General features: G+C 45.9%; 2 protein-coding genes across 2 annotated transcripts in view; both read right to left on the reverse strand.

The window, feature by feature from the left end:
- Nucleotides 1-1,549: 1,549 nt before the first annotated feature.
- Nucleotides 1,550-54,137, reverse strand: LOC308163337 (exportin-1-like; the record flags this gene model as incomplete). Its single annotated transcript, XM_080537531.1, has 24 exons — nucleotides 53,995-54,137; nucleotides 53,544-53,645; nucleotides 17,786-17,858; nucleotides 15,807-15,868; nucleotides 15,293-15,337; nucleotides 13,152-13,333; nucleotides 12,711-12,759; nucleotides 12,501-12,620; nucleotides 11,974-12,102; nucleotides 11,366-11,524; nucleotides 10,796-10,993; nucleotides 8,736-8,874; nucleotides 8,335-8,516; nucleotides 7,087-7,234; nucleotides 6,799-6,962; nucleotides 6,379-6,513; nucleotides 5,912-6,095; nucleotides 5,168-5,274; nucleotides 4,135-4,365; nucleotides 3,627-3,795; nucleotides 2,990-3,124; nucleotides 2,358-2,517; nucleotides 2,131-2,227; nucleotides 1,550-1,696 (listed from the first exon to the last, which is right to left on the reverse strand). Exons 1-24 carry the CDS (start codon nucleotides 54,118-54,120, stop codon nucleotides 1,550-1,552), a joined length of 3,243 nt encoding a protein of 1,080 aa, XP_080393657.1. The 5' UTR covers nucleotides 54,121-54,137.
- Nucleotides 54,138-68,876: 14,739 nt separating this feature from the next.
- The window catches only part of LOC308164273 (putative RNA-binding protein 46), a gene marked incomplete at both ends in the record, with an annotated part of 21,818 nt that continues 18,605 nt past the window's right edge, over nucleotides 68,877-72,089 (reverse strand). Inside the window, 2 exons of the mRNA XM_080538410.1 lie at nucleotides 68,877-69,073; nucleotides 71,980-72,082. Of these exons, the coding sequence (XP_080394536.1) occupies nucleotides 68,877-69,073; nucleotides 71,980-72,082 (300 nt within the window). The remainder of the gene's footprint in view (nucleotides 69,074-71,979; nucleotides 72,083-72,089) is intronic.

Consider the following 72,089-nt stretch of genomic DNA (forward strand, 5'->3'; position numbering starts at 1 on the left):
CTTCAGCGTATGGGTTGTTGTTTCCTCTCCACTTCACCAGGCTCTGGGCCGAGGGGCTACCCTTTTACCACCCCGAGACCTGGTTGAGGGGCTCACCCGGGCTATATTTCTGGACACCCCTCCAGAAGCCACGTCATGGTCTCGTCATCTAATACCGACAGACCGTGCATTCCGTTGGGTGGGTGGTACACCGGGCAATCCAGGATAACATGGTCTGCGGTTTGGTCATCTGGGGGGGCCTTGATCGTGAGTGTGTGTGTACACTTTTTTTCCCTTAAGTGCGAGAGTGATTGCCTGCTGGTGTAGGTATCTGCTAACTATAACATCCTCCTGCGAACATATTCAGGAATATTGGTAAGCTCAGCGTGGACTCTGCACACTGGGGAAAACCTGGCTCCTTGTTGAAGCAGTGCACTCATGCTGCACCCTGACAGCGGATGCCTGGAATGGTTCCCTAAAACTGGGTCAAGGGGGAGTAGGGCTCCAGTTACCCCCAGAGCACAGCACCCTGTGTCGGGAGAGTTTTAATGGTCATTTCAGCACAAGCTCATTTCAGCACATTCATGAATTATGACTGAAAAGGAACGGGAGCGTTTTAGCACTATACAAACAACCAGGGTGACCGTGAACAACTGTAAGGGATGCCTTGAATGGAGATGCCTTCTTTTTTTTTTTTTTACTTATGAGAAATTGAACCTAGAGACAGCTAAAAGTCTCAACTTTAATTAAAACATGTTCACGACAAATGTAACTTAGAGAAGGGGGATTTGTCAATAGAGATTTTTGTCTAATTAGCTGTGCTGGCAAGTACATTAGTATAAAATGCATTGCCCCAGATGCAGGGTTACACACCAGGGCCCCGTCTAAAACAATCCCTAGCTCACTCACCCTATACACAAACAGATCTGAAGGGTCTGGATAGGTATAAGCTCCATCGTGCCATCAAAGACTTGGTGGATTATTATTTTTTGACATCTTGCTTATTCCTATTAAGACCTGGCAGATGTACACAGATTGTACCAGGAGTAGGAGCCATAGTGGTTTCTGGGCTTGGCCTAAAACACCACGTCACTCTCCTGTCTGCCTGACACAGAAGTCCTAGAAGCCTCTTAGCCAATGACTTGCCCTTTTGCGCAAACATTCCTCAGATTTAAAAAGAAAAGAAAAAACTAAACAATTCTCTCACACACACACACACACACACACACACACACACACACACACACACAAAGGAATAATAATAATAACAAAAAAATAGGTAGGAAAACAAAAAAGCATCCAGCTCTGGGATGGGGATGGACCAAACAAACATACATTTGGATTAGAGGAACAGTTCAGAAAAGATATCACACAAACAATCTCCATATAAAAAACACACTGTAAAAAGGGCCACAGGGTGACACGGTGTCATTTAAATATTGGCATTGTTTTGGTCGACAAGCCTCCACTCTGTCCTCCGCCTGTCCTGCCGCACACCTGCCTCTATCGGTTCAGATTCTGTGTTGGTTACTTTTCTTTGTTTCAACGCCTGTACAGTTTGGTTCGCTGCTCAGTCGCACATCTCCTCTGGGATCTCGTGGGGGTTGAGGATACCCGGCACGGACATCTGCAGCTTGTGTTTCTCCTCCTGCGCCTGGCGCAGTGATGACTCCCGCTCCTCCAGGAACAGGTCTGTGGTGTCCTCACCTGCAAACTCCTACAGAGAGGGGGTGTGTGTGTGTGGGAGGGGGACGCGTATCAGTGTACTGTGCATGAGAGAGAGACAGAGAGACCCCTGGCCCTGCACTCGAACAGTTATTTATAGAAACCATACCTCAGCATCCAACCATCTTAGCTCACTAAGGAAAACAACTTCTATCCATCTATCCCTTCCCTTTAATGTAGGCTTATGGCGCTGCTTGATTGGGGGGGGAAAACATTGAGTTACCTTCACTTAGTCTTTTGAGAATTATTTTGTTTAGAAAGGGGATCCATTCATTAAAACATGTCTAAAACACTTGATTTCTGTCACACTGGGATGACTTTAATTTTGAGGTAACTATTAGTTACTTCCAGGCTCTATAATCCACTTCTGAATTTGAATGTTGAATTGTGATGTCATCAAAGGTGGTCTTAAAAAGGGACTCTCACCTTAATCTGGACCAGGAAGTCTCTAAGGTGCTCCTTGAAGGCAGGAATATCCTGGTTTAGGCTGAACAGCCCGGTTACAAACACCTTCACCTGGGCACTGAAGGAAGGGACACATAACATTATGAGACAACATACTATTGGCTGGCATAAACATCATCAACAACACAGCAAATACACAGAAGACACTCGAAACCTAAGTTAGGAAAAAAGAGAATGTTAAAACTCACTCCTGTAAGTGGGGGAAGGCTGTTTTGAGCAGGTTGGTCACGTACTCCTGGATGAACACCTGGTTTTTGACAGGGCTGGAGGGGTTGAGGGTGGTGTTGATCTTACCCTCCTCCACCAGGTTGAACATGTAGGCCAGAATGGACGTGTGCATGGTCAGGCCTGGAAGACACGAGCACAGAACTGTACGGAGTCGTGAAAAAGAGACATGGCAGACGGCAGAAACCCAATGACACAGGCTTGAGTTACATGAACACTGTGTTTTCATTACTCTGTGCAGCCCGGAGGCTAAAATGTTGTGATGCTTTGGTAATGTAACACTAATGTAAGACTGATATAGGTGGTGCAGGACATGGGAGGGTCAGTGGACTTGGGGAGTTGGCAAAAACACGCAACATGACGTTGATGTTCAATAGGCAAAAAATTAAATAGACTCATTTGATCATACTAGGCAGCAGTTGAGGTATCTCTCATACCACCAGTACATCCTCTATTAATATGTGGAAGCAGGCCTTGTGTATATTCTCGCATTACTATATTCTGTGAGATAAATTCCCTAAAACATTGACCAATGTTGCATACATCCATCACCTCCACTCTCTGTGGCAGTGACTGTATGTATGCACACGCTCACCAGCAGTGTGTGACGTGTCTGTGACTACAGAGAAGATGTGCTGCAGGATGTCACAGAAGTAGGTCTGGTAGAAGCTCTGGGCCGCCGCCTCCTCCTGGCCCACGTTCTGCAGCAGCGTGTACAGGACCTGCAGACCTGGGAGGAGACACGCAACACACACACTTACTACACACGCAACACACACACTTACTACACACGCAACACACACACTTACTAAAGAGGGACCGTACTGGCTGATCTGGACTCCCCAACCACACGTACAGTACATATCGTGACACGTTCTAGTCTTTTGGTCCGCATAATCAGCAACCAATCAAAATGTTCAGACTTTTCTTTTGAAACACGGAACTACGTTTCAACGTTGTCGAGATTCTCGACACAAACTCGCTAGTCAAGGCAAAATACTGCAACAACGCAATGGATTCGGAGAGTAATTCCCACTGCTACCTAGTTAACTAGTTTTACATTGTTAGCAGGCTCACAAAACAAGCTGTGTTAGTTGACTAGCGATGTGTCATTGATTTTCAACAACCACGCGGAAATGTATTCAAGTTTGTTTTCGATCAGATCCCGATATGCGGACCAAAGCATTAGAATGTGACACATATGACACAATGTTGGTTTAACTTATCCTCACCCGTGTCAGCCACATTCCGCATGGTGTGTTTAAAGGCCCAGATGATGGAATCCAACACCAGTTTAAACTGGGCAGGTGGGATCGCCAGGAATGCTGGAAAGCAGTGGGAGTTGACGGCCTGCAGCAGGTAGAAGAAGTGCGTCCTGTGCTCAGGGTACTCCTCAAAGTCCTGGAAAAACCATGAAAGACAAGGCAAAGGGACATACTGTACAGATGAGACCCAGGTACATAAGCAACAGACTTCGGCGTTGAGTTTGTAAAACATTTTCCTACCCTCAATCACCACCTACGTGCATTCCTCACTCGGTAACTTTATTTTTGAACGTTTAAACATCCCACCCAAAACAGGCGGCCTCGATCACCATTCAAAGCCGTCAGCTAGATTCTCAAACGGGGTGTGTAATGTGGAATAGGGATTCATGCTCTGTATTCCATTTCTATATGCAACGTTGTGAACATTTTGCCTAACTGAACGCACCCCATGGCAACATGTTAAAATCATACTCACTTTATTGATCATGTTGAGGGTGCATTCGAAAACAGCATCAAAGATCTGGGGGATCTCCCCTGTGATGTGGCCGCCTAGTTTATTGACGATGGTCGCCATGATGCTGAGGACCTCAGGTTCTCTGGCGGCAGGGACGTTTCGCTGGTAGTCGATCAGAACCGCATCCAACAGTGGCGGGACACCTAGAATGCCCCGGAAAACATTGGATTGGAACAGATCAACACGACTACACTGAAGAGCATTCCTAACAGGTTGTTTTAGGACAGGCTTTGTGGGTTTAAGTCTCCAACACTAATGTCTCTGAGACTATTACACCAGGGTTTACAGTCTTATGGACCCACACTGTGTACACTGGATTTCAGTCCAGCTGAAGATCATTTAGACTCTAATGAGTGTATATACTTGGTTGACAATGGAGTAATACCACTTTATATTTGGGGTTATAATAGGGTAAACGCTGCACTGAGCTCATAAATTAGTTATAAGCCTAACCTTCAAAAATCAATGAGCCGGTTTCCCAGATTGCATTTGTTCTCTAGAGGGGGCATCTAGGCAAGGGCTCACAGCCATTATAGGTGACCCCGGCAATTAGGGGTTTAGTGCCTTGCTCAGGGACACGCTGCGAGCTGCCGACTTTGCGATCATTAGTCGCCAGCTCTACCAGTTGAGCCACAGCCCCCCCCCCCCAAAAGCAACCACAATGGAGATATCCCATTGAAAGACTGATTCAGTCCAGGACTTTGGGTCAGGAAAGCTATCCTAATGGAAATATCATTCATTAAAAATTCCATTTGAATAGCAGGAAATCAAACAGATGATTTGTGTGACTAATAGGTCAGGAGGGTTTATAAGACAATAGTGCTGAAGACAACGGTGTCTTGCATCACTGCCGAAAATCACAGCATAGCATGTTATGTGTGTAACAGTTCAGGCATGGTTTCCTGTTTGATCTAAAAATAAGGTCGATTTTCATTGAAACATCTGTGTTTTTCATGGATGTTTGGAGTAGAAATATCGGTGTGCAGCTTCTCACCATCTGTGGATCGTTTGATCGGCTAACCCAGCCCGATATCAGTTTCAGTGTCTCTCGTTTCACCGTCCTCATACTCCTTATCAAGGGCTGTTTGGTCACCATCTCTCCTACGACAAGAGACACACACACTAATGTTATATATTGAACGTGTTCTTTTTGAGCTAGGTGAGCCACTGTAGTTAGATGAGAAAGGCCTTATAGGTAATGAAGTGTTCCCCTGTCAGAGGAGTAAGTGGTGCCATGTCTGTACACCGGCGTTTGTTTCTCTAAAGCTCTATGTTGTTACCAAACGTTTTCTCTGCCCCCATTCCTATTTGGGAATTATACGTCTAAAAGGGTTTAGACATAACAACTAGGGCTGTCACATCGTGTTACTCTCTGCAGAGTGGAGGCCAAATATTGCCAAATACAGCCAAAATATTGTGAATTCTTAAGACGCATATGAAAAAGTGTTCATTAATTTTGATGAGGAAAATAAAAGAGAAAATACAATAAAAAGCTAACAGGTTCCAGGTGTTGGAACATATTTTTGGGGAAAATATGACCACCATAAAACACACACACACACACACACACACACACACACACACACTTCAGTTTGACAGTGCTGTATACTGTATATGCACGCACGAACGTGCACACACACACACACACACACACACACTTCAGTTTGACAGTGCTGTATACTATATACGCACACACACACACACACACACACACACACACACACACACACACACACACCGTTGGTCTGAATGGCAGCTGAGATGTTTTCGCTCAGACACTTGTAGACGTTGAGCATGTCCAGGTAGATGCGGTCCAGCTGAATGACGAAGGGGTAGCCCACGGCCTTGCAGGCTCTCACTTTGGTCTTCAGGATGCTGCCCAGCTGTTTCACCGTTTCTGGGTCCTTCAGGATGTCCACATTCTATCATGGTGGGAATGGGTACATTAGTACATTTATTTTCAAATTGAAAAGGAGTGGCGTAAAGTCACCCAACAGCAATGTGAAAGACTGGTGTAGAGCATGCCAAGACGCATGAAAGCTGTGATTGAAAATGCGGGGTTATTCCACCAAATACTGATTTCTGAACTCTTCTAAGTTAAAACATTAGTATCGTGTCGTTTAAAAAAGAATATGAACTTTGAAAAAAAAAAAAAATCTGTCGGGCTCTATATCCAGTATAGAACATAGCTGGTCTGTGTCTCACCTTGGTGGCCTGTTGGATGATGCTGTCCCACACGTGGTTGGGTAGCAGCATGTACCTCTCTATCAGGTGCTCCTGGACCGCCTGGTCCGTCTGAGCCCCGATCATGTAGCCTACCGCCTCATAGAACGTCTGAACCTGGAGACACCGACGACCACACACCACACACACAACATGAACATAGAGAGGACAACGGTTAGCACAACAACTCATCTAGGAATCATGAACAGACACTGAAATACTTTTTTTTTTCACTAGCAAGTCTTTATCTCGTTTTATTTCTATCATTTTATATTTATTTATAATATATATTATATATATATTTGGAACAGGTGTGTTGGTCAAAAGCCTGCTAACCTAAAAGCTACCCAGGACAGCTGATGAACCCTACATGAGTCCATCTGTGTCTAGGCTGAAGCTGACCTGTTGTGGTTGGAGGTCACAGATGATGGTGTTGATGTCGTTGAGGATCTCGTCGATGAAGGGCATCACCTCGCCCACCTGCACCTGGACAAAGTGTCGCCTGCACTTCTGAGCGATCTTGATGAACGTGTCGCACGCCATGTCTTGTACACCGTCATGGGTCACTTGAGGAGGGAGAATAAATAAGAAACAGAAAAAGAGACTGAGACAGCACTAACACACAATCTAAAAACCACCGATACCCTCTTCCTCACTAACACCAACGACCAGATGCAGTGGTTTCCTCACCGTGCATGAACTCAAACAGCTTGTTGACCACGGTTTTGAGGAACTTCCAGTGGGCTCTGAGAAATCGAGGATACTGGCCCAAGATGTACATGATGTTGGAGGCTGGATTGTCCTTCCCTCTCTTCTGTTCACACAGCCCCAGTAGATCTTCGAGACACACACACGGACGAGTGGTTAACAAAGCGGTCCAATTTCCCACGAATCAAGCAGTATCGGGTCTAATTGTTATTTGGATTGCTTTCTTTTTCAAAATTGCTTTCTAAAAAATGTGTTAAACATAGGGATGGGAACCGATAACCGGTTCCGTTGAGAACCGGTTCCAAATTGTTTGATGCATTGGAATCGTATGCCTCAGAGGTTATTGATTCCTCTTATCGATGCCGGCATGTGTTGCGCGTGCGCTCACAGTTGCTCATTACAAAAACGTGTGCGTCATGATGACGTCAAACTCTTTTTTTAAATTCATGTTCAAATATTATACACTGTGTTCAGAGACGCGAGATAATAAAACAGCTGCGTTAACTCTGAAAACCTGTGTTGTTGTAGTGCCTGATAAGACATTTTATTTATTGAGAAGACATTTACTTTTACTTTTGTGACATAATTTGCACCACAGCTAGCCCCTCCTCATCACAGATGTGGACAGGAAATAACTGTGATTGGCTTGAACCCTACCTGAGGGCGGGACTGATTACCTGTGTATAAAAATCCATGTTTCTTCTCTGTCTGGACTTTTTCTGAGAATGATTTGACTGACAGACTTTGTCTGTCATGCTTGTAAACTATTCTCCTTTTGCATAAGACAATTAAATACCGTTTCTATACAATTTGAAGAAACCAGGCTACCTTTTTCTATTTTCTATTTAGATACTTAAATATTTCCCTAACAGTTGTCCTACTTTTTTTTTTCCACCCAGAAAATGTATCAGGAATCGATCAAGAATTGAACGGATAAGCAGAATTGATAATGCTATCGGTATCAATAGCACCTTATCTATTCCAATCCCTAGTTGTACACATAAAGATATATCTTTATCTTTTACATTGAAAAACATATGTAAATTTAAGTTATTATTAAATGCAGTGTTATTTTGTTAAATACATAGTACAATAAAGTGCAAACTTAATCAAGCACACATCAAATACTAAGTAGCCGATTTGCCATATTAATCCAGGTCTGAAATTGAGCCACATTAAAGCCTATTTAATCTCCACAGTGCCCTATAAACCCCTCCCCATCGTCCCTACCTTGATAACAGTGAGGAGGAACCTCTTCTCATCCTCCTCATGCATGGCTCCACTAATAGATCCTATAGCCCAGCACAACGTGTTGAGGTTCTTCCATGAACACTCTGTCCCGTTGACCTGGTTATGCAGCTTCTCTGTCATGATTCGTTCTGTGTCTGCATAGTCCAGATGGGTCAGGTACACTGGAACATTGAGGGTTAGGGTTAGAGGTCAATAGAATACTGGACACCCTCCACCATGGTGGGCTGCTTAGGAGATACTCCCAAAGACGGAAGGAGGCAATGATGAAGAGATTCAGACAGAATACAGTAATGGATTTGTGGAGATGAATGTGCACGCACACACGCACACCACACATACGCCACACACACACACACACACACACACACGCACACACACACCGAGAGTCTCTCTCATGTTCTTGTAGAGGTTGATGGAATCTGTGTCCTTCATGAACTCTCTGACCACTTCCCCCTGGTCGTTCTCTACTACGAGGACCTCCTCTGGCTTGGCCATCCGACTCACCATCAGCGTACGCACCTGTTACGGGGGATTACAAATTGTCAACACACACACACACACACGGCATGTGGCAACTCACACATACGCTCACTACATGCCAACGCACACACAAACCCTGATCACTTGACCGGCCACACGCACACAGCGTGCGCCGTTGGCTACGTGTGTGTGTGTTCACACATTTTTAACTGTACTAAAAGTAACTCCATGGATATGATGTCACCATGCGTTCCCCCACACTGCAATCTGTATGAAATGGGAGCCTTACTGTGTGTTCCGTAGGCTCCCATTTAGTACAGATTGCACTTGGTCATGGTGACATCATATCCATGGAGTTTTCAAAGTGAAATTCCAACTGCCTTTCATATTCCATTGCTTATTCAGTTACGTTTTTTTCTTTTTTCTTTTTATGTATTGAACACAGTTAAACATGTGAGCCATCCCCACAACTTATTGAGACACAGAATTTGTTCCAGAAATGGTGGTGTATCTGAATAATTAATACTCATTCACAGTGGTGTGCCGTCAGGGCCAGCAAGGCCTTCTCTGCTGGCCTAAACATCATCAGAATATACATTTAATTTTTATATTTTTTTTCTACAAATATGTATTAAATTATTCCCGTAGTCTATTCTCTTAATTTCATAGCTTTCCTCTTGGTTGCGCTGCTTGCAGACATTTGGAGGGCTGGCCTTTAGCTTTTATCCAATCAAATTCAGCCATAATGTGTTGCCAGGGTACCAAGAAATCTGCCCGCCTGCAGATTCAACAGTGGCGCGAGTACAGATTGTAATTTAAAGTGAGCGAGAAAAGAGCTGTGGCGTGCCGTGGTCAGATCTCGAGTTGGCAGCAAATCCAAGCAAATCCGACGAAGGGGCCTTCTGGATGGCGGAGCACCTGATCAGCCCCTTCACGTCTTTTGATTGGATACAAACTATTGGGAGGCGGAGCTAACACACTGAAACTTGATCTCGCTAATTTGTGTAGATGGAAGGTGTTGTTCTACAAGCCGAACCCCGACGTTAGCGACGCTATCCATGTAAAAGGACTTATTGGTGGAACTGATCAACTGTACAACAGAGTCATTGAAGTCTTCTTGAGGAAAGAAAGGAGGATGGATTTTGTGTTCAAATAATCAGTTGTTTTGGTGAGTACAAAGCATTTAATGTTTTCTGCAAGAGATGTAGACATAAGGAGCGACCCTGGGGTCCATAGAGATATGTGTGTTGTGTTGCCTGGCTCAGTTGTGTGAGTAAGTGGGGCTTCAATGCGATCTTCTAACCACTTCCCGGGCTGCTACCATGGAAAACGACACACCCCCGTGACCGTATGAACACGAGGAAGATAACCATCCTTAAATGGAACCTCGAAACGGTTCTCCTATCGAGATCGACAGACCGCAACGTTCGGGAAATAACTGACGCTTTCGTTTTCATGCAATGAATTGAATACACCCAGACAAGGTGCCGCTATAATAACAATGGCAACGCCCGGTTATACTGCGTTTCTGTCTAAATGTATAGTTTCTAGAGCCATGGCGTCATAATGATGGTATTAAGAGGTGGAATAATTCAGGTAGGACATCACTGAAGGCCTAGGTGTGAAATGCACCGCCCGCCACTGCTCATTCATCAAATAAAGAAGAATCCAAGCATCCATATCATCTGATGCATTTATAATCATGTATAATCTGTCTATGTCGTTGTCTGATGTTATGCTTTGTGGTTTTTGTATTCTGCCTAGGGACTACATTTTTATTGACGCGTTGATGTGTGAAATGTTGATTAATGTGCACTTTTCCTGTCAACAAAATTGCTAAATGAATTAATAGATAAATGCCTCTGGCAGTTTGGACAGGCAGAGTTGTATATTTTGAGCAAGTAATTTCACACACACTGACACTACGGTGCATGTATAGGCTACATGGGTCTTTCCTCACCTTGGAGAGCACGGGAAGGTAGAGCTGTCTGCGGGGCGGGACGTCAAAGTGCTGGCTGCCTGAGAGCAGCGGGGAGGTGGAGGTGGAGAAGGGGCTCTCTCTGTAGAGCTCGGCTGCCAGGTGGTTCCAGTACTCCAGGCAGATCTTGAAGATCTCCGTCTCCTCCACCTCCGACACCAGCAGCATGTAGTGCAGGGCCTGGGGGATGGAAAACATGGAAATTTGCAGTTAAACGCAAAGAAGTCAATGGACTCGGATGAGAGTTTGACCACATTCAGATAACGAAGAAATGTAAAGTGTAAACACAGGTATTGGTTATGTATCACATAAGTAGGTATAAACAATCTTAAACAATTCCATCATGTCGCTAAAGGACAATCCAGGCTTATTTCGATAAATGTCGCGAGATTTCCAACTCTTTTCGATTTACTTATCAAAATAAGCCTGGATTCTCCTTTCGCAACGTTGATGGAATACCCCCCTGATGACAGAAGATGGGAGTCAGATGTTTAGGACCGCTGGGTAAACAAAGGTTAGCATACAGTCTCTGGGGGCATGGATTCCTCTCACCTCCATAAGAGTCTCTCGGAGGTTCAGTCTCTTCTCAATGAGCTGGCCGTGCTCTTTGAGGAAGGTGCAGAGAAACAGGCTGAGGTTCTGGATGAAGTTCTGCTCGTCGTCTTTCCCATTGGAGTAGGCCAGCCGCATGTTGGTGTTCAGGGGAAGCATCTAGGGGAGAGAGACACGGAGGATCTCAACACCCAAGACATTTGTGTTTAACTAGCCCACAAACAAGTGTGTGTTTGACTGTGTGTGGGTCTTTAACACTAGGACAGCCGTGCCTGTTTCACCTACTCTTAAGGCTGCCTCGGGGGTCATGACCGTAGTCTTTAGAATGGGAAGCTGTGCCTCTTGTAAATTAGCCTGCCTCCTACACAGCAAAACTGCTAAATATACTATACTAGTTTATCCTGATGTGATTTCGAAAATGTAAGGATACTGGGTGGTAGAACGCACATATCTAGGAAAAGTCATGAAAGGAGGGTCCTGAAATTTGATCGAGTGCAAAGGTATACATTTTTCTTTTTACTCACTTGGTCAAATGACCCCATCCATGGCTGTTCTAGTGTTAACTATTTGAGGGAAATCACTCTGTGTGTGTGTGTGTGTGTGCCCACCTGTTTGAGCTGACACATAGTGAGGGTGAAGAGAGTGACGAACTGCTCCTCGTACTGGCTGACGCTCACGCCGGCGATCTCCGTCAGGCCCTTCAGTGTCACGTTGCGGAACATTGGCACGTTCAGGAACTACAGGAAAGCAAAGTGAAACGGGTATTTATTTTATTTATTTAACTTGATTTAGCCATGTTAATGTTGGACAGGTAAACACTATGGTTATAGCTCAACCTTGCCGTTTGAGAGGCTACCTGCAATTCTTGCTGCAGTGGTTACCAATATTTGGTATTACATATCATATCATATATTATTATATTGATATATGAATTATTAAATGCAATAATGGAGCACTTTGAGCTGCAACGTTTGCAGGAAAATCGCTATACAAATAAAAAGTTATTATTATTATTATTATTATTATTATTATTATTATCAGATAGAGACAGTTGGCAGGGGACCAGTTTGGAACTAGGCAGTGACCATTAACTGGTGTCTGTATGTGAGTGTGTGTATGAGGCCTATGGGGGTACCTTGGACACAAGTGTGCTGATGAGTTTGGTTTCAAATATATATCCCAGAGGAATCCAGTTGAGAAATCGCAGGAGGGTCTCCAGAGTGGAATGGACCAGCGGGGCATTCTGAGAGTTTTCCTGGTAACAAATCATAGTTAACGGCCGACCAAAGACAAGGGGAGATAAATGGTCTGTTGTTGCAAAACACTGGGAAGGGGCTTCACCTACCATAACAAACTGGCAGAGCTGGAAAATGTGGGAGAATTCGTTGCACATGCTGAAAGAAAGAGGAAACCATAAAGTTGACAAAAGGACCATGGGAACTCTTTATGATAGTGGGCTCATGGGAAAGCGTGATCGGCGAGGAAATCATCAAACACATCGTTGGACAGATTACAATGCAATGGGTTATTCACACTTCAGCCGGACTGTTCTAACCATTTGCCCTGTTCACATCTGAACGTTCTACCATAGACTTCTGCACACCACTAAATGTCAGTCTCTCTTAAAATCAGGTCAGATCATACACTGTTTTTTCTCTCTCAATGGGTTGCCTCGTAACCAATCAGGTTACTAGTGTACAGGTGCCCAGATATGTGAGGTGAAATCTATGTGAGGTCCATATATATTCGCCTTAAGGGTGTGTACGGGGCAGTAGTAGCAGCACACCTGTCTTTGAGGTGCTTGGCCTTGACCTGGGTCATCTGGCCGCTGGAGAAGTCGAAGACCTCCTCGCTGAGCAGTTTGAGGATGATCATGTTGTTCTGGCACAGGCTCTCGCTGGTGCGGCTGGCGCCCACGATGTCGCTGATGAAGGTGGGCCAGTGCTTCGGCCACTCCTGCTTCAGGATCTGAGCGTGGTGGAGGGGAGGAGGGGTCAGAACACACAGCCCGATGTCAAGCTTAGGGGATACACACATGTACAGGATGTACAGGCACACATACACACGTGTAAAGTCAGACTGGGCATGATAGACCATAGACCATGGGTCACCAACAGGCGGCCCGCGGGCCAGATGCGGCCCACCAAAGCTTTCCATCGGGCCCGCCGAATATTCATGTTTTTACTGGGTTTTTTAACGTTTTTTTATTTTTTATTTTTTATTCGAAAATGAGGGAAATACCGTTTAGAACATATATCATAGATTCATATAGTTCTTACAATGCAGGAGGAGTCAGACCTACCTCATTCACAAAGCTGCAGCCTTGCTTCTGGTTTGGCACTAAATAGCAGTAGCGAAGCTGAAACTAATTCCCCTCTTTTATTAAATGGAATGCGGCAGACGTAGCGCTATTCTCATGCAAGAATGAGGACAAATTCATAGCTCTCATTTAACATTTCGTTGTATTTTATTTTTTCACATAGCCTACTCATAGGCCTATTTAACATTTCGTTTTATTTTATTGTTCACTCTTTGTTGCTCTTGTTTAACATTTCGTAACATTAACAGTGACTTAAATAACTAACTTCTCAGTCAGAAAAGGAAAAAGATTAACATCACTTAAATAAAAAAAATAGCATGGCAAATGATAGGCCTTCATTGCCAGAAATGTTGTTTTCAAGTCAGTCAGTCAAACGTTCACCGCGGCATCCTGGTATCGCCTGGCATCTGTAGCCTATATCAAATAAAACGGTAATAACCAGGTCATTAAATTACACTTTAACAATGAATAAACCATGCCATTTAACATAGCAACAATAAAATCCTATGTCTGCAATACTCACATTTTGTTAATGAGAGAACTAACATCTCCCCTCTGACGCCAACTTCTTAAAATCAGGCTGGAGGTCCTCGTGAATGGATTCAGATTCCAGCACAAACTTGCGGAACAGGCGATGCTGCGTACTGGAAGTTCCTCTGATGAAGTTAATTATTTTCATTGTTTTGTCCATAACCTCTTTCAGATCCCCACTTAGTTTGGCACACAGCACGCCAAAACATCTCGATTGCCCCCTGGTGGCTGGTTGGATAATAGGTGTCAGGAGTCTGTTCACACTGATAATAGGCTAATAATCATTAATAACACTAATTTAGTAAGAAAATGAAAATATTAAACAGTAATATGCTAATAGTACTATATACAATAGTATGCCTAAATAAAATAATTATATATATATATTAAAGTTCGGCCCCCACAGTGTATGCTTTGAAAAATTCTGGCACTTGGACAAATATAGTTGGTGACCCCTGCCATAGACCAACCATAGATGATCTGTCCAGAGACCAAAACAACGTCAGCTAAAACATTTAGGGACACAGTCAGTGGCCGGCTTTCCACAGTGGGAAAATGCTTTTTCGATGGCGCTTACTCAGTACCTATTCAGTGCTTAAACCTCAGACTTTTTAGCTTCTTCTACCCCCCTGGTGCTTATGAGGCCAAACAGGGTTTTGCTGGGAAACACAGCAAACCTTCTTGCGACAGCATGTATGGATGTGCCATCCTGGAGGAGCTGGACTACCTGTGCAACCTGAATGGGCTGCAGGTAGCGCCTCGTGCTACCAGTAGTGCCAAGGGCACTAAAATGCAAAACTAGAGAAAAATCAGTCGGGAAGGAGAAGGAGAGAGAAATGGTCTGTGGCCACCACCTGCAAAATAATGTCCTTTTTGGGGGTTGTCTTGCTGTTGCCTCTCCTGTCTACCTGTTGTCGCTTTCATTTGCACCAAAGCAGGTGAGATTGATTAACAATCGTTTACGCTTCCTAACTGGACAGATCGATATCCCAGAAGTTTAATTGACTGTGAAAATTGAATTCATTTCCTATATTCTTGAGATCTAATTGCCCCCTCTCACACCTCAAAATTCTTACCTGAATAAGGATCATGTTCAGCTTTCCGATGTACACTTTTTCTTTCTGAAACACAAATCAGACTATCATCTAACACAGGCATAAACTAGGGGTGGGCATCGACGATCGATAATTGATCGATAAGGATCTTGGTCGATCACAAAATAAAACATTTGGTCGATCACAATTTATTTTTATTTTTGTTTTGTTTTTGTGATCGACCAAATGTTTTATTTTGTGATCGACCAAGATCCTTATCGATCAATTATCGATCGTCGATGCCCACCCCTAGCATAAACCTTAAGTAATGCTGTAAAAATGACAATGTTACAGATGTCATTAACAGTATGTCTCTGCTTGCTTACAGTCATTGTGAATGTAGATGCAAACCTAATTTAACTAGGTCTCTAATGAGCCTGATGTATGCTGGCTGTATCCTTCGTACTTTAAGACATTAATTCAAAACATAGAGACATATGATTGTAACTTTCCTTGATCTCCCAAAATCATAACAGATACATTTGGCATTACTCACCTCAACATTTGTTGCATCTGACGAAGTCTTGATAATAAGACCAACCACATGCTTTTTAATCCCTGCAAGCAGAAAGAACAAGACGTGTGAAAGTCTCCCATAAAAGGGAGAATGGTTCTATACAACCATCCCTTCATCGAGGGCTGCCTGGACCATCCCTTCATAGAGGGCTGCCTGGAAAACAACTATTGTGTCCATCTACAAATAACACCACCTTCTGGTCCAGTGCACATAGGTGAACCCTGAACAGATCATCTAGCATGGTGAAGAGGCAGTTAGCAGAGTGTTTTCCTCTCTCTAATCCAGTTTGCAGTCATGCATGCTGCAGATAGTCTTAACCCTGTGTTAACGCTGTGTGGCTTTGGAGTGGTTGAAGCTGCAAAGAGCTGTCTATGCCAGTTGCTTTACTGTCTGTGGAACTACTGATTACATACAAAGGAGAATACAGTAAAAGGTGCATTAAAGAGGCCCAATCATTTCTAATTGATGGACAATACATTGATGGCTACATATGCTGGCTACATTTTGACTTAGACAGATTATAACAACAGACAATAATCTATACAATATATTATATATATATATATATATATATATATATATATATATATATATATATATATATATATGCAGCAAATTTGTTGGCCGCCAAAAAAATGATGATAATGTTATCATTGGTGTCTGCCATGTTTACATTTTGTATAGACTTTTAACTGACCTTTCGTAAATTAACTGAAATCAGAGTGCTCAGAAATCAGCAGTGAGGTACAACTCTAAGGTAAGAGGGGAAAATGACATGCACTGCATTGGGTTTGCCACTTGAACAAACGTCAGGCATCTACAGTAAAGTGGGAAGTCACAGGTCAATGAGAAAACACATTGTAGGGGGGAACATGAACATGACTAACTTGATTAGTTCTATTTTTGTTGTCACATAAAAGAAAACATCCAATTCCAATTCCATTTCAGGAGTCTTATCAAAAGCCAGAGGTACAGCTCTTTCAAACCTTTTGTGTGATTCTTTTCCATCTGTCTTTTGTCTATGTCCAGATCACAGATCTATTTCCCTGATCTACATTGCAGTGAGAGCATTACTGGGTAAGGAGAAATAGCAGCAAACAACAAATCAGTTTACCGAAAAAAGGAATGTCAGCCTAAGTAGTAAGGGAGAAAACATGGAATTATACACTTTCGTTGAACATGTCGGTTTATCATATCGACAGTAATTAATAAATTGGCTAATTGTCCGTTCTGTACTGCTGTCAGTTGACATACTCTACATAGGACTATAGACGCTAGTCACAGTGGATGGAGCTTTGGCTGCGTGAGGACAGACAGAGCTTCTATGATTAAGTGGCTCTTCTATGTCAACAATTGAGGAAACAAATAGATAATCTACCAAGATGCCCAGCCCTTACCAAGATCTAAAAGACCTCTAAACAAACAGAGCAGATAGATACTGCAAACCAAGTGTTTGCAAGTTTACCGTAGGATGCTACACTAGGCTTAACGTCTTTGCAATCCCAAAACAGCACTTTAGGTCTTTTCCTCGTGTAAAGAAGTGCCAGGGTGCAGAATACAACCTTTCTGCAGTGGTGAATACAACCCAGCCAAGCAGAAAACCACCCGGCATGCTTAGCAGGGGACACCACTCAACTTGGCAACCGCACAATGGGCAGTAAAAGGAGTGTGTCTCTGGCACAATTAAGGCTTTTCACAGTGTCAACAGCAATATTCCAAAGGAGGTCTGAATGAATCTGCCCATAGTTTCTCCAACTATGAGCAAGTACACATCGCTCAATGTCATCATGGTCAACTCACACATCTAACGGGATATTTTCACTCTTGTTTTCAGTCTGTTTTTTTTTTTATGACAGATATAGTAGAGATTATGACAGGAAGGACGGGTGAGAGAGAGAGAAGGGATGATTGTTTTCAGTCTTGAGCAGGTAGAAGCCAGGTGGGTGAGCACAGCTTACCTTCGCACTGATTTCGGGGCAGAATCTTCCATCGCGTTTTGATAACCGTTTCCAGAATCTGCAGAGCATAGTACTGTAATGCATAAGGAGAGAACGGTGTCAGGGGGGAGGAGTCACAACATCAACACTGATCAACAACAAGCTGTGCATTGGAGTAACGGTACAAAACAATTATTTGCTGTTAATTGTGCCTGCCTGACATATCTTACTTTTCTTTCAAATGATTCAATTGGATTGAACCACTTTTTCGTGCAGATATTAGTATGTAAACATTCATTTGGATTGTCTTTATTGGTCCCTATGAGCTAACATTTGGCTGAAACCATGTAGAAGTCCTGCTGTTTCTCCCAGTATCACACCAGAAAGCGAAAGACAGGGGAGAAAAGAAAATGATTAAACTGTCCACTGTCTTTGGCTGCTTGGAGTATAGTACATCATACTAAGAGATAGTGGTTTCGGTAAAACTGCCATTATGCAAATGTTAGCCTTTAACACTAGGCAAGCCGTGACGTGTCATCGGGCACCAGTGAGTACAAAAAAAAGTCTACCTTTGCACTTGATCAAATGTCAGGACCCTCCTTTCATGACTTTTCCTAGATATGTGCGTTCTACCACCCAGAATCTTTACATTTTCAAAATCGAGTTAGTATAAAGCGATTTTGCAGTATTTCTGTGTGTGCCTGTGTATTTGCCTTGGGATTCGGCTGCCATCTTTTTCTCCAAGGCTGCAATTCTCTTTTATATCAGCAGAGGTAGCAAGGGGGCACACACTGTGCTCAACCTTCAGGCTTCAGTGCTGAATTAGATACAGTGGATAAGACTGATATTTGTAACATAATGTGTTTATATATAGGCTAGATATAGCAATAGTGATACATAAGATATGTATATGTACAGACAGTTATGAAAATGATAAACTGTACAGTATGTCTCCCAATCCCTTCAGATTTGTTGGAGCTGAGTTTTTTTTTTCTCACAGCGGGTTTACCCAAGTTCCATGCAATAGTGATAAGATATTATGATATGTGTAGCCTATGTACAGTTATGAATGATACACAGTGGTGTAGTCTAGTTTTTTCTAGTGGGTATACTGTGATTTTGCCCTCCCAGTCAGAGCGACACCTGTCCCGTAGCGACACCCCATAAGCACCACCACACTCACTTATGCATACAGTATGCATCTACACCGGTGTTTGCTGGCTTGGGGGGGGGGGTGGCATGGACTGTACTTGTACATCAAGCTGCCTCACGCTACAGAAACAGGAGATAGGCTCCTGCCCCTTAACCCTTGTGTGGTGTTCGGGTCAACCTGACCCGTTTTCAATTTTTACTTAAAGAGAAATGGTACAAGAATACATTTTATCAATCTGAAACTCCATGGCCTTGGCTCATTTTATATGAAAAACAAAAAACAAAAATCTTTTTTTTTTTACACACATCCTACAATACCCCAACACATTTATGTCCTTCATAAGGTGTTCGGGTCATTTTGACCCGGATACACAGAGACACAGAAACATACACACACTCACACTGACACTCACTCACTCACTCACACACCTCTGCTCTGTCTTTCCCGTGCCGAGAAGCCGTCTGCTCTCGCACTCTTTACCCTTTGAAATGCAACATTGTATAATAATAATAAAGAATAATATTGTACTGGACTCCTCACACCTGCACAAGAAGCCGTCTGCTCTGGCTTTCCCGCGCCGAGAAGCTGTCTGCTCTCGCACTTTTTACCCTTTGAAGTGCAATGTTGTAAAAAAAAATGTATAATAATATTGTACTGCACCTGCACATCATGGGAGGGATAAAAGAGAGAAATAGCTCTCCATCCCAGTGTATAGGTCATTTCAACTACAATCCTCCACCAGCAACATGAAGAAAAGATACAGTGTTCAGAGGGCCGTGGAGATAATATTAGAAGAGAGTGAGCAACATAGTGAAGTTGAAGGGGGGGAGGATGTTTCAGATGAGGATAATGTAGAAATTAATTCAGAGTATTCTGATTCTGAAAGTGAATTTGGAGATGAGTTTCACTCTGAGCATGCAGCAGAAGGATCCCCACAGCCAGCCACTGGAAGAGCCCCACAGCCAGCCACTGGAAGAGCCCCACAGCCAGCCACTGCAGGAGCCCCACAGCCAGCCACTGCAGGAGCCCCACAGCCAGCCACTGGAAGATCCCCGCAGCCAGCCACTGGAAGAGCCCCGCAGCCAGCCACTGGAAGAGCCCCACAGCCAGCCACTGGAAGAGCCCCACAGCCAGCCACTGGAAGAGCCCCACTGCCAGCCACTGGAAGAGCCCCACAGCCAGCCACTGGAAGAGCCCCACAGCCAGCCACTGGAAGAGCCCCACTGCCAGCCACTGGAAGAGCCCCACAGCCAGCCACTGGAAGAGCCCCGCAGCCAGCCACTGGAAGAGCCCCGCAGCCAGCCACTGCAGGAGCCCCACAGCCAGCCACTGCAGGAGCCCACACATATTTGTCCAAGAATGGCCAAATTGAATGGTCTTCATCCCCAATGAGAGAGCCCCCCCGCTCAGCTGCTAACATTATAAGGATGGTACCAGGGCCCACACGATTGGCAGTGACTCATGTTGATGATATCAAGTCATCCTTTGAGCTGCTGATTACTGATTCAATTCAGAAAATAATTCTTGATATGACCAACCTTGAGGGGAGACGTGTTTTCGGGGAGGAGTGGAAAGAAATGGACAACACACACTTACAGGCCTATTTTGGGATCCTCATCCTAGCAGGTGTCTATAGGTCAAGAGGGGAGTCGACTGAAAGTCTGTGGGATGTGGAGACAGGGAGAGCAATTTTTAGAGCCACAATGTCTCTGAAGAGCTTCAATATCTACTCGAGGGTCATCAGGTTTGATGACCGGGAATCAAGACCTGTTAGACGGCGTAGGGACAAGTTGGCTGCAATCCGCACGGTGTGGGACAAGTGGGTGGACCGGCTTCCACTTCTTTACAACCCTGGGCCCAATCTAACTGTGGATGAACGGCTTGTGGGGTTTAGAGGTCGTTGCCCCTTCAGGCAGTATATGCCCTCCAAACCAGCAAGGTACGGAATAAAAATCTGGGTTGCCTGTGATGCTGTTTCATCGTATGCATGGAACATGCAAATTTATACAGGGAAGCCAGAGGGAGGAGCCCCTGAGAGAAACCAGGGGACACGGGTGGTGTTGGATATGTCACAGGGCCTCAGTGGCCATAACATCACCTGTGATAATTTCTTTACATCCTACAGCCTGGGACAGGAACTTCTCAAACGAAAGGTGACAATGGTTGGAACAGTCCGAAAAAACAAGACGGAGCTCCCACCCCAGTTTCTAAATGTGAAGAACAGGCCAGTCCATTCCTTCAACTTTGTGTTTACAGCCAACACTACCCTGGTGTCTTACATACCAAAAAAGGGCAAGAATGTGATGCTCATGAGCACTCTACATAGGGATGGAAGAATCAGTGGCCGGGAGGACCGTAAGCCAGAGGTCATACTTGACTACAACGCCACCAAAGGTGGAATAGACAACCTGGACAAGCTGCTGGCCTGCTACAGCTGCCAAAGAAGAACTCTACGGTGGCCTCTCGTGATCTTCTTCAACATCCTGGATGTTTCAGCCTACAATGCATTTTCAATCTGGATGGCAGTCAACCCAGACTGGAACCAAAGGAAGCTCCAAAGACGACGTATTTTCCTTGAGGAGCTAGGTATGGCACTGGTGACACCGCATATCCAAAGGAGACAACATATGCCCAGGACGCGCTGCGAGGTGTGTGGACCCTCAAAGGACACAAAGACAGGGACCACATGCAGCAACTGCAAAAAGTACATTTGTGGTACACATACTGTCAAATGCTGTACTTCATGTGTTGTGTAGACAGACATGCCCATGCACACACAATTGTAACCAGTGCTATTTCAGTGACTAAAACAGTGTACATTCCACATGTTTTGTGTTTCAGCATTTGTAGCATTATTCTTGTTCATCGCCTGTATTTTTTACAGCTTTGATTATAATGCTTTGAAAATCAATTGAGAATATAAGTTCAAAATAATAAACATCAATAAAAACATTGTTTCATTTACATTTTTCCTAGATAAGTATGATTTATGACAACCAAGTCTTTATTATAGTGGATTTTGTTTAGTGGAAGTTAGGAGCATCATGTGCGTAAAAACGCCTCTACTCATCATGCTGCCGTTCGGCCCCACCTATTCCCAGGGGTCTGACACTTTGAGGGTTATAATTAGGCACCCTCTGCTCCAGCCCCTCCAAAGGGCAGCCCCCTAGGTCCACCAGAACAAAATATACACTTTTGAATGTGAACACAGTACCTATTGTGCATTAATGGGTACAGTACCTGTTTGTGCCCACAGGAGGCGCTCTTTAATATTATGGGCTATTTTGGGGCTATCTTGCACCCTGAGCATACTCCCTTGTACGGGTCACCATTGGGACTAGGAGCACCGTGTCAGGAAAAGTGCTTTCAAAACCCCATTGATGTCCCGGGTCAACTTGACCCGAAGAGTACGAAAGGGTCCAAAAAGTGAACACCACACAAGGGTTAAGAGCCGTTAGGCTCGAGAACCATCGGTTCTCAAGGCTACTTATGTGGTCTTGACTACATGTCCACTTTCTCACCTGGTTCTTGCTGTCTCTCTGGTGTGCCGACACCATCCTGCTCTCTCTCATTCTCTCCCTCTCTATCCCCCTCTCTACCTCTTTTGCTGTCAACCAAAAGGCAAATATAGCAACCAGAGTATTTATAATTTAATAAGAGGTATACATTGAATTCATATCAAATCAAGAGGAGGTTGATTTGGCAATCGGCCAGCTGAAGCACCGCGAGGTGGTCGGCAGAGTCCAGGAGGGTAGAGCAGGCCTTGGAAGGGGCGAGACTCCCTTGTTCTGGTCAAAGGCTTCCAAAGAAGATCGAAGAGCCATGGTGGTGGCAGAAGTGGCAAGAACTGAGCAGGAACGCCTTAACATAAAGGCGGTGTCCCAGGGCCAGCAAGGACGCTGGACGTCATGGGAAGGTCTCACAAACAGGCCCATGTCATGGTCTGACCTGTGGAAGATGCCCCAAGCTAGGCTCAGCTTCCTGATCAGAGCAACATATGACACCTTGCCTTGTCCCCGAAACCTCCACCAATGGTTTTCTGCCGAAGAGACCTGCCCCCTTTGCAACACCATCAATGCGAGCCTCCAGCACATCCTGACAGGCTGCAAGACAGCGCTGTCCCAAGGCCGCTACACATGGCGACACGACCTGGTGCTGAAAAAGCTGGCAGAGGTGGCAGAGTCATGCAGACAGGAGGCAAACAGCAGACCTTCCGCTCCAGACAGACATCCCATCCAGTTTGCAAGGGCTGGAGAGAGAGTCAAACCCTCCCGTCAGAGAGATACAGCAAGACTCCTCGCACCGGGTAGTGAGTGGACCATGAGGGTCGACCTGGGGAGACAGCTCCAGTTCCCCAGGGAGATCGTGGAAACATCGCTCCGACCAGACCTGGTCACGTGGTCAGAGGCTTGCAAGACAGTCCTTCTGGTCGAACTCACTGTCCCTTGGGAGGGTGGTTTGGAGGCAGCCAACGAGCGGAAGCGAGCCAAGTATGCAGATCTGGCGGCGGAGTGCAGGGAGGCTGGCTGGAAAGCCGTTACATGCCCTGTGGAAGTGGGGTGTAGGGGCTTCGTAGGTTCCTCAGCTGCTCGCCTACTCCGTGACATAGGATGCACAGGAGCAAGGCATCGGAAAGTCATGAAAGAGCTGGCTGAGGAGGCGGAGAAAGACAGCTTCTGGCTGTGGCTAAGAAGGAAGCATAAGGGTTGGGGGGCGAACAACACCTAGGGCATCAGCAGGGGGTGGCAGGGAGAGATCCCTGCCATCGCTCCGGCACCAGGAGATGTACTGGGGTTAAAGGAGCGAAACGTCAATGACTGGTGGTCCCCAGCTGATGACCCAGTTAGGCCCACATAGGTGTTCAGTGAGGTGTCACAGCACACCTGTTCTAAAGGCACTGTTGGAGGTGCGTCAGGCAGCAATGCCCAGCAGGAGTACCATCACCTGTATCATGATTTGTTTATAACATCATTCTAATTGAATATTGGGTTGCTGTGGGCAATGCAGTCAGATACTGTCTTTACTTACTCTCTCACCTGTAAGAAAATCGTATGTCCAACTACAAAAAACAGACATTTCCAATGAGTGAGGGTTTGTTCCAATGCTTCAATCCACTGTCCATGTACTGTAAATATACCATTATGGTATTACCATAAAGCCCAATTCTAGCAGAATAAGAAAGATTGTATATCTACTTTAAGTAAAATAATAAAGTGCATCCAGTTAGCTCTTTAGCTGGCATGTGTGCAGCAGACTAGCTCATCTAATCACCTCTGAGCACGCTAGCTAGCTTGCTAGTTCTTTGACACTATTATTCACATCATGAAACTATAATCAGACACTTTCTAGTCACAATAATAACGACTAATTTGAACCAACTTTCTCTGTCAGAACACAGTAATTATATTTGCTAACGTTTCAACTTGCTTACTTTCTTCTGCAGAGCTTTCACCCTGCAAAAACTCTCTTGGTCAAAACAAAACAAAACCAAAACCATTCTCCAGCGCGGCACGAAGCTGTGTATGGAGGTCTGGCCCGCCCACCCCAAGGCAACTGTAGTGGAAATACTGAGAGCATTCTGAACGACTGGTTATGCGATAACAAACACAGAGCTGCCAAGTCTCACGCAATCGCCGTGAGACTCACGCATTTCAACCAGTTCTCACGCTCTCACGCCACATCTCTATTTCTCACAGTGAGAAATAACAATTGTTTTATGGGACTTTTATTTTTGAAATTCCTTGAAAGAAAGCTACCGGACATGAGTTTCGTGGCATCTTTCTGCACGCGCGTTAACTTGAGTCTGCAATCGAAGCGGCAGGCGAGCGCTGATGGAAGAACCTGTGTTCACGCGAGCTGCAAGAACGTAGCAAGCAGTGTTGCCAGTGTTACACCCACCATATAGGTCCCTAGCATAAGAATGACAGTTGAGAATGTACTTTAAATAGTACTTTAAATAGTTTTATTACATTAGTTCACAATCCAGGCCCACATTGACCTCTCTCCAAAGAACCTCAGTTATTGTTACCAGGGCAGGTGTTATATTCACTGCACACCATAGGCTACACACTGTAGAAAAGGGTTGTTCACTGCACACCATAGGCTACACACTGTAGAAAAGGGTTGTTCACTGCAATCATCTATAAATATAGCACACTCAAACCTGCCCTGATGGTCGAACTGGGATTAACTAGGTGAAGTGGCAATGGTGGGGGAAAAGCGGATTTAAATAACAAATAAACAAACAAACAAACAAACAAACAAAAAGAAAAACTAGTCCGCCCCGCTACCGGCACACTTGCCCAGGCGGACTAGATAAGAACATAAACTTTAACCAAACAAAACGTCTCACGGCAAGAGCAGCTGGCCGCACTGATGCTCTGGAGGAAACACAAATGAACAATCTTAAAACACTATTACCGACATATTAAAATACATAATGATTCAATTTACATGACGAATACATTAAAATACCTGGTACGTTGATGGCAGCGTCCTACCAGCGACTACCAGCCACCTTCAACCCAGCAGGGAAGTAGGTGACCTGTAATACATCACACCATCAATATTACATACAATCAAAGAAATAATATAAAACGCTACGCACAGAAAATAGCCATAGGCTGCGGCCTACCTCTTGATCTCTGCCTGTCAGCATGGAGTAAGTTGTGCAACTACCTTACCTCCGACCTGATCACACGGCTGCGCTCTGGCGTTCCCCCTAAGGTGAGCCCTAAGTGCTTTCCTTTGGGCACCTCCCCTTTTCCTATTGGCGCCACCCGCCACACCAGATTGGGCTACTTTTGGTCACACTGGACGGGTGGATTCGGCAGCTTTTAGACCGGTTGGGCTGGACATTGTCAATTCCGTCTGGCAACCGTGGTAGCAAAATATGTGCATACATTACAACATCGTATCTGGTAGCCTACTGGACTGGGTTGCACCAATATGGCCTAAGTCATTACTAAATGCAGGCATTTAGTAGTTACTAAACCCCTAGTTGTTACTAGTTAGTTTCAAACTAGTTGTTTACTAATTTCGGTTGCACCACGCCAATCTTTTGCCAATCTTAGCTACTCAGTTTTGGTAACTGTTTTTTGTTTCTCTACTGTAACATAACCAGGTACATTAATAATAATAATAATTAATAATTACAATTTACAATACAAATACAACAATTGGGGGTCCCTCCCAAAAAAATATGGGCGCGCTGTGCGCGCACAAAATCACCCACCAAGCCCTCATTCGGACCCAGGAAAAACCCTGGTATGCACTGTATAACATGATAGCCATCTATGAGCAATGCACTGTATATAAGATGATGACCACGGGTCTTCCTGCTGCTGACCAAGGGGCTGAGTCCTGTTGATGGGGCCCATTTTTCTTTTAGAGTCTGTAGGCTACTGTATTTGTTTATTAAGATTTCATAAATATGATATATTGTCTGAATTTTTTTCTTGTTTTATAAAATGTTATTATTTATTAGTTATTATTTTCATTTCTTGTGCTGGTTTATTATGAACAACATGTAAAATTGCAGGAAACTAGCACAAATAATTGGGTGGGAGAGAGGGGCCGCCGCTGCCAAAACGTGCACAGTTTTTGTTACATATAGGCAGGGGTGCACATAACTTTTTGGGGCCAGTGCTCAGGGGAGCACCTAGGGATGCTGCTTGGTGCTCCCCGAGCTCACGAGTCACGACCCGTCCCACAGGATGGATAAAAAAGGGATACATGGATAACTTATATTAGCAAAACGACATTTATTCAAAAATAAGATGAAGGAACAAATGATTGTGTGCAAAACAAAAGAAACAAATGAAAAATCAAATGACTGCTCTTTAAGCATGAAAGTCTGTCAGACTCCTTTAAACACAATGAAATCAACTGACATCTCTTTAAGCACTAACTGAATGTCTGTTCTTTAAATACAATGAAATCAACTGATATCTCCTTAAGCACTGCTCTGTTCTGTAAACACTGAAATCAACTTTCAACAAAAAGTTACAGCCTAAGCATTTACTTATGCTACAAGCTTAATCATCATCATCACTGCTCTCTTGACTGTTGTTAATACTGTCCTCAATTTCAACCATGGTAGAGGATGTTGTCTATCACTTTAAATAGCTCATTATTTTGATTGTGCAACAAAGTCTTTTTTTTTTCCTTCTAATATAATTCCCAACCATATTCCCTGGGTCAGGGGTCGAGGTGCGATAATGAAGCTGTAAAACAAACGTCTGAACGTTTGAAAGCTTCAGAGAAAAGAAACGTGAAGTGCCTTGGTGTTGTTTTTCCTTTTAGCGACGAGTCGTTCGGGACTGAATTTTCACGTGTCGGCGTGATAACCATGCGATGCGCGATACGCGGAATGAAAGTACAAGTTACGATACTTTCCGAATGTTTTCGTGAGGGGAGTCGCCGTGGTCGTCGTCGGTGGGTACATTGTGGTCATGAAAGGATATGGTATTGGTATTAACGGGCAGTCAGCAGTTAGCAGTAGGAGTTTTGAGGAAGTCAATTCCTCTCCCAGCGCTTCCAGCTGTTGGTGCGCAAGAGCGCGTTCATGCCGCTGATCCTCCGCGCAACATGCATTTTGGCGACGCATGCGCACTGGCGCACCAGTTATGTGCACCCCTGCATATAGGCATATGTTAGTAGCCTGTGTTACAGGGACACCTAGGGGTGACCTGATAATGTTGCATGTAAGACCCGGATGTTGTATGTGGGCGTGCGCGGGAGGAACCGCAGTTTAATAAAAGTCATACTGAAACATGGAGTCAGAAGCGGGATCTAAGTAAAAATAAAAATTAAATAAAGACGCTTAAAGAAATGAAACGCCATGGCAAGCAACAGCATCCCCGCGCCCGATGGTATGCGCATGACTGGTGATCTGGTGAAAAACTGTGAAGTTTTCCGTGCAGAGTTTGAGGACTTTTTGCTCGCTACCGGACTGAGCGAGAAGTCGAAGCTGATCAAGGCAGCCACGCTGAGACGGCTGATGGGAAGTGAGTGCCGTCATGCGTACACACATAGCCTCACGTTGACGGAGGATGAACAGAAGGACCCAAAAGCGATTATGGACGCTTTGGGGGTTTACTTCAAACCGGCGAGAAACGTCATTTATGAGAGGTACATGTTTGGAAGCTGCAAACAAGAGGCTGATGAGCCAATAGACAGTTTCCTGACAAAGCTTAAGGAGAGAGCATCGTCATGCGAATACCGTGCGCTGAAGGACGAGCTGGTTCGTGACAGGCTCGTGCTGGGTGTTGCGAGTGAGGGCACCAGGAGGCGTCTGCTACGCGAACGTGAGTTGACGTTACACACAGCGACTGAAATCTGTAGGCTCGCTGAGCTAACCGAGAGACACATGAGAGTGATGGCCCCGCTAGCACAGACGGACAATGTGAATGCCGCGGACAGGCAGAGTGAGAGGCGCGCACATCAAAGGAAAACAGCGCCAGCGGAGAGAGAGCCACAATGGAGCTGCAAATACTGTGGAGGCAGCCACAAACGGGGCAGGGAGCAGTGCCCAGCCTACGGTAAGACATGCCGGATATGTGGCATAGCAAATCACTTTGCCAAGGTATGCCAGGCTGGCAGCAAGGCTGACAAAATAAAAAAAGTGAATGTGCTTGAAAATGATGAGCAAAGAGAAGATGACTCAGATACTGATGATAGACTGTTTCTAGTAACTGAATGTGTCAATACTGCAAAGGCCCAGCAGGGGCGCAAGTGGTTTGTGAATCTATGCCTGAATGAGAAAAGGCAACAGTGTCAGCTGGATACAGGCTCCACCTGCAATGTCATGGGCCGCAAGATTAAAGAGAAGCTGTCACCCAGAGCGGCGCTAGGCCCGAGCGCAGCCAAGTTAAAGTTATACTCTGGGGAAATCATGCCATCACTGGGGAAATTCCACACTGAATGTGTCATCCGGGCAGAAAAGCACAACCTCACATTTGAAATAGTCGACACAGAGCAAAAGCCTCTTCTCGGGGGGGGGGGCACATGCGAACGTCTGGGCCTCGTATCCTTCACCGTTCCAGATGAACTCCACACAGTTGATGCAAGCCAATCTGTGCCCCTCACCAAAGATCAGCTGCTGAGAGACTATCATGACGTCTTCAATGACCCAATCGAGTCAGTCCCGGGCGAGATACACTTCGAGCTGGATCCTGATGTGACGCCGGTGCAGTGCGCGCCGAGGAATGTTCCAGTGGCTCTGAAGGCGAGAGTCAAGGAGGAACTTGACAGGAACTTGACAGACATGTCAAGGTCGGCAACATTGCGCCGGTGACTGAGCCGACAGCATGGATAAGTAACATGGTGACTGTCGCAAAGCCAGAGAAAATAAGAATCTGTATCGATCCAAAGCCTCTCAACCGAGCGCTGCTGAGGTCTCACTACCATATGCCTACGCTGGAAGATGTGTTGTACAAGTTGCCCAAGGCTCGCCTCTTCACGTTGGCAGACGCTCGTGTTGCCTTTTTACAGTGCAAGCTTGACGACGCGAGCAGCCGTCTGACGACCTTCTGGACACCGTGGGGTCGGATGAGATGGCTCAAGCTCCCTTTCGGAGTCTCAGTAGCGCCTGAGATCTACCAGCGCAAGCAACACGAGCTGCTATCGGGCCTGGCCGGCATCGAACCGATCGCGGATGACATCCTGGTGGTCGGGTGTGGCGATACGGATGCCGAGGCCGAACTGGACCATGACAGAAACTTGAGTGCTCTCATGGAACGATGCAGAGCAGTGGGACTCAGGCTGAGTGAACGCAAGCTACAGTTCAAGCTCAAAGCCGTACACTTCCACGGCCACATTCTGTCCTCGGAGGGACTGAAAATCGACCCAGAGAAGACACGGGCCGTGCTGGAAATGCCGACAACCACCGACGTGAAAGCAGTGCAGCGCTTTATTGGGTTCGTGACGTACCTTGCAAAGTTTCTGCCAAAGCTCTCGGAGGTCTGTGAGCCGCTCCGCAGGCACTTGGATAAGGACGTCATGTGGCACTGGTTGCCCAAACACGAAGATGCAGTGTGCGGAGTGAAGCGTATGGTCACCTGCACGCCCGTCCTCAAGTACTATGATATCACAAAGCCTGTCACGGTCCAGAGCGACGCCAGCATGACCGGGCTGGGGGGCTGTTTGTTACAAGGGGGACAGCCGGTGGCTTTTGCATCGAGGGCACTAACGCCGACAGAGCAAAACTACGCTCAGATTGAGAAGGAGTGTTTGAGCATAGTCTTTGCCTGCCAGAGATTCCACCAGTACCTGTATGGCAGGGAGGCTATCACTGCAGAAACAGACCACAAGCCGCTTATCACAATATTCAAGAAGCCCCTCCTGAGCGCACCGAAACGTCTCCAAGGCATGTTGCTGCAGCTGCAAAGCTACAATCTGGATGTTGTGTACAAGCCGGGCCCCGAGATGTATGTCAGCGACACTCTGAGCAGGGCCACGCCCCCGTGCCGTGGGTCTGACACCCCGTACGTGCAGCATGCTGTGTGCGCCGTGAACAGCACCCAGGCCGGGTATTCACAGCTGGACCAGGCGCAGCACCTGGACGTTACGGCTTTCAGATTCCACCAGATTGTGCAGCACACAGAGACGGATGATGTGCTTCCGGAGCTGGCATCTGTGATCCTCAGTGGCTGGCCAGACTTTAAAGAGGACACTCCGCTGGCAGTGCGGGAATACTGGCCCTTCAGAGACGAGCTGAATGTTCAAGACGGAGCGTTGTACAGGGGACAGTGCGTCGTCATACCAAAAGCCATGAGATCTGAGCTGCTCAAACGCATACACGCTAGCCACATTGGTGGGGAGGCGTGTTACAGACGGGCCAGGGATACGCTCTTCTGGCCGAACATGAGAGCGGAGATAAAGGACTTTGTGGCGAACTGCTCCGCATGCAATGAGTACGCACGGGTCCAGCAGAAGGAACCGATGATGTCGCATGACATACCGGTGCGCCCGTGGCAGGCAGTGATTATGGACGTCTACTCATATGCAGGCAAGGACTTTCTCGTCATTGTGTATTCGGATTTCTGGGAAATCGACCAGCTGCCAGATCTGTCTGCTGACACGCTCATCACGCGCTGCAAAGCTCAGTTTGCACAATATGGGCAGCCAGAGAGGGTGGTCTCGGACAACGGCCCACAGTTTGCATGCGAACGGTTCAGGAAGTTTGCAGCGAGCTGGGGGTTTGCCCATGTCACATCCTCACCCCGACATCCTCGATCCAACGGCAAGGCTGAGTCGGCCGTTAGGATTGTCAAGTCACTCTGCAAGCGGGCGAAATTGGATGGCACGGATGCGTGGATGGCCATCCTTCACTGGCGCAACACACCCACAGAGGGGTTGGACAGCAGCCCGGCCCTGCGCTTAATGGCACGCAGGCTCAAAACTTCACTGCCCGTCGCGGACAGCCTGCTTCTACCACGTGTGGTGGACGGAGTGGCAGAGAAGCTGCGGTGGAAACGGCGGGTCGCCAAGTCATTCTATGACACGTCTGCCAGAGACCTTCCAGAGCTGGATGTTGGAGATCACATTAGGATGAGGCCTCTGCCAGGTGATCGCACAGGGCGGTGGCGACGAGGCCAGTGCCTCCAGAGAGTCGCTCCCCGCTCGTTCGTGGTGGATGTGGACGGCAAACTGTACAGACGCAACCGAGTGGATCTGCGTGTTGCAGAGCGCTCAGCTCAAGCGCAACAGACAGACATTCTACGGCCTGAGCGGAGCAGTCCTGACCAGACCCAGGTCGCTGGGGAGACTGCCTCAGCCGAGACACGGATTGTCTCAAGTCGGGGGGAGACAGGCGGCGAGGTACATCCTCGTACACCAAGGGCACCGGCGACTCCGGGGGGTCCTGCCACGGCAGGCCAGGGTGTCTACTCACGGAGTGGTCGCCTGTCACGGCAGCCACAACGACTGGACTTATGACTTTGAAAAAAAAAATGGAAAAAAAAGGAAGGGGTGAGTAAAGGGACAGCTCTTCTCGGACTGTTTTGACTTTGCCTCAGACGGCTGTACTGGACTGTTGTTCTTTGTTCAGAAAAAAATAAAAAAATAAAAAGGGAAATAATGCAATGTTGTAATGCTATTGTTAATGTTTGGGATTGTTATTGTCAATGGAATTGCAGTCGGAGATGCAAGCATGTCATTTGCAAACAGCTAAAGCAAAGGAGATGTTACATATAGGCATAGTAGCCTGTGTTACAGGGACACCTAGGGGTGACCTGATAATGTTGCATGTAAGACCTGGATGTTGTATGTGGGCGTGCGCGGGAGGAACCGCAGTTTAATAAAAGTCATACTGAAACAGTTTTGGGTCGCTCCACCGCCAAAAAATCTCACTCCAAACTTTTGGTGAAACTTGGCAGCCCTGCAGATTCACCCAAGATGGCCGCCAGCCTAACAACACAACCAGACTCACCTAAGATGGCCGCCAGCCTTACAACACAAACAGACTCGCCTAAGATGGCCGCCAGCCTTACAACACAACCAGACTCACCTAAGATGGCCGCCAGCCTTACAATACAACCTGACTCACCTAAGATGGCCGCCAGCCTTACAACAGTGACGACAACTGTTATGTATTTTGGTCTGTGCTGTTTGCCGTAGCTGGAAGTGCAATGCATGTTGGGAAGACCGGGTTGTTGTCTTTGTATTGAAGTACCGAGTGGAAATAAAGACGCACTAACTGAAGCTCCGTGCTCCGACTACTTTATGGTTTTATGGCAGTCATAAACCTGTCTCCGTATATAACAAATTGGCGACGAGGTGGTTTGAACTCCCGCGAACGGTATGTGTGTGGAGTTGAGTTAATTAGGACGTGGCTGTGTTCTTGTTAGCAGTGTGAAGCTAATGCAGCTAGTTGGCACCGCGCGTCGCGCCCAGCGTCGGTTGTGATTGACACGGATGTCTGCTGGAGGGGAAATGTCAGCTGAAGAGGAATTATCAGCTGAAGAGGAATTGTCAGAAGGTAATACTGATAACCAGGAGCCTACAAGGAAGATGGCTGGAGTTATTGGAAATATTGGCCCTTTTGATGAACATGTGGAACAATGGAGCGCATACTCTGAGCGTTTTGGTTATTTCCTATCAGCTAATGACATTCCTGATGAAAAAAGGGTAGCCACGTTTCTGTCAGTAATGGGTCCAAAGGCCTTTAATCTGTTGCGTGACCTACTGCAGCCTAACAAGCCAGGGACCAGACATAACTATTTTTTCTACAATGCTGAATGCTGCTGTTTAAATAGTTTTAACTTTAAACCAGTTACTGAGTACTGGTCACTGAGTACTGCAGAGTACTATTTTTGTTGCTTTAATAAAGGCTGGCAGTCTTTAATTTAACTGTTGTTGGTGTGGACTATATACTGGGGAGGTATTTGTTATTATTCAGGGGTCAAAAAATGTATACAAATATCGGATCGGTATCGGTATCGCCGATACCCGAAGCCCAGGTATCGGTATCGGTAGTGAAAAAGTGGGATCGGGACATCCCTACTTACAACACAACCAGACTCACCTAAGATGGCCGCCAGCCTTACAACACAACCAGACTCACCTAAGATGTCCGCCAGCCTTACAAACACTCTCCAAGTATATCCAGCTGCGGACATCACGCCTATCACCCGGACGCTTGATGGACCATATTTGGTTGGAGTGGTTGGAGCGCGTCATCATACCGCGCCTGCATATTTGCATATTGCGCCTGCATATTTGCATAGACTATGTCATCGCCTTACGACGGTATGTTTTTTTCAAATCATTTATGCAAGAAATGTTTATACTAAGGATAGTTGATTGTTGAAGTACTGGATGAAAAGGTAATGTTGTGGCTTATATACCTTGTTGTGATTTTAATAGATAGCTGGAACTCAGCCATATGTTTTACGTACCATTTTCTAGCATTGACTAATTTTAGATGCACTTGAATTCTACAGGGAAAGGAGGTTTTCATTGCTGACCTTCATGTAACCGCAACGTGGGTCCAGCCCCACAACTGTGATCCCATGAGCCATTTCCCAGTAAGTCAAATGATTGAGCCGGTATTTGAATAACATAAACAGCTATGTAGACAACATTGTATCCAGCATTACAATTGGCATGCCCTTCATGGGACATCAGCACATTAGCTGTGTTGGTCCTAAATTTCATCAAGGTAAATTAAATGGTTTCCTAACACTAAGCCAAAAAAACCACTACATGTATGAGAAAGGACTTCATCAAATTATCATGTATAATCATGCACACCCCAGTTAAGTGTTGGATAAAAATGATAAATGCAGACAGTACATGGTTTTGAACAGGAACATGCTGATCAGAAGGATGCCCTTATCCTTCCACTGTGGGTTCCAGGCCACTTTGTCCTGTGTGTAAGTGTACTATACCCATATATATATATATACAGAGCATAACTTTATGGTGAATGGTGAATGAATGGTGAATGGTGAATGGTGAATGGTCTTTATTGTCATTGCTATAGTACAGGTACCAAACAACGAAATTTGGGAGGGGTGACTCCCCTGGTGCTAGGAAAGAAAAAAAAACTAAAAAGACAAGAAGGGAAAGGAGCTGGTTTACATAAATAAAGGCTATGTACACTATCCACTATACTATACTGTACAGATAAAACACTGTGCTGTACTCTATGCTATGCTATACCTATTCTAACATTTCCTATTTCTCTGCAACCTTATGTACCCTAGGGTTGTCATATTGCACATAGTGTTATTGCACATTCATTTCAAGTGTCGCAGTTTGCAGGCTTGAAATGTACACATTTGTGCCTCAGCACTACACCTGATTTTTCAATCCAGCAGCTGCCATCAATCCGTCCAGACTGTCCAGGGCCCAGAACCTAGGTCTTTGCTGTGTTCAGGGCCTGGATGGCCCTGGGGTAGAAGCTGAGCTTTAGTCTGTTTGTCCTTGCGAACATGGTCCTGTACCGCCTGTTCGAGGGCAGCCGAGCAAAGTGTTCGTATCCAGGGTGGGATGGGTCTCTGGAGATCTTGGAGGCCTTCCTGAGGCAGCGTGTGTTGTACAGCTCTTCCAGAGAGGGGAGGGGGGCGCCGGTGATCTTCTGGGCCGTTCTCACGACTCTCTGTAGCGCATTCCTCTCTGCGGCTGTGCAGCTGGAGAACCAGTTGCAGATGCAGTAGGTGAGGATGCTCTCCACTGCGCAGCGGTAGAAGGCCACCAGTATCTCCTGTCTGGTGTGGTCCTTCCTGAGGACTCTCAGGACGAAGAGCCGCTGTTGTGCCTTCTTGATGATGGCTGCTGTGTTGTTCTTCCAGGACAGGTCATCCTGTATGTGCACCCCCGGGAATCGGAGGGTTGAGACTCTCTCCACGCTCCCTCCGTCGCTGAGCAGGGGCTGGACCTCAGATTTTTTCCTCCTGAAGTCCACGATGATTTCCTGGGTCTTTGACTGGTTCAGCAGCAGGTTGTTAACCTTGCACAGCTTGCTCAGCTGCTCTACCTCATCCCTGTACGCCGCCTCGTCCCCCCCCGAGATGCAGCCCACCACGGTGGTGTCGTCTGCAAACTTTACGATGGAGTTGCTGGGGTGGACGGGGGTGAAGTCGTAGGTGTAGAGGTTGTAGAGGATGGGGCTTAGCACGCAGCCCTGGGGGGACCCAGTGCTGAGTCTGAGGGCTGTGGAGGTGTGGGAGCCCACCCGCACCCTCTGGGGGCGGTCGGACAGGAAGTCCTTGATCCATGCACATATAGAGTGTGATAGTCCCAGGTCTAGTAGTTTGGTCACTAGCCTGTCTGGAAGGATGGTGTTGAAGGCAGAGCTGAAGTCCACAAAGAGCAGTCTCGCGAAGCTGTTTCCCCTCTCCAGGTGGGATAGAGTGGAGTGGAGAGTCGTCGCGATGGCGTCCTCTGTGGACTTGTGGGCTCTGTAGGCGAACTGGTATGGATCCAGGTTGGGCGGGAGGCGTGTGACTATGTGTTTATTAGTTGCAACCCCAAATTGCTCCCAGTGAGCGGGACGGCGCCTTGCATGGCAGCTCGTGTGACTGTGTTTATTAGTTGCAACCCCAAATTGCTCCCAGTGAGCGGGACGGCGCCTTGCATGGCAGCTCGCCGCCATTGGTGTGTGAATGTGTGTGTGAATGGGTGAATGAGAGGCCTTTGTAAAAGCGCTTTGTAATAAGGCGCTATATAAGTCAGTCCATTTACCATTTATTTATTTACCATTCCTTGTTGTAAAACGTGTTGTTGTTGAACATGTCTGTGACTGAGATAGACTAGATACTACTACGGAGGAGGATGTTATCATAGTGTTTGTGATGCTAACGGCGCCATCTTTGCTATCTCCTCCGGTCATCAACCCAGGAGAAGAACATCTTTATCCTGGGCTTAAACACGACGACTAGTGTGATGTAATATTGTGTTACTAGAAATGCCGTTTAGTATAGTACATGATAGCCTTTAGCTATGCTAGTTGTTGCAGTGCTAGTTGATTGATTGACTGTGTTCTAATGCTATGCTATGTGCTATGTGCTAGTGAATGGTGTTCTGTTGATTGTGTGTACTAGTTTTCACTGAATAAATCAAGAAGGTAGGTGTGACTATACGGTACCTGTATAACAATGTTGATATGACATTTTTGGGAAACAGTTTTAAAGGCGAAGCTCTTTTCAATTCGGTCTAGTTTTCCCTCCAAAACACTGAGTCTATGTATGTTCTATTAGTCTGTGGAGAGTAGCCATGAGCTCCCAGCATGTACTTAGTCTGTGGAGAGTACAATGAGCTCCCAGCATGTACTTAGTCTGTGGAGAGTAGCAATGAGCTCCCAGCATGTACTTAGTCTGTGGAGAGTAGCCATGAGCTCCCAGCATGTACTTAGTCTGTGGAGAGTAGCCATGAGCTCCCAGCATGTACTTAGTCTGTGGAGAGTAGCCATGAGCTCCCAGCATGTACTTAGTCTGTGGAGAGTAGCCATGAGCTCCCAGCATGTACTTAGTCTGTGGAGAGTAGCCATGAGCTCCCAGCATGTACTTAGTCTGTGGAGAGTAGCCATGAGCTCCCAGCATGTACTTAGTCTGTGGAGAGTAGCCATGAGCTCCCAGCATGTACTTAGTCTGTGGAGACGTGATAGAATAAACTCCATAGATGTAACATCTCGTGTAGTACCACTTTGTGACACCTGGGGTCGGAATAACCAGTGACATCTGAGCTCCTGGGCCTCAGGTATATGTGCCTCCCTCCATTGGTGGTAAGTTGAAGGTTGAAGGCCAATTTTTTTCAGTTTAATTCATTCATTAATTAAAAAGGGGAAGTGGCTTGTATCGAAGTGGGTGTGGCCTGTATAAAAGTGGGAGTGGCTTGTATCAAAGTGGGAGGAGCTTGTGTCCAAGTGGGAGTGGCTTAGACAGTTAAGGGGCGTGGCCAGACAGTTTAATTCATTCATTAATTAAAAGCAGGAAGTGGCTTGTATCAAAGTGGGTGTGGCCTGTATAAAAGTGGGAGTGGCTTGTATCAAAGTGGGAGGAGCTTGTGTCCAAGTGGGAGTGGCTTAGACAGTTAAGGGGAGTGGCCAGACAGTTTAATTCATTCATTAATTAAAAGCAGGAAGTGGCTTGTATCAAAGTGGGTGTGGCCTGTATCAAAGTGGGAGTGGCTTGTATCAAAGTGGGAGGAGCTTGTGTCCAAGTGGGAGTGGCTTAGACAGTTAAGGGGAGGGGCTTAGACACTTAGGGGGAGTGGCCTGTATCAAAAAGGGTGTGGCTTAGACACTTAGCGGGGAGTGGCTTGTATAAAAGTGGGTGTGGCCTGTCGGTGGGGCCGAGCCGATTCGGAAAATATCTGAACCGTGTCTGTGGCGCTTACGGTTGCTGAGCTAAAGTCCTTTAACCTTTAATTTGACACTAGGCCGGAAAAGCCTGCATTAAAGTAATGGGGTACGTTTGGGCCCAGGGAAGGGGCTGCGAAAGAGTCACACTCTTCAAACTTTACACACTCCTTCCCCTTCATGGGACATTGTAGAATTTCAACTTTCACCCTCCTACGCCATTCCTGGGAGGCCCTGCACGCGAGCTAGCGGGAACCTGTAGTAGTAGGAGTTCGGAGACTACCGGAGTAAGGTGAGAGGCCAGTTGAATTAGCTAGTAAACATTTCAATGACTTAACTTCTGGCGTGGTAGTTTACTATTAGCTGAAACATATGTCTAAGCCTACGACTAGGGGGGTTGGGGAAAGCAAGCTATCAAAAATGGCTTTATCAAACACCGTCTTGCTGGTTAGCAAGATTGTTTCCTCGATAGCTATAACGGTTTTTGTTTTTTTTCCTAATAGGATTTGTAAGCTCGATGCAAATCTCTCAGCTTATCTTTGGCATTGAAATATCGAATTTGAGTTACAGTTTCAAATTGAGTAAAATGACTAAACTTGCTGTCTAGCTTTACACAACTAGCGGCTGGCAAGATGTTGATATCTCAGTGTTCTGTCCATGAAGCTGGTCAACGTTGCGCAGGGCAACGTCGCATCTAGATGATGTCGCTTCAGCTTGTTATTGTTCGGAGTTGTGGGAAATGTAGGCCAGCGTGATGGTTCCACTATAAACAGGAATAGATCTAGGGCTAAACGTTGTTATTAGACAGGGCCAACAAAGTGGAACAATAAGTATACATTTCGCTTGTAGTGCTTTTTACTTTATAGTCAGAATTCTGTGTATTTATTAGTCATGTTGCAGACCTACAAGATCACGGTCAACAAGTACTGAACCAATAACCTTCAATCTCAAAATACAATCTATTATTTATTCTGAGCAGGAATAGAAAATATTTTCCAGGAACAACTGAAATCTAGAACTGTAACCCTTTTTTTTTACATGTATTTTTAAATGTCGTCCTAGCCATCATTTTTGAAGGTAGAACTAGTACAAGGATACGGCTTTTTGGCACGTTGCACCTGTCGTCATGACAACTGATGCTTCAATCGTGCAATATCAATGTCAGTCACTTTTGAAGTTGACAGTCATCCATGAACTCATAGGGGACAAGTCATTATATAATAATAATATATAAATATAAAATACGTAATTTCACATTCTCTTTATCGTTTTGTTATATTGTAGAAATGCCAAGAAAGAAGAAGAGTGAAGGAAATGCCTTTAACTGGCAGGCTGCTTTGCAGCTGGACAGGGAGGAGATGGAGGACATGGTGTACATGGACTACAGACCTATTACTGTAAGTTAGTGTAACCGTCACTATTAGCACACACGTCCCTGCAGTTATACCAGTGTTGTGTAACCATGTAGCCATGAATGATGCCACACCTCCTCTGTTCTGCTGCTGCAGGTCTGTTCGGGTGACAAGGCCACACCCGGGGACAACCAGGCCCAGAGCGCAGCCCCCCTGGAGGTCCAGGCTGGACCATCGGTGGATCCACCCAAGGCCACCGATGCCTCTGTGGCCATGGCTGCCCCCATCAACAAGGCTCAGAGAGCAGCCCCACAGGGACAGAGAGCAGCCCTCCTGGAGGACCAATGTGTGTGTGTGTGTGTGTGTGTGTGTGTGTGTGTGTGTGTGCGCTGAGTAGAGATCAACGTGGGTCTTGTGCATAAATTACCGGAGAGTCTTGAATTACAGATTTGCACATTAAGAATTTGCCTTGACAAGTAAAAGTCTATGGGCTTGGCGGCCCGCCTGTATAGGATTGTTGTAACTTTATAGGTTACATGATTAACTTTATAGGTTACATGATTGATTTATAGGTTACATGATTGACAGCTAAAAGAGATTGATTAATATGTTACATAACATAAAGAAGTACATTTCTGTTATATTGGCTAAGAATAGGTAGAACTGCATGTCCCTGAAGGCCTTGCGGCAAGACGTCATAGAAGTTGACGTTTAGTTTAGTTTGTTGGTTTTGAGAAATGCAAATTGTAACGTCCAGAAGTGAATATCCAATAGCTCGTTTATTGTTTGAAAGTGATCAAAAGTAGCCATCATTTTTTAGGTAGAAATACTACAAGGATACGGCTTTTTGGCACGTTGCACCTGTTGTCATGACAACTGATGCTTCAATCACAATGTCGTGCAATATCAATGTCAGTCACTTTTGAAGTTGAAACAGCCTCACAGTCATCCTTGAACTCATATGGGACAAGTCATTATATAATAATAATATAAAAATCTAAAATACGTCATTTCACATTCTCTTCCTTGTTTATCATATTGTAGAGGTAGTATTGTAAACATCAGTATAGTTTAGAGGTATATACTACAGTTATGGGCAATATGCAGTTATGGGCTATGTACAGTGAGGTAGTTTATTGTACAGTATCGAATGTGCAGAAGTATAAAAGAAGCTATGTCAGGAGACATGCGCAATGTGCAATATACAGTATGTGCAAAGGTAGTAATGTAAACATCAGTAGTTTTACCTAGACTTGTTTTGCAGTGTTATTCAAAGGCTGTATTTATCCCTTGTGTCTTTTAGAATCATCCTTGACCTCTCCGATAGCTGGCGAGGACATCATTGGCGATTCAGAGGATGAAGCAACAAAGAATTTCAAAGCCAGGGTAAGTTATTATACTCTGTTGACTCCTGTCTAAAAACATGTGTCAAACTCTGTTGGTGTTTGTGAAGCGTTACTCTGGTGAACTTTCCTCTACTGCTGTTTTTAATGGACTCTCTGTCTCCCCCAGCTGTTCGTGAAGCGGTACTTCAGGACCAAACATGACACCTATGTACCCACGCTACGGGAGTTCTGGAAGCCGGGACGACATGTCAGACGGAACATGCTTTCTCCCGGCAACGGACGTTTTGTTTAGGAAGCAAAGGCAGGGTTGTAATAAAGATCACGATGATGGGTGACAGAACGCCTGTGGGTCATTCTACAGAAACGGTGGCATTTGGAATTGCAAATGTTTTAAAATGTTACTTAATCAAAAATGTTACTTAATCAAAAATCAATTTTAATTAATCAAAAATGTTACTTAATCAAAACTTAGTGTATTGAGAGGATCCTCCTCTTTCTAATGCTCCTTTAATTCTCAAGGTTTACTTCTCTGAATTAGCTCTGTGATTTTATTGTATTGATTGTTGTGTTGGGGTTGATTTTTTGTATTGGTATGAATTTCCATTTCTCTGAATTAGCTCTGCGATTTTATTGTATTGATTATTGTGTTGAGGTTGAGGTTGAGGTTGATATTGATGTTGATGTGAACCTGGCTGCAGAACTAACTCCCCCTAGGGGACAATAAAGAAACATTCTACCTTGAATTCAATTTGTATTCTGTTTAGGTAAGACAAATTAAAATAGATTACGTTTACATTTGACATTTAGAAGGCGCTTTTATCCAAAGCGACTTACAACAAGTGCATTTTGTCTAAAGTAAGTGAATCATCTTTATGTCATCATAATACGACATCCATACATTGTAAATGTAAAATGTAAAATGAAGAAGCAACAACCAAGAAGACGTCGTTCATTAAGTGCCTTTTAGTTTGCTATGTGATTGTGCTAATAAGTTTAAGTCTAATTGAGACAGCGGTAAAGGCTGTTCTCCAACAGGGGTCACGTGCTGGTAACCTCTGTCCCTGAAGAAGCAACAACCAAGAAGACGTCGCTCATTAAGTGCCTTTTAGTTTGCTATGTGATTGTGCTAATAAGTTTAAGTCTAATTGAGACAGCGGTAAAGGCTGTTCTCCAACAGGGGTCACGTGCTGGTAACCTCTGTCCCTGAAGAAGCAACAACCAAGAAGACGTCGCTCATTAAGTGCTTTTTACTTTGCTATGTGATTGTGCTAATAAGTTTAAGTCTAATTGAGACAGCGGTAAAGGCTGTTCTCCAACAGGGGTCACGTGCTGGTAACCTCTGTCCCTGAAGAAGCAACAACCAAGAAGACGTCGCTCATTAAGTGCCTTTTAGTTTGCTATGTGATTGTGCTAATAAGTTTAAGTCTAATTGAGACAGCGGTAAAGGCTGTTCTCCAACAGGGGTCACATGCTGGTAACCTCTGTCCCTGAAGAAGCAACAACCAAAAAGACGTCGCTCATTAAGTGCCTTATAGTTTGCTATGTGATTGTGCTAATAAGTTTAAGTCTAATTGAGACAGCGGTAAAGGCTGTTCTCCAACAGGGGTCACGTGCTGGTAACCTCTGTCCCTGAAGAAGCAACAACCAAGAAGACGTCGCTCATTAAGTGCCTTTTAGTTTGCTATGTGATTGTGCTAATAAGTTTAAGTCTAATTGAGACAGCGGTAAAGGCTGTTCTCCAACAGGGGTCACGTGCTGGTAACCTCTGTCCCTGAAGAAGCAACAACCAAGAAGACGTCGCTCATTAAGTGCTTTTTACTTTGCTATGTGATTGTGCTAATAAGTTTAAGTCTAATTGAGACAGCGGTAAAGGCTGTTCTCCAACAGGGGTCACGTGCTGGTAACCTCTGTCCCTGAAGAAGCAACAACCAAGAAGACGTCGCTCATTAAGTGCCTTTTAGTTTGCTATGTGATTGTGCTAATAAGTTTAAGTCTAATTGAGACAGCGGTAAAGGCTGTTCTCCAACAGGGGTCACATGCTGGTAACCTCTGTCCCTGAAGAAGCAACAACCAAAAAGACGTCGCTCATTAAGTGCCTTATAGTTTGCTATGTGATTGTGCTAATAAGTTTAAGTCTAATTGAGACAGCGGTAAAGGCTGTTCTCCAACAGGGGTCACGTGCTGGTAACCTCTGTCCCTGAAGAAGCAACAACCAAGAAGACGTCGCTCATTAAGTGCCTTTTAGTTTGCTATGTGATTGTGCTAATAAGTTTAAGTCTAATTGAGACAGCGGTAAAGGCTGTTCTCCAACAGGGGTCACGTGCTGGTAACCTCTGTCCCTGAAGAAGCAACAACCAAGAAGACGTCGCTCATTAAGTGCCTTTTAGTTTGCTATGTGATTGTGCTAATAAGTTTAAGTCTAATTGAGACAGCGGTAAAGGCTGTTCTCCAACAGGGGTCACGTGCTGGTAACCTCTGTCCCTGAAGAAGCAACAACCAAGAAGACGTCGCTCATTAAGTGCCTTTTAGTTTGCTATGTGATTGTGCTAATAAGTTTAAGTCTAATTGAGACAGCGGTAAAGGCTGTTCTCCAACAGGGGTCACGTGCTGGTAACCTCTGTCCCTGAAGAAGCAACAACCAAGAAGACGTCGCTCATTAAGTGCTTTTTACTTTGCTATGTGATTGTGCTAATAAGTTTAAGTCTAATTGAGACAGCGGTAAAGGCTGTTCTCCAACAGGGGTCACGTGCTGGTAACCTCTGTCCCTGAAGAAGCAACAACCAAGAAGACGTCGCTCATTAAGTGCCTTTTAGTTTGCTATGTGATTGTGCTAATAAGTTTAAGTCTAATTGAGACAGCGGTAAAGGCTGTTCTCCAACAGGGGTCACATGCTGGTAACCTCTGTCCCTGAAGAAGCAACAACCAAAAAGACGTCGCTCATTAAGTGCCTTATAGTTTGCTATGTGATTGTGCTAATAAGTTTAAGTCTAATTGAGACAGAGGTAAAGGCTGTTCTCCAACAGGGGTCACGTGCTGGTAACCTCTGTCCCTGAAGAAGCAACAACCAAGAAGACGTCGCTCATTAAGTGCCTTTTAGTTTGCTATGTGATTGTGCTAATAAGTTTAAGTCTAATTGAGACAGCGGTAAAGGCTGTTCTCCAACAGGGGTCACGTGCTGGTAACCTCTGTCCCTGAAGAAGCAACAACCAAGAAGACGTCGCTCATTAAGTGCCTTTTAGTTTGCTATGTGATTGTGCTAATAAGTTTAAGTCTAATTGAGACAGCGGTAAAGGCTGTTCTCCAACAGGGGTCACGTGCTGGTAACCTCTGTCCCTGAAGAAGCAACAACCAAGAAGACGTCGCTCATTAAGTGCCTTTTAGTTTGCTATGTGATTGTGCTAATAAGTTTAAGTCTAATTGAGACAGCGGTAAAGGCTGTTCTCCAACAGGGGTCACGTGCTGGTAACCTCGGTCCCTGAAGAAGCAACAACCAAGAAGACGTCGCTCATTAAGTGCCTTTTAGTTTGCTATGTGATTGTGCTAAAAAGTTTAACTCTAATTGAGACAGCGGTAAAGGCTGTTCTCCAACAGGGGTCACGTGCTGGTAACCTCTGTCCCTGAAGACAGAGGTTTTGGAAACCTAGCAGTGAAGTCATCTCTCTCTCCACTCTGAGTAAGTAGACTATCTAGTAAGCTGGACTTCTGATAAGTTGATACCTGTCTTGTTATTAGTAATAGAGTAAATAACTGTCTGTTTTAAGGCTATCTAGTTAAAATTGGACTACTGATACCTGTCTGTTCATTAGTAATAGTGATAGGGAAAGTAATAGGGTGATTGCTGTCTGTTTTAAGGTTATCTAGTTAAGCTGTCTGTTTTCAAAACAAAGGCTTCAGAGTCATTCTGGTGAAACTAACCAGTTTCTGACCAAGTAGGTGTTAACTTGTAGTAGGAGGAGACTTCTAGCTCCCCTATATAGTGGATAGACCAAGGCCAGGGAGGTCATACAGGCGACTGTGAGAACACCTGTCAGTCGTTGTCATTAGTGCTCGTTAGTGAGGAGTGGCTACAAGCCTGCTAGTGTCCATAAATATCTGGCCTGTCTGAGAGCGACAGCCCCTGCGACAGCCTCCTGACACTAAGACTCGTGACACTATCTGTGGGAGTCAAGACTCGTGACAACAAGACAAGGGAGTCTATCTGTGGGAGTCAAGACTCGTGACCACAAGACAAGGGAGTCTATCTGTGGGAGTCCATCGAGGAAGGCCTGAGAGGAAGCCAGGGTACTTAGTACCTTCTCTTCCAGTGTTTGTAGTGTTGCTGTCTTCTCTTGGCACATCGGTCTACTGAGTGCACTTAGCTACCCCTACTTCTGTTGGTTCATTAGCCCTCTTCCCCTCTACGGACCTATATCCCAATGTGCTTTCTCCCTATTCCTGTTCTTCTGACACTCAGGAGGACACCTAGATGCTACACCCCCCCTCGCAACCCTTCCAATCTCATCTACCCACCTCTTTCTACTGACCATGACTTTATCGCCGCAGGCGGTCTCTGGAATTGCCAGTCGGCGGTCCGGAAAGCTGACGCTATCTCAGCTTATGCATCTCTTATGGCCCTCAAATTCCTTGCTCTCACTGAAACCTGGATCACACCAGAAAACACAGCTACACCGGCAGCCCTCTCTGCCGCCTACTCCTTTTCTCATTCCCCTAGACCCTCTGGTCGAGGGGGAGGCACAGGACTCCTCATCTCGCCCAAGTGGTCACATACTGTCCTTCCCCTGGCACACTTGTCTATATCCTCCTTTGAATTTCATGCTGCTTTCGTCTCCTCCCCGGTCAAACTCCACATTGTTGTCATCTATCGCCCCCCAGGCCAGCTCGGTGACTTCCTAGGCGAGATGGATGGCCTTCTCAGCTACTTCCCTGATGATGGCACTCCGCTCGTACTACTAGGTGACTTCAATTTCCAATCTGAGAAGCTTCTCTCATCTGGAGTACTTGACCTTCTCCTCTCCTTCGGCCTTACCCTGTCCCCCTCTCCTCCGACTCATAAGGCAGGCAATCAGCTCGACCTTGTCTTCACCAGATCTTCCCACACTTCCAACCTTACCGTTACCCCTCTTCCAGTTTCTGATCACCACTTTATATCCTTCTCCCTTCCCCTCAAAACGTCCTCTTCCCTCTCAGCCTCTAACCACTTAAGACCCTCTCGTCGTAACCTACGTACCCTGTCCCCCATCACCCTCTCTTCTTCTGTCCTATCCTCCCTACCCTCTGTCGAATCCTTCTCCCTTCTATCCACTGATGCGGCATCCTCAACCCTCCTGTCCGCTCTCACCTCATCCTTCGACCCCCTCTGTCCACTAACCCTGAAGCCAGCTCGATCCTCTCCTCGAGCTCCCTGGCTCTCTGAAACGCTACATGCTTGTAGACTAGAGCTCAGAGCAGCTGAGAGGAAATGGAGAAAAACTGGCCTTTCTGATGACCTTAACCTCTATCACTCTCTCCTTGCCAACTACGCCTCCTCGGCATCAGCTGCTAAAGCATCCTACTATCATTCCAAAATACATTCTTCTGCCTCTAATCCTAGAAAACTGTTCTCCACTTTCTCTTCACTCCTTAATCCACCTCCTCCCCCTCCTCCTTCCTCCCTGTCCACCGATGACTCTGTCACCTACTTTGAAAAAAAGGTGGACGACATCAGCAGCACCTTTTCCCCCCCACCTCTCCCTCCTCCCACTAACAATGCTAACACCCCTTCCAAACTCTCTCCTCGACACTCGGTCTCTGGATTGTCATCTTTTTCCCCCCTCTCCCCCGATGAGATTCTCACACTTATCACATCAACGCGGGCAACCACATGCCCTCTTGATCCCACCCCCTCCCCCCTTCTCCAATCCATTTCCACCGACATCCTTCCTTACCTTACCACCCTAATCAACTCCTCCCTATCCACAGGATCTGTCCCAGCGGCCTTCAAAATAGCCAGAGTCAAGCCTCTCCTCAAGAAACCTACCCTTGACCCATCATCTGTCCACAATTACAGACCTGTATCCCTTCTCTCCTTCCCTTCCAAAACCCTTGAACGCGCGGCATCTAAACAACTGACTGACTATCTCCGGAAGATGGATCACTTAGACCCCCACCAATCCGGCTTCAAGGCTGGGCATTCCACTGAGACTGCGCTCCTTGCCTTGTCACGGAAGCCCTCCACTCTGCCCAAGCTTCCTCCCTCTCCTCTGTTCTCATTCTCCTTGACCTGTCTGCTGGATTCGACACAGTCAATCACCAGATCCTTCTCTCCATCCTCTCAGACCTGGGCATCTCTGGCACCGCACACTCCTGGTTTTCTTCCTACCTGGCGGGCCGCTCCTACCAGGTGACCTGGAGAGAATCGCTGTCTTCTCCACAAACCCTTTCCACTGGAGTACCCCAGGGTTCTGTCCTAGGGCCCCTACTTTTCTCCCTCTACATCAAGTCTCTTGGCTCGGTAATCTCTTCACATGGGCTCTCCTACCACAGCTACGCAGACGACACTCAACTCTTCCTGTCCTTCCCCCCGTCTGATGTACACGTGGCAACCCGTATCTCAGCATGTCTCGCTGACATTTCAACTTGGATGGCTGACCACCATCTCAAGCTCAATCTTAACAAGACCGAGCTCCTCTTCATCCCCGGGAAAGCCTGCCCGCTCCAAGACTTCTCCATCACAGTGGAGAACTCTACTGTAACCCCCTCCCTGACAGCCAAGAACCTTGGAGTGATCCTGGATAACCGACTATCCTGTGCGGAGAACATTGCAGCAACGGCTCGCTCCTGCAGATTCTTCCTCTACAACATCAGAAGGATACGACCATTCCTTACCAGAGAGGCAGCGCAACTCTTGACCCAGGCACTGGTCATCTCCCGCCTGGATTACTGCAATGTACTCCTGGCTGGGCTCCCCGCTTCAGCCATTAGACCTCTGCAGCTCATCCAGAATGCTGCTGCCCGGCTGGTATTCAACCTCCCCAAATACTCGCATGTCACCCCTCTCCTTCGCACCCTGCACTGGCTCCCGATAGCAGCTCGCATCAGATTCAAGACCCTGGTGCTTGCATACCAGGCAGCTAAAGGGACAGCCCCTGCCTACCTGAAGGAAATGTTAACCCCCCAAACCCCTGCCCGCTCACTCCGCTCCTCCACCTCGGCTGGCCGACTGGCCCCACCTCCTCTACACAGCAGTCGGGCTGCCCGATCACGTCTCTTCACAACACTGGCTCCCCGCTGGTGGAATGAGCTCCCCACGGCCGTCAGAACGGCTGAGTCACTACCCATTTCCGTCGTAGACTGAAGACCCATCTCTTCAGGTTACATCTTAACTGCTCCTCCTGAGACATCTTCTGACCCTTACCACTACGTCTCCTAAAGACACCCGCTTTCCCCTCTACTGTGTCCCTAAGAACTTCTATTGCCCCCTTGTACTGTTTCTCAGTTTCTCCCGAAAAAGAAAAAAAAAAAGTTTAGTAGAAGGCGATAGGGAGAAGGTTTTTTCTTCTATCAGTGGCCCCGGGCCCGAGCTAGATTACTCTTACTGCAACGAATGGTGGATTGCTGATTCACATGCTTAGTATTCAAATGTATTGATTGTAAGTCGCTTTGGAATAAGGCGTCTGCTAAATGCCAAAAATGTAAATGTAAATCTATACCAGGACCAGGTGCCGTTGGCAGTCACAATGCTAGAAGGAAGGAAGAATTACTTATTTTTATTATTATTATTTTGAACAGTAGATGAACTATAGAGGGGTAATATGAGGATCCTGTGTTTAACCATGCATTGCGAAATCAAACCGACATGGTCAAATTGCCAGAAAAAACATTACAAAAAAGAGTAAAACGTATTTATATGAACACATGGTGTTCACATATATGATCATACTGTTGTATATTTTACCTTATTGGTTATGAATCAAAGAACAGTTATTGAGTTTAAGACGATTTATTTAAAGTACAAAAGTATACAGTTACCACAGCTGGATTTCTGGTCTGCTCTGCTCTGTGGGGCTGGGGGTGGTTAAGTGGCTCTTCTATGTCAACAATTGAGGAAACAAATAGATAATCTACCAAGATGCCCAGCCCTTACCAAGATCTAAAAGACCTCTAAACAAACAGAGCAGATAGATACTGCAAACCAAGTGTTTGCAAGTTTACCTTAGGATGCTACACTAGGCTTAACGTCTTTGCAATCCCAAAACAGCACTTTAGGTCTTTTCCTCGTGTAAAGAAGTGCCAGGGTGCAGAATACAACCTTTCTGCAGTGGTGAATACAACCCAGCCAAGCAGAAAACCACCCGGCATGCTTAGCAGGGGACACCACTCAACTTGGCAACCGCACGATGGGCAGTAAAAGGAGTGTGTCTCTGGCACAATTAAGGCTTTTCACAGTGTCAACAGCAATATTCCAAAGGAGGTCTGAATGAATCTGCCCATAGTTTCTCCAACTATGAGCAAGTACACATCGCTCAATGTCATCATGGTCAACTCACACATCTAAAGGGATATTTTCACTCTTGTTTTCAGTCTTTTTATTTTATTTTTTATGACAGATATAGTAGAGATTATGACAGGAAGGACGGGTGAGAGAGAGAGAAGGGATGATTGTTTTCAGTCTTGAGCAGGTAGAAGCCAGGTGGGTGAGCACAGCTTACCTTCGCACTGATTTCGGGGCAGAATCTTCCATCGCGTTTTGATAACCGTTTCCAGAATCTGCAGAGCATAGTACTGTAATGCATAAGGAGAGAACGGTGTCAGGGGGGAGGAGTCACAACATCAACACTGATCAACAACAAGCTGTGCATTGGAGTAACGGTACAACACAATTATTTGCTGTTAATTGTGCCTGCCTGACATATCTTACTTTTCTTTCAAATGATTCAATTGGATTGAACCACTTTTTCATGCAGATATTAGTATGTAAACATTCATTTGGATTGTCTTTATTGGTCCCTATGAGCTGACATTTGGCTGAAACCATGTAGAAGTCCTGCTGTTTCTCCCAGTATCACACCAGAAAGCGAAAGACAGGGGAGAAAAGAAAATGATTAAACTGTCCACTGTCTTTGGCTGCTTGGAGTATAGTACATCATACTAAGAGATAGTGGTTTCGGTAAAACTGCCATTATGCAAATGTTAGCCTTTAAGGGGTCAAGGCAAGACTCACTTATGCCTTACTGCCCCTCACTTTAAGGTCAACGCAATTGCAAATAGCCACACCCTAACAAACCTCAGCTACACCAAAAAAAAAAGAACCAAATTAGTAAAGTCCTGTTTTAACCATAAACTGGTGTCTCTCATAAGGAACAGCAAGACCACCGACAGGTTTGACTTTTTTCCCCTATATATTCATCCTTACGTAAGAGTTGTTTAAAGACAAGCAAAGAAAACAAACAAAAAATATTTTACAAGTTAGTGTATTCATTATTTGATCTACTGTTATTTGGATTGGTAGTGTTTCAACTGTAGGGATCAGCGATTCAAAGGAATTGTGGGAAAACAGCCAGTGATTGAACAAATACATGAAATGCAAGTGTCAGTGTCAAAGGTCGCAGGGAGGGGAGATGAATTGCAGAAAAGTATTAAAGGTGAACCACCCTCTTTGAGCGTCTAACTGTACAACAGTAACGGGTGCATAGCAAACGCTTCAAGGGCCTTTTTGTTACACCTTTAATCTCCACAGACAGGACAGAAACAAAACAAGATCGGAAGAGAACAAAAAAGAGGCAGGGCAACACCTTGCAACCCTTTTAAATAAACCTAATCGCAAGGTTTTGAGGATGTGCAAGAGATCAGAGAGGAAACCAGAGAGGTGGAAACAGGAAGAGACAAGAAACAGGGAGAGAGCCGTGATCCCTACAGGTGAAATAATAGTCTCTACACCTCTACGATGGAACCTACTGACTGCAGTCTGCACCCTCCCTCTGCCCAATGAAACAGATGTAATAGAAACGGATGAACAGAATTCAGTCAAAGGGAATCAAAAGGGTAGACCTTGTGGAGGCCTGCCGTCAAAGCCTAGCTGTGTCAAGATGCACAGGATGACACACCCCTTTTCTTCCTATTACAAGCAATCAACATAATGGAACATTATGATTAATATCAAAGAGTCACAACTTGAATTCATTCAATTTCTTGACAAAATAAAAATCAGTAAAATGATCAATTATGAACAAAGCCAAACGTTCACAAGTGCTTTTTTAATTTATGCACTGTTATTTTTTTTAATAAATGAAAAAGGTGAATGCAGAATTTAGACAAATTCAAGAGGTGTTTACCTTTTCTGTTTCCTTTCTTTCTTTTCCTCTAATGCGATCATTTTGGGCAAATTACAAATTTGATTGAATACTGAATACTGTTGATAGATCAACTCAAGACATTAGTAATGAATGTCAGTGTTAAGAGCAATCTTACAGGCAAGCAAAATAGGAAAAAGCACACGTTACCATCACTATGAAGAAGTCTCTAATACAGGTACTAAGTATATAGGCCTAGATCTATACTCTCCATGATGGCACAGATACTGTACTGGGTAAGATAACATTCCATTTGCCTAATCTAAATTGACCAAATTAATGTTACCGTATATTTGTTTTGCCAATAAACTAAAAGGCATGTCTGTCATTGTCAAGTTGACATGGTCTGGCGCATACAAGGTTTTCAGTGTGTAGTCTGGTTGCTCTCTAAGCCAGAGGTTCCCAAAGTGGGTGCCGCCAAATCTGCTCGTAAAAAAAAAGCATAATATAAAATTATAATAGTAATACATTAATAAACGTTTGTTTATTACATGTGCAATGGAGTTCATAAGCAAATAAAATATATATTTCTCAGATTTGAAAGATATTAATTTACTAACTAGGCCTACTAGTTACTAACTAACTACTCCTCACTGAAGTCTTGGACCAAGCGGTGAAAATGGTTAATTATGTAAAATCACGCCCGCTGAAGTCACGGCTGTTCAGCACATTGTGCAATGAGATGGGGTCCGAGCATGAGGGGCTCTTATTACACACAGAGGTCCGCTGGCTGTCGCGGGGCAAGGTGTTATCCCGTGTCTATGAGCTCCGAGATGAACTGATAACTTTTGTCAGTGAGCACGACTTGCCATGAGGAGCAAGTTCAGCCACAGATTTGTTCTCCCCCGTCAAAGTACAAAAAGATTTGGACAGTCCTTTATTCCAGCTGCACTCCGACTCTACAACCAGGCCCTGCAGGGTGGGGGAGACCTGGAGATGGAACTTTTGGAACTTTTTACTTATTGAGCCTGCACTGTTTTATGTTTTTTATTGAATGTACTGAATGTATATATTGTTTTCTGTACTGAATGTTTTCTGCCCTAACTGAGCTGTTTGACAACAAAATTTCCCCATTGGGGACAATAAAGGTTTTCAATCAATTCAATCAATCATACAAAGAACAATTGGAAGATGAATCGTGGTGGATTAAGCTTGCTTATCTGGCAGATATTTTCAGCCACCTTAATGACCTCAACATAAAAATGCAAGGGAAGGCTGAGAATATCCTGACAGCGACAGACAAACTGAACGGATTCCGATCCAAATTGAGACGGTGGCAAGACGGGGTGGCCAAGAAAAACATTGAAATGTTTACGTTGACGGCCAATGACGCAGCACACAAGTCAGCGTCTTTCTTGAATCTGATCGCTGCGCACCTAAGTATGCTGGAGGAGAGATTTGAGTCCTATTTCCCTCCAATGAACGAAGACTTCGACTGGCTCCGGGATCCGTTCAACCCCCTCTCATCAGCATCAGCCGCTAGTTTGAGCAGCAAAGCTCAAGATGAACTGGCAGAGCTCATTATGGACCGCACACTGAAGCTCAAACATGGTGAGCTAGGTTTGGATAGGTTTTGACTGCTTGTGGGACATGAATATCCATCTCTCTCAGAGAGCGCCATCAAGGTGCTTTTACCCTTCCCAACCTCCTACTTGTGCGAGCTGGCTTTTTCTTCTCTAGCATACGTCAAGAACAAGACACGCACGCGACTGTCAGTGGAACAGGACCTGCGTGTCGCGCTGTCCACTATCTCTCCCCGCATAAAGAGACTCTGCTCCCAAAAGCAGGCGCATGTGTCCCACTAATGCGCACAACATATTTCTTTGTTTTGTATTTCTCTCAATTTTTACAATTCTGTCATGATTATTATTGTTAAATTATTATAGTTGTGAGTTACCCGTTTGGTTCAGATGTGAAATAATAATCTCAGAATGAGCATTGAAATGATAATTACATTTTACGGCATTATTTTAAGCCCCAAAAAAAAGCATTGTTCCATTGATTGATTATACAGGCCGTTGATATTTTATTTGTGTGAAGAATTCCCTCTGAGTCTCCTCCCATATTGTACAATCCTTGAGGGCCACAATTTTATTTAATTTAGCGATAGTTTGACTGACCTATGCATTCTTGCCCATCCATTACAGTTCATTTATGACTTTTATTATCTTGTTAAAATTCATTGGGGCAATACTTATGTATTATATATAAACAAACATTTTCAAACCAATTCATCGTGTATTGTTTTTAGTTTAAGCTCTGAGGCATTTTTAAAAATCTTTGTAGAGTTGGGGTGCCTTGGAGAAGGGGGAAAGCTTCAGGGGTGCCTTGGTTAAAAACAGTTTGGGAACCTCTGCTCTAAGCTGTGCAAGTGCAGGGGTGAGCATTACTGAGCACTGTAAGCACCATACTAAAGCATTTCACTGCAGAGGTGATGGAGAGGCATGCAGATTCAAACTGAAGACTGTTTAGCTGAGAAATGCCCCGGTAGTGTGAGAGTCTAAAGAGCAGGAGGGTAACATGCCTACATCAGTGTTACAATTCCATAACAACACCAGCAGAGTATATCACCCCCACAAGTATTTAACAAATCGGGTCATTTGGGGCTAAGGGAGATCAACAGGGTTCAGCAGACACAATGATGGCCTGGCCTATAGTGTTTGTGTACGTTATCAAACCATGTTTTAAATCATGTTAAATCAAGGTTATCGTGTTTTAAAGTTCTGAAAATAAGCACATCTTACAGAGATACAGAGATTAGGTCCCTTCACTAGTGTGCCCAGGATCTGGCTTACTTTGGTGTTCATGTTCTGGGAGAACTCCAGGATGGTGTCCACTCTCGTCCAAGCATCCGGGTGCTCTTTCAAATGGGTCAGTACCTCTTGCGCCATTCTTTGCTAAATGCATGAAACAAGGTTTAAGAATAAAACATAAACAATATGCACATCTCCCTGGAAGCACAGTGAAAAAAATGGCAAATGCTTCTAACAGAACGCCTATGGACATCTTCAGTCTATTTATGTTGAACAACATAAATTGACTAACCCCCTTTTGCTCTTTTATTCAACACAGCACTAAGGTACGTCCTGATCATGGGCATTAAAAGGCACTTACTTAGCCCTACTGATAACTATTTAGTAAACATCACATCAGAATTGTACAATCTGAAGAGCATCATCAATCCCATAAAGTATCTTCAACCACTTGATAGTCTACTTCCTAGCTACTGAGCCGGATGGCACTTACCTGCGGTCCCACCCCGTGGTAGAGACAGTTCACCACATTATCCAGCAGGTTAATATCCAGTTTCTGGCTGAAGTCCAGCAGCTGCTGCGCTGCATGGTCTGCTAACATTGTCATAATTGCTGGCATAGAGCTCTGCAAGGACAGGGAGGGGGGTTATGAGGTCAGAGAACAACATTCAACAAGCAAAGTCATGTAGCATTGGAGCTCACAAGCAGCTGACCAACTACAACCATTCCCTCTCCCCTCCCCTCCATCCACCCGTAAACAAGCATTGCATGAACTGTTTCCACCAAGCTAGTTCTATTGCAGGTTGTATTGATCAACTCACAAGCATCACAAACTGTTCAATGCTATGAGTAAGCGACTAAAAATAACCTGGTGTGGAAATAAAGTCTATATGACTGATAAGATTGATCAAAATGTGAATTAGTAATTTTACAGTCGAATGTTATCAATAAAGAAAACAATGTCGGTCTTCTCATATTGTTTGGTTTAATGTTAGCAAACGTGATTACACCAGACACAAGCAAGCTAACAATCTGTTGCTAGTTTTTAAGCTGTTGTTCTCCTGTTGGGTGGAGAAGCCTGGAATTGCTACTAAAGACAAGTAGTGCCACCCTTGTGTGAATTGGTGACAATTATTCAGACATATGTTTTGGGGATTAATGGGAGACGGAATAAAAACAAATGGTCCATAATGACAAACATGTTGCTCACGAGGGAATGAAAATATGTACCGAATTTCCTGACTGTAGCTCAAATTGGACAGGAGATGCTGACATTGTTTTTAAATGTGGAATTTCAGTTGTTACTATAGCCTCCCCTTGGGCCAATCAGAGTCATTTCAGAATTTAACTGGTGATGACAACAACAACAAAAATGGTGGTGGGGGGGGAGTTGCACTTATGAAGAACAAGGAGACTTCACAGGTATCATACTTTATGTTTAGTTTATTCCGGAAGAATAATATAAATAAAAAAGGTGAGCTAGCTCTCTTCAGCGGCTATTGAGTCTCGGGGTAACTGCCAACTGAGAGGTATAACAATATTTACAATAATTCACAATAAACATTTATTTCACTCTTCTTACAAAATATATTTTTGTAACGTTACTTAATCTAATTCCCAAATGTACAAAGTTACTATCAAATTTCCATACTCCCATATCACAACTGACAAAACTCCTATCGTTACTACAACTGATCCATAAATCTTTCTCCATCCATAAATCTGTAGCTACCGTTACCATGGTAGCAGTTGCCGCTACCGTTACCATGGTAACCGTGGACGTGAAAGCTACGTGTGATAGCCCAAGCCAATGGGCTACACCTAGCTAGCTTAACTAGTTTAACCAACTTAATAAATTAAAAAATTTAAAAAACTGTTTGCATATATTAATGAACAACAAATAATTCGCAAAAGGTGTAAATACTCGTGAATTTGCACCCCTGCATATAGCACGCCCTGTGAGGTATTGTAATTTTGTAAATGCTGGATCTATGGCAAGACACAGCATTCAAGTTGTCAAAATTGTCCCCGTGGTTTCAGAGCTATCGCGTGTTACATACAAACGGGCGGACAGATCCACAGTACACTCCGATTGCATCACGGGGGACAAAAGTAGCCCACAGGCTTTCTAAAGTGTTTGATGACACTGGTGAAGAGCTCCGCCCCCCCAGACGTGATAAAGGCGACTTCCTTCACCCTTGGCACTGAAGGAGTTAAAACGACACCGGAACGACGTCAGAAAAACAAAACAGCCAAACAGGAAGCGGAGAGGACGGGCCTGCTCACCTCTGGTTGTAGTACTGGGACCCAGACAGGAAGTAGGGGGGGAAGGGGTAGCGGGGGGCGCTGGGGCTGGAGCTGGAGCCCCGGGCACAGACCCCCCAGCTGGGGCTGGACAACCAGGCACGGACCCCCCAGGTGGGGGTGCTGCACGGCATTCTGGGGGAACGCAGGGACGGGGCCGCTGGTCAGAGGCCTTGACAACATGCTCCCCAGGGCCTGCCACACACACACACACACACACACACACACAGCAACCATTCAAGCACATACTAGACACACGCCATGATACTGTTTATATGTGTCTACTTCACTCCTCTGTCTAGGAGAGTGTTATCTGTCTCTGAGTCTAGGAGAGTGTTATCTGTCTCTGTGTGTCTAGGAGAGTGTTATCTGTCTCTGTGTGTCTAGGAGAGTGTTATCTGTCTCTGAGTGTCTAGGAGAGTGTTATCGGTCTCTGTGTGTCTAGGAGAGTGTTATCTGTCTCTGTGTGTCTAGGAGAGTGTTATCTGTCTCTGAGTCTAGGAGAGTGTTATCTGTCTGTGTGTCTGACCTGTGCTGTGTGTCTGACCTGTGCTGTCTGTCTGACCTGTGCTGTCTGTCTGACCTGTGCTGTCTGTCTGACCTGGGGGGCGGGGGTACGGAGCTGGGCGCCCGGGGGAGATCCTGGGGTAGGAGGAGGGGCCAGGGGCGGCCCTCCCTGCGTAGGGGGCGGGGCCAGGGTAGGAGGAGGGGCCGAGGGCGGGGCCAGGGTAGGAGGTGAGGCTCTCCAGGGAGGGGTACACCCTCCTCTTCCCCGGCCGCGGCTGGTAGATCCACCCTGGGGGGGGGGGGCAGGGGGGAGGGGTCAGACAGGGGTCAGGCAGGGGTCACGTCTTTGACATGAACCCTTTGGAAATCCAGAACATGTGTGTACAGTTGTGAATCAACTACCTAACAGTCGTATCATCAGTAAAAACCTTCCATGAGAACTTCACTCTTACTCTCACTGGTGTTTATTCAGCCTCTCCTGTCTCCTGTGTGTGTGTGTGTGTGTGTGTGTGTGTGTGTGTGTGTGCGTGTGTGTGTGTGTGTGTGTGTGTGTGTGTGTCAATCCTTATCAGCGCTTTTTTTCATAAAGGAATATTCTCCGCGACGCAAGGAAACGCGCGTCCATACGGATTCAAGCTTCTGAAATATGTCGCCAGAATCCTGAAGAAATTCCCACCCTCTGTCGATTTCCCGGTGGACCTTACACCTGACTCGCTGACAGCTTGGATAGAAACGCAGCTTTGCTTCATCCGTGAGAGAATACAACCAGCGCTGCGGGCCTCCGGGACAGAGACACATCGACAACAACGGCAAGTATCCAGGAACAAGCTGGCATACCTCTGGCAACATCGCAAATCAAAGGCAATCAATATCATTTTGAATAGCAGCTGTTTTCCTGAAACCCCGCCCACTGTTAGTGATACAGCCAATGTGTATAACTATTATAAATCTAAGTGCCAAACTGTACCAAGCGCTGCCACTCCCCTGGCCACGCCCCCTTGGTACAACTTCATTGACAAAATAGAGCCAGGCTATTTCCCAGATACCCATGATTTCACAACAGAAGAGGTAGATGCAGTTCTAGCTTCTCTTCCCAATAACAAGGCTAGTGGATCTGACGGGGTCATCTATGAGACGCTGAGAGCTACCAGGCCCACGTCAACACAGACACTCACACATATCTTCAATGCCTGCCTGATCAATGAGAAGGTACCTGATTCGTGGAAAGGGGCCCTCATCCATAGGATACCAAAAAAGGAAAATGTCCCAGATGATCCCTCCACTTGGCGTGACATTTCACTATTGCCCACCATATATAAAGTCTTTATGAAATGCTTACTCACCCGCATCTTACCCTGGCTGGTGGATACAGGGATTCTCTCCCCCCATCAGAAAGCATACATCAACAGACAGGGAATGAACGAACATGTGTTTTGCTTAAAAACCGGAATAGATGACTTCAAACATGAATCATCTAGATTCTACACAGTGTTTTTGGACTTCAGAGATGCGTTTGGTACACTCCCCCATGAGGTGATGCTAAAAGCATTAGAGGAAATACACCTGCCTCAGCCTTTTGTGAATATTGTATCCAGCGTGTACCACGGCTCATTTCTCCAAGTTATCTGTGGGCAGCAGCTCACAGAGCCGATTGCACTGAAGGTGGGAATAAAAACTGGCTGTCCCTGGAGTGCCGTGAACTTCATCTTAGCACTCAACCAATGGATGAAGTGGATTTACCAGTGCGCTCCTCTGCATGTCCGATCCCCAAATCCTGTGCAGGGATACGCGGACGACGTGCAGGTGTCATCACGACAGGAGGATGTCATCACCAACATGCTGGCACGCACTGATGAGTTCCTCCAATGGTCAGGGCTGGAGGTGAAGCAAGCCAAGTGTGCCGTACTCCATGAGCGCCGCAGTGGAGGCAACCGCTGGTATAAGGCCAAGAACGACAAGCCCCCCACCTTTCTTGTAATGGGCCAACCCATCAGGGTGTATTCCCGCAATGAGACCTACCCATACCTTGGCCACAGGTTTAACATCGCTGGCGAGTGGAGCGAGCAGGTCGAGGAGCTCACTACAGAGTTTCTCCATCGTCTCCACCTGATTGACTTGTCCCCCCTCCCCATCCTCATGAAGCTCCAGGCTGTGAGAGAGGTGGCTCTGGCCAAAATCCAACACCTCTTCGCCAATGTGCACATCCCTCTCAAGGCACTGAGAGAGATGACGAACAGAACTGTCCAGCTGGTCAGAAAGTGGGTGGGCCTCAACACACACTCCACACGGGGCATGATCTTTCTCCCATGTGGAGAGGGAGGGCTGGGAGTCCCCAATGTCGAGTGGGCCTACATAGCCACCAGGCTAGCCCACCTGCTCCACATGCTTAACAATGACGATGCCACCGTTAGAGAAATGGCCAGGGCCTCTCTCCTACTGGATCTACGCAGAAGGAAGATCCCCCTGGCCAGCGCACACCAGAACGACTTCCTCGGCTTCAGGAGGAAAGACTCTGGGAAACTGGATTCCCAGGCCAAGGGCTTCGGGGTCTGGTCTGACTGGCCGGATCTCAATGACCTCTGCAACCAGACTGGAGTTCAGCTAAGATGGACAGAACTTAACACACAGACTGAAGTCCCTGTCTCTGATGGGGTGATCACAGACCCCTGTGTGATTGTGACGGCCGACATCACAACACCGCAGGAAGAGACTGTCGGACTGCACAGAGACTCTGCAAGGAGGGTTCTGCTCAGCCTGAAGCAGTCTGAGATCAGGCAGCACTGGTGTGGACTCAGACTACAGGGAAAGCTAGCCTGTTTGCAGTTCGCTGACCACTCAGTCTCACACTCAGTGTATAAGAACGTCGCTGTTGGTGAGGATGTTCTGAAATTCACCATCAAAGCAAGACTGCAGGTATTACCGACCAAGTACAATCTGTCCACCTGGTATCCCCACACTCACAGTCCATTCTGTTTAAACCATCAGGATTCACAACACCTAGAGTCCATTGCACACATAACAAATGGATGTAATGCATACAAACACCTGTACATAGCTCGTCATGACCGTATTGTGGACATTGTGTCTGATACAGTACAAAACATCTTACCATCTAGCGCAGCTATGTACAAGCATGCCAGAGTGTTACCAGAGTGGTTTGGTTTTGCCAATGATGTTTTTTCCAACATCCCAAATACACCTGATGTTGTCTTTGTTGACACCAGCCACAAGGAGGTGCTGATTGTAGAAGTAGGCTGCCCCTTTGACCTGTACATGGACCAGACTTTCCAGGACAAGTATATCAAATACCAACCACTGCTTGGTACGATAACCAGCTTTGGGTACAAGTGCAAATTCAGCATACTTGTATTTGGAAGTCTGGGCCATGTATATAAATGCACCATGAGGGGTCTGAGAATTGCTGCAATGTCTAAAAGAAAGGCCAAACAGGTTGCCAAATTTTGCTCTGTCTCAGCTATTATTGGCAGCTTGGCCGTGTGGAGAAGGAGGTGTTATGTTTACCCTTAAGTGTTCAGTGCTGCTTAGCCCCGAAATATTTGATTCCCTGTTTGTATAATATAATTTGTGGAACCAAATAAAGTATTCAAATGTGTGTGTGTGTGTGTGTGTCAGCCCTACCGGGATGCTCCAGTCTGTGCTGGTCTTTGAGCCTGCGAGCCTCCAGGTAGTAGGGCTCCTTCTGGGCCTCAGCCAGGAGGCTCCACTCCAGGCCCAGCTGCACGCTGATGTCTGCGTTGTTGGCCGCGGGGTTGGCCTGGGACAGGGCCGAGCGGCGGATCCTCGCCCATACCATGAAGGCATTCATGGGCCTCTTGATGTAGCCGTTCCTGCCCTGGCTCTGAGGTACCTCCTGCACCACTAGGGGGTGCATGGGACACAGGTTAGTTAGGGTTAGACGTGGGACACAGGTTAGTTAGGGTTAGGGTTAGATGTGGAACACAGGTTAGTTAGGGTTAGACGTGGAACACAGGTTAGTTAGGGTTAGACGTGGAACACAGGTTAGTTAGGGTTAGACGTGGGACACAGGTTAGTTAGGGTTAGACGTGGGACACAGTTTAGTTAGGGTTAGATGTGGAACACAGTTTAGTTAGGGTTAGATGTGGAACACAGGTTAGTTAGGGTTAGACATGGGACACAGGTTAGTTAGGGTTAGACGTGGGACACAGGTTAGTTAGGGTTAGACGTGGGACACAGGTTAGTTAGGGTTAGATGTGGAACACAGGTTAGTTAGGGTTAGACGTGGGACACAGGTTAGTTAGGGTTAGACGTGGAACACAGGTTAGTTAGGGTTAGACGTGGGACACAGGTTAGTTAGGGTTAGACGTGGGACACAGGTTAGTTAGGGTTAGACGTGGAACACAGGTTAGTTAGGGTTAGACGTGGGACACAGGTTAGTTAGGGTTAGACGTGGGACACAGGTTAGTTAGGGTTAGGGTTAGACGTGGGACACAGGTTAGTTAGGGTTAGGGTTAGACGTGGAACACAGGTTAGTTAGGGTTAGATGTGGAACACAGGTTAGTTAGGGTTAGACATGGGACACAGGTTAGTTAGGGTTAGACGTGGGACACAGGTTAGTTAGGGTTAGATGTGGAACACAGGTTAGTTAGGGTTAGACGTGGGACACAGGTTAGTTAGGGTTAGACGTGGAACACAGGTTAGTTAGGGTTAGACGTGGGACACAGGTTAGTTAGGGTTAGACGTGGGACACAGGTTAGTTAGGGTTAGACGTGGAACACAGGTTAGTTAGGGTTAGACGTGGGACACAGGTTAGTTAGGGTTAGACGTGGGACACAGGTTAGTTAGGGTTAGGGTTAGACGTGGGACACAGGTTAGTTAGGGTTAGGGTTAGACGTGGAACACAGGTTAGTTAGGGTTAGATGTGGAACACAGGTTAGTTAGGGTTAGACATGGGACACAGGTTAGTTAGGGTTAGACGTGGGACACAGGTTAGTTAGGGTTAGATGTGGGACACAGGTTAGTTAGGGTTAGGGTTAGACGTGGAACACAGGTTAGTTAGGGTTAGGGTTAGACGTGGAACACAGGTTAGTTAGGGTTAGACGTGGAACACAGGTTAGTTAGGGTTAGACGTGGAACACAGGTTAGTTAGGGTTAGACGTGGGACACAGGTTAGTTAGGGTTAGACGTGGGACACAGGTTAGTTAGGGTTAGACGTGGAACACAGGTTAGTTAGGGTTAGACGTGGGACACAGGTTAGTTAGGGTTAGACGTGGGACACAGGTTAGTTAGGGTTAGGGTTAGACGTGGGACACAGGTTAGTTAGGGTTAGGGTTAGACGTGGAACACAGGTTAGTTAGGGTTAGATGTGGAACACAGGTTAGTTAGGGTTAGACATGGGACACAGGTTAGTTAGGGTTAGACGTGGGACACAGGTTAGTTAGGGTTAGATGTGGAACACAGGTTAGTTAGGGTTAGACGTGGGACACAGGTTAGTTAGGGTTAGACGTGGAACACAGGTTAGTTAGGGTTAGACGTGGGACACAGGTTAGTTAGGGTTAGACGTGGGACACAGGTTAGTTAGGGTTAGACGTGGAACACAGGTTAGTTAGGGTTAGACGTGGGACACAGGTTAGTTAGGGTTAGACGTGGGACACAGGTTAGTTAGGGTTAGGGTTAGACGTGGGACACAGGTTAGTTAGGGTTAGGGTTAGACGTGGAACACAGGTTAGTTAGGGTTAGATGTGGAACACAGGTTAGTTAGGGTTAGACATGGGACACAGGTTAGTTAGGGTTAGACGTGGGACACAGGTTAGTTAGGGTTAGATGTGGGACACAGGTTAGTTAGGGTTAGGGTTAGACGTGGAACACAGGTTAGTTAGGGTTAGGGTTAGACGTGGAACACAGGTTAGTTAGGGTTAGACGTGGAACACAGGTTAGTTAGGGTTAGACGTGGAACACAGGTTAGTTAGGGTTAGACATGGGACACAGGTTAGTTAGGGTTAGACGTGGGACACAGGTTAGTTAGGGTTAGATGTGGGACACAGGTTAGTTAGGGTTAGGGTTAGACGTGGAACACAGGTTAGTTAGGGTTAGACGTGGAACACAGGTTAGTTAGGGTTAGACGTGGAACACAGGTTAGTTAGGGTTAGACATGGGACACAGGTTAGTTAGGGTTAGACGTGGGACACAGGTTAGTTAGGGTTAGATGTGGGACACAGGTTAGTTAGGGTTAGGGTTAGACGTGGGACACAGGTTAGTTAGGGTTAGATGTGGGACACAGGTTAGTTAGGGTTAGACGTGGGACACAGGTTAATTAGGATTAGACGTCGGACACAGGTTAGTTAGGGTTAGGGTTAGACGTGGAACACAGGTTAGTTAGGGTTAGACGTGGGACACAGGTTAGTTAGGGTTAGGGTTAGACGTGGGACACAGGTTAGTTAGGGTTAGATGTGGGACACAGGTTAGTTAGGGTTAGACGTGGGACACAGGTTAATTAGGATTAGACATGGGACACAGGTTAGTTAGGGTTAGACGTGGAACACAGGTTAGTTAGGGTTAGACGTGGAACACAGGTTAGTTAGGGTTAGATGTGGAACACAGGTTAGTTAGGGTTAGACGTGGAACACACGTAATCGACCACGTAAAGTATTTTTTAGACACACTGCTACTCCTGATGTTCCAGCTATTTCAGAATCATGGCTTAAGAACAGTGTTCTCAATCTAGACATCTCCATACCAGGTTACAACATTTTTCGCCAGGACAGAGCCACCAAAGGTGGTGGTGTAGTTTTGTTTGTTAAAGACCATCTGCAATGTTCTATCTTAATTTCCAAGTCTGTCCCCAAACAATTTGAACTGCTAGTGTTAAGGATCAAACTGTCTTCCAATTTCTTTCTCTCTGTCGCTGTCTGCTACAGACCACCCTCTGCCCCAGCTTGCACCCTAACTGCACTTGGTGTACTCCTGGCCCCACACGTTTCCTCTGAGTTTGTCCTCCTGGGTGATCTCAACTGGGACATGTTCAACCCCCCAGACGTAGTCACGCAGCAATTCGATGCTCTGAACCTTTCCCAAATCATATCTGAGCCCACCAGACACAATCAGAAATCCCCTTCATCTGCCACGCTGATTGATGTCATCCTTACGAATGCCCCTTCTAATTATAAATCTGGTGTCTTCAGTCAAGATCTGAGTGATCACTGTGCCATTGCTTGCATACGCTCTGGCTCCTCAATCAAGCGACCATCAGTGATCGTAACCAAGCGCTCTCTGAAGAAGTTTGAGCTGGGGGCCTTTCTCCACGATGTTGCAGCAGAAAACTGGGACCGAATTAATTCAGTCTCCACTGTGGACGACGCCTGGTCCTATTTTAAGATAACTTTTTTTTTTTTTTTTTTTCAGATTTTATCCCTTTTTCACCCAATTTGGTAGCCAATTTAACCCAACTTAGCATCCAATTATCCCCTGCCTATTGCATAGGATCCGCCGCACGACCCCGTGGCCGGCAGTCCCAGAGGAGGGCGCCAGGCAGACTAGGCTGACTGGCTCCTCGAGCCCAGTACCGTTATTCCGGCACCCAGGGGGCGGTGTTGCGCGACGGATCCTAGTCCAGAAATACTCCTATACCCCCCTCGGAAGCGGCCGGCCAATATGCCGCTTCCCGTGTGCCTCGGCCATATCTGGATCTGGCGAGCCGGGATACGAACCCCGGCCCCAGTGGGCAGCATGCACTAGCGGCCAGTGCGTAGACCGCTACACCACCGCGGTTTAAGATAACTTTTAATCAGATCATCAACAAACACGCCCCACTCATAAAATCACGGATAAAGGATCGCTTCAGCCCCTGGTTTTCCCATGACAGAAGAAGAACACCTTATGGCGGAAAGCTCGTTCCACCCAGTCTCCTGCTGACTGGCTTGCCTTTAGGCAGTGTAGAAATAAAAGCACTCAGGCTGTCAGAAAAGCCAAAACCAGTTACTTCTTGGACAAATTTGCATCCTGTGGCTCTGACGCCAAGATGTTTTGGAAAACGGTCAAAGCCATGGAAAACAAACTCACTTCCCCTCATCTTCCTAGTGCAATGACCTTTGGTGACACTGTTGTCACTGACAAGTCTCTCATGGCTTCGCTTTTTAATCATCACTTTGTCAACTCGGCCCATGTATTCTCAGCTACTCCCCCCATTGCTGCTTCATCACATTCTCCTCCTCCTTCCAGCTGTGACGCTTTCTCCTTTAAACCTGTCTTGACCTCAGAGGTTTTAGAGCAGCTAACCAAGCTAGACTCAAACAAGTCTGCTGGCCTTGATGGGCTCGAACCCATGTTTTTGAAAGCTGCTGCACCTGTCATTTCCGCTCCCATCACACGGCTATTCAACATGTCTTTTGAGCTGTCTGTCTTTCCTCCTGACTGGAAATCCGCGCTGGTCTTTCCCCTCTTTAAAGGTGGCTCTAGCTCCGACCCCAACTGCTACAGGCCCATCTCCATCTTGCCGTGCCTGGCCAAGGTCCTGGAGAAGCTGGCTCTCAAACAGCTCAACCACTTCATGGCCTCAAACAACATCCTGTCTAACATGCAGTCTGGGTTCCGGCCTGGCCACGGGTGCATCACAGCTACCTTGAAAGTTATGGATGACATTCTCACTTCCTTGGACTCCAAGCAGGTCTGCATCGCTGCCTTTATCGACCTAGCTAAGGTCTTTGATTCTGTCATCCATTCCATCCTTCTACAGAGGCTCTCCAACATTGGTCTCTCGACAAACTCTTGCAACTGGTTTGCCAGCTATCTAACTGACCGAGTTCAGCAAGTGAAGACTGAAAATATCTTGTCAGACCATCTCACCATCTCTAAAGGGGTGCCTCAAGGCTCCATCTTGGGACCAACGTTGTTCTCAATCTACATCAATGATGTAGCAAAAGATGCTGGCAAATCCCAGATCCATCTTTATGCTGACGACACCATCTTGTATTGTGCAGGCCCTTCACTCCACTCTGCGGCTTCCACTCTACAACTCAGCCTCACCTCCATTGAGCAGTCTTTTCATCGCCTCCATCTTCTCAACACCAAAAAAACTAAGTGCATTCTTTTCGACCGGAGACCTCGTGTCAGCAGCCCCCCTAAGATCTTCTGTGTTGACGGTTCCGAGCTGGAGTGTGTCTCTTGTTACAAATACCTTGGCCTTTGGCTGGACTCATCCCTTTCCTTCACCACCCACATAAAGCACCTGCAGACAAAAGTCAAAGCTCGCCTAAGCTTTTTATACCGGAACAAGGCCTCCTTCACCCGTGCAGCCAAACATACCCTTGTCAAGATGACCATCCTGCCCATATTTGACTATGGCGATACCATCTATAGGATGGCATCTCAGTCTGCCCTCAGGAAACTCGACACACTCCATCACTCCGCCATTCGTTTTGCCACTAGTGCGCAAGCCCGGATTATCCATATATTGCATCGGGTGAACGCCCTGGGGCACCAGCCAATGGGGGGGCACCAAATTATTCGGACAATGAAGAGACCTTTAACATATTTTGCGCACATTTTTAAAATATAGGCTATATTTACTGGAAGTCATCCACACAGGTACAAAACTAACGGTTATATTTAGGCTATCATGTATAAAAAGATAAATAATTGCGAGTTTGGTGTAAGTGCCCCCCCCCCAGTCACAGACAAGTGCGCGATGACGCAGTGCCGCCAAACTATCAACGAAGAAATAAAAATGTACAGGCGACAACTGAATGGCTCTGCCAAGCGAACAATTAAGCAAGGCAAAGACTCCAGACATACGGCCACTCTTAAAAATGTCCCAACAATTGGGATTTTTTATTTATTTCACCTAGGCCTAAAATGAGCACCGAAGTTAACAGTGTATGTGTGTGTGTGTGTGGGGGGGGGGGGGGGGGGGGGGGGCAGCAGAGCGAGCGAGGGAGCGAGCCCATTCACAGCCACACTGGAGCAAGTCTTGCTGAATGTGTAGTAAGAATGGTTCATGTCATGACCTGGGGTTGGACTTGTCATGACCTGGGGTTAGACATGTCATGACCTGAATGTGTAGTAAGAATGGTTCATGTCATGACCTGAATGTGTAGTAAGAATGGTTCATGTCATGACCTGAATGTGGAGTAAGAATGGTTCATGTCATGACCTGAATGTGGAGTAAGAATGGTTCATGTCATGACCTGAATGTGTAGTAAGAATGGTTCATGTCATGACCTGAATGTGTAGTAAGAATGGTCATGGTTCATGTCATGACCTGGGGTTAGACTTGTCGGGTAAATATAACGGCCTCCAGGCGCATCTTAAAAAAGCAAACCCCCTGATTCATTACGTGCCCTGTGCTGGACATTCCCTTAATGTTGTCGGTGTAAACAGCATTAATAGCTGTAAGGATGCGAGGGATTTCTTTGACCTACTTCTGTCATTGTATGCGTTTTGTGCAGCATCCCCTCACCGATGGAGCCGGATATTTAAAAAGAAGGATGTGAACATCAGCAGGACTCTAAAACCACTGTCCAGTACTAGATGGAGTTGTAGGACTGACTCTACCAAAGCGTTGAGAGAGAACTATAGTGCAATAAGAGAGGCCTGATAAGAATAAGATTCCCTGCTGGCAATTGAATCCGAGTTGGTCAAAGAGATGGACTCTGAGGATTTAGTAAACGACTTTGCCTGCGTAAAATCAAGAAAAAAGAAGTTGGGGGGGGGGGGGGCACACATCAAATCTGGTCACCCTAGGGGGTTAATCCGGGCCTGCTAGTGCGCCTTTCACAACTCACCACTGTGTTCTGTACACCCTTGTAGACTGGACATCTCTTCACAGCAGACGGCTCTGTCACTGGCTTCATATTATCTACAAATCCATACTTTGCAAAACACCTTTCTACCTCTCATCCCTTCTGCACCTCTCTCACCGCCCCGTCATTGTTCTAAGATCCAGTGATCTTGTCCGACTCACCATCCCCAAAGCCCGTACCGTAGTCGGGCGCAGCGCTTTCCGGTTCGCTGCAGCACACGACTGGAACACCTTACAAAACACCCTCAAACTCACCGCCCTCACCTCACTCACTGCTTTCAAACAAATCCTGCAGCGAACCATAGTCGATCAATGCACCTGTTGATCACCGTCTCTCACCCATCCCATAACCCATCACTGCCTCATTTTAAGTACCCCTGCTCCACTACCCCCGCTATCCCTCACCTCCGCTCTTCCTCACCCCTACCTCCTCCGTCTCTCTCCCCTCTCTCTGACTGTTAGTATTTTAATGCATCTGTATTTGCCAGTGTTTTATTGTTTTTTGTTTATTGTATTACTTAACCTTGTTTTATTTCTAGCTTCCCACCCGCCCCCCCCCCCCCCAAAGAGCCATTGCTTTTTGGTCAGGCTGCATTTGCAAATAAGAATTTGTTCTTACATGTTTGCCTGGTTAAATAAAGGTTAAATAAATAATACATTTTTAAAAATCTATCTATCCATCTATCTATCTATCCTCTATATATCTATCTATCTATCCTCTATCTATTTATCTATCTATCCTCTATCTATTTATCTATCCTCTATCCATCTAACTATCCGCTATCTATCTATCTATCCTCTATCTATCTATCTATCTATCTATCCTCCCTCCTCAAGCAACAACAACAACAACAATAGAGAAATAATAAATACTAAAACACTTCCATGGTTTAATGAACTGTTTAATGAAGTACATAAAATATTGTTGTGTAAAATCAGGTACTAATCAACTAATCAACTGAGAAACACATCCTCCGATTTCTACCTCCCCCAGCCTCCCCTGGTGTCCTACCTCCCCCAGCCTCCCCTGGTGTTCTACCTCCCCCAGCCTCTGTGTGAGGACATTTCTGAATGTTCTTCTGCCAGAATAAAAACACACAGAGATGATGAAGATGAAGATGAAGATGAAGGAACAGTGTAACATGTTGGGGTTTATCTGGCGTGAGACCTCTTCATCCTCCCCCCTCTCCCCTCCTCCCTCCTCCTCCCTCTCCCCTCCCTCCTCCCCCTATCTACTCCCCCCGCTCCCTCTTCCTCCTCACTTAGAGTAGAGGATGTTTATGCTGTCAAACATTTACTGACATCTCCCCACAATCTCCCCCCCTCCCCCCTCCCCCCTCTCTCTCTCTCTCCCCTCCCTCCTCCCCCCCCTATCTACTCCCCCCGCTCCCTCTTCCTCCTCACTTAGAGTAGAGGATGTTTATGCTGTCAAACATTTACTGACATCTCCCCACAATCTCCCCCCCTCCCCCCTCTCTCTCTCTCTCCCCTCCCCTCCTCCCCCCCCTCTCTCTCTCTCCCCTCCCTCCTCCCCCTCCCCCCCCTCTCTCTCTCTCTCTCTCTCGCCCCCTCCCCCCCCTCTCTCTCCCCCCCTCCCCCCCCTCTCTCTCTCCTCTCTCATTTCCCAAAGTTGCCAAAGTTACAACAACTCTCTCTGCCTCTCCCCCCACTCTCTCTCTCTCCCTCCCCCCTCCCCCCTCTCTCTCACTCCCCTCCCTCCCACCCCCCCCTCCCCCCTCTCTCTCCCCCCCCCTCCTCCTCCTCCCCCTCCCCCCTCCCCCCTCTCCCTCTCATTTCCCAAAGTTGACAAAGTTAGCGAAGGCGTCTTGTTTGGGCTGCAGCGCGGTGGCGCTGGGGTTCATTCCCAGGGTGCTTTGCAGGCTGGTCACGCCCATGTTCATGCTCACGCCCATCAGCCCCGCCCCCTGGCCGACCGGCACGCCCCCTCCTCCTCCTCCTCCGGTCGGCATGGCGCCCAGGGCCAGGCCTGAGAAGCCCTGGGGCAGAAGAGGCAGGAGAGGAGGAGAGAAGGGGAGAGAGAAGAGGAAAGGAGAGAGAGAAGAGGAGGAGATAGAGAGAGAGAAGATGAGAGGAGAGAAAAGAGGAGAGAGAGAAGAGGAGAGGAGAGAAAGAGAAGAGGAGGAGAGAGAGAGAGGAGAGGAGGAGAGAAAATAGGAGAGAGAGAGAAGAGGAGAGGAGAGAGAGAGGAGAGGAGAGAGAGAGAAGAGGAGGAGAGAGAGAGAAGAGGGGGGGGAAGAGATGGGCAGAGAGAGAGAAGAGGAGGGGAGAGAAGAGGAGAGGAGAGGAGAGAAAGAGAGAAGAGGAGGAGAGAGAGAAAAGAGAAGAGAGAGAGAGAGAAGAGGAAGAGAGAGAAGAGGGGGGAGAGAAGAGGAGGGGAGAGAGAAGAGGGGGAGAGGAGAGGAAAGGTCAATAAACAGGTAGTTGAGCGGAGTGTTTGATCTGAGTGTGTCTGATCGTGTTGACACAGTGTCAGGGCTGCCAAGTCTCACGCAATTACCGTGAGACACACGCATTTCAACCAGTTCTCACGCTCTCACGCCGCAACTCTATTTCTCACGGCGAGAAATAACAATTTGTTTTACGGGACTTTTATTTTTGAAATTCCTTGAAAGAAAGCTACTGGACATGACTTTCGTGACGTCCTCTTTCTGCACTGGCGTTATTATGCTTGCGCGTGCGCAGTCGGAGCGGCAGGCGAGCGTTGCATCTGTGTTCACTGCAGCTTGAAGCGGACGGCCAGAACGGTAGGTAAGTCTCACCTCATTCGAATTAGAATCCAGGTTCTTGATTAAAATATAACTAAATTGAATCACTTAACTGCTTGCGAGGTAATTGATACTGTGAGCTCGTAATTGTAAAACTAAAACTGTGAGCAGTGAGCTCGTAAAAGGATATTTAGCGAAGTACGATGTTGGCCCTGGTGGGCGGGGGGGGGCAATGGATTTTCAGACGGATTTTCTTGTGCTTTTTATGTCATGTTTAGTTGTAAAAACTACCTCAAATCAGCACTTCTGATTTTGAATCATCATTGCATTTTGTCTGTTTAAAGATGTCATCGAAGCAGAAAGCAGGGAGCAGTAAGCAGGCAGACCTGCTTTCAATGTGGGCAGCGAAGGGTCAGCCCCCTTCCAAAAAGGTTGCCAGGTCAGAAACCAAAACCCGTAACAGTCTGGCTCTTGATGGAACCCTTTCATCCATCATGACGGTGAAGATGGCTGGCCTCGAGCCAGAATGTTTCAAGTGGGAGCCCCCTACCTCTGTTATTAAGGCATCTTAAAATCTGCCACAAACGCCTACAACACAGAGTTATGAACACCGCTTGTAAGGGTTGGGGTTGTTGTACTGCATAAGATGTTGTAACTTTATAGGTCACATGGTTGATTGACAGTTAAAAGAGTGATTAATATGTTACCTGGTTGATTGACAATTAAAAGAGTGATTAATATGTTACATGGTTGATTGACAGTTAAGAGTTATTCTGATGTTACATGATTGATTTATTTATAGATAGATGATAATAAATATAATATATTTTTATTACTGTCTGAATTTGTCTTGTTTTATAAAATTTTCCAATTGTTTTCATTTCTTGTGCTGGTTTATTATGATGTAAAATTGTAGGAAACTAGCAAAAATAATAATAATAATAATAATAATAATAATAATTGGGTGGGAGAGAGCTCAGCTGCTGCCAAACGTGCTCAGTTTTGCGTCGCTCCACCGGCAAAAAATCTCACTCCAAAGTTTTGGTGAAACTTGGCAGCCCTGCAGTGTGTTGGCTCAGTGTCTCTCACTCAACCAGGTTGTGTGTGTGTGTGTGTGTGTGTGTGTGTGTGTGTGTGTGTGTGTGTGTGTGTGTGTGTGTGTGTGTGTGTGTGCGTGTGTTAGTGGTGTACAGAGACATCATTATCTGAATCCGTATCTGTATCTGTATCTGTTCAACCTACAAAGTTATCTGTATCTGTATCTGTTCAACCTACAAAGTTATCTGTATCTGTATCTGTATTCGGATAGAAGACCAGAAGTGGGCGTGGTTTATACCGGAAGTCAGATTCAATCAGGCAAATGTTGTAGCTTCTAATCTAATATTCATTGGCAATGCAATGTTTGTGCCTTCAATCAATATTGGTTCAATTCATATTGGTTTATAATTAACATCATCACCACATCATCATACTGTATGTTTTATCTCTCTCTCTCTTTTTATTTTTTTTAACTAAACTAAGCTTTGAATCCCACCACCACCCCTTTAACTGGGGGACGTTGAACAACCAGAAACAAAAAAACAAAAAATTGAAACTGAAAGATTCTGTTTTGCATTGGAAATAGAAATGATTTACATTAAAGATATATAGAAAAATATCCTTCAGTTGAAGGGAATCATCTTAAATTCCAATGATGCTGCATTCGCGTTTCTTGAAGTGTTAACATTACTGCAGTTCGCAAGGGAAATGTGAATTACTACTTCCAATGCAAGAGTTTCGCATCGAGGCAGCGCTGACTTGGTGGGGACGGCTACTGAATAGTGATCACTTTTCCAAAATGTGTAGTAAATGAAACGACTAGTTAGTGGAATCAAAGTCCTATGTTGCAAACAGAATGGGCATTTTTATCTTGTGACCATTCACAATGATATGAATGGATTTGAAGAAAAATAATGGCTGACGAACAGACATGTCAATGGCTTTTTTCAGAATAATAACAAGCAACTTCGGGTAGAATCTGTATGTGTTTCCATCGCATTATATGTGCTTTCCTGAATAACTTATTTGTATTCGGGTACATCCCTAGTGTGTGTGTGTGTGTGTGTGTGTGTGTGTGTGTGTGTGTGTGTGTGTGTACGTGTGTACGTGTGTACGTGTGTGTGTGTACCCAGGTTCCAGAAGGCGTTCTGAGCGGCCAGCTCCTTGGCATCCTCCAGGACGCCGCACACCTTGTCAGGCATGAAGCTGCTCCTCGCTGGAGAGATCACCACCTAGTGG

This window comes from Nansenia antarctica (genome assembly GCF_963989245.1).
Source record: "Nansenia antarctica genome assembly, chromosome: 8".
Taxonomy (NCBI): domain Eukaryota; kingdom Metazoa; phylum Chordata; class Actinopteri; order Argentiniformes; family Microstomatidae; genus Nansenia; species Nansenia antarctica.